Source organism: Haliotis asinina, chromosome 6 (assembly GCF_037392515.1).
Source record: "Haliotis asinina isolate JCU_RB_2024 chromosome 6, JCU_Hal_asi_v2, whole genome shotgun sequence".
NCBI lineage: Eukaryota > Metazoa > Mollusca > Gastropoda > Lepetellida > Haliotidae > Haliotis > Haliotis asinina.
The window spans coordinates 8671887-8743975 of NC_090285.1; the positions used below are offsets into that span (position 1 = coordinate 8671887).

Below are 72089 nucleotides of genomic sequence, written 5' to 3' on the forward strand. Positions count from 1 at the left end.
TGTGTTTTGTCATTTTTGTCTTTCCTCTGTACTGACACAAACATGTACTTAATATTATAATTCTATTAAAGCCAGATGTGGTGGCCTTCATATATTGTATCATCCTTTCTTCGTATTTCATACAAAACATTCAACATTTCCAGTAGTGCAGTAGTAGGTGACTGCAGCGCCATCTGGAGAAACATTGGTAAAGTTTTTACTCGTAAGAGAGATATATTCTTAAAATTCAGTCACTTTTACATAGGAACAAATGTTCAAACCTTTTGTTCCTCTGGGGTAAATAAATCATGCCTTAACTCTTGGACTGAATCGATGCAAAGATCTACAGTGTCGTATATCCCGTTACGATAATTCAAATGGGCCACGATACAACAATATTTAATTTGAATATTGCCGAATCGCGACATCTGTTAAGACAACGAATTTTACGTAAAATTCTGAACAAGAAATCTCAAATATAATTTAAGTGTCTTCATTTATCGCATCGCAAGTTGTATGCCAGTACCAGCACTAATGAGAAAACCTTTTGACGTACTGCAGGGGACGGGACACCGGTAGATTTCTATAATTTCCTGAGATGGAAGATGATCCCCCAAAATGCAGGTCTCAAAGAACCCGTGGTTCTTAAACCACACCTCATGAAGCACATGTATAAAGATCCCAAGTTCATTATAATTTTGAGGAATCCCACTGAAAGGTAAGTTTGCAACCGACGCTCCTAAACATGCTGATGCATTTCACAGTCTGTATCTAAAAACCTTCTTTGGACCACACAATCAACATTTTCGTGATTAGTTGATAATTCATCTAATTATAATCAGTATCGTCATCTTCATATCCTAAGTTAATGATTATGAAGATCCGGGCTGGAACTGATTTTCAGTAGCCCATGTTTGTCGTAATAGAGGACCGATGGGATCGGGTGGTCAGGCTCGCTGACTTGGTTCACATATGTTATCTTATCCCAGTGACATAGATCGACGCTCACTGGATAGTCTGGTCCATAATGGAATATGTACAGACTGTTTCCACATAACTTGCAAGATGAAGGTACAACTTTACAAATGATCGATGTCATTGTATTTGCAATCAATCAATCTCTATATTACATCAAGTTTGACAGTTCAAGCGGATTATTATCAAGGAATAAACATTGCATGACTAACACAATATACGATAACTACAGATTGTACTCGGATTACATATTCCTAAACCGTGGCGATTCGCCTCAGTCATTTCATAAGGATGTGCTACGGGCTGTTCAGATCGAAGAAGGTTGTATGAGGAACAACTCAGTACGGCGATGTCTGTACAGCTTGGATGTTTCTAGACAACTTCCGGTAAGCCGCCTGATTTTGGCACCAGCCTGTCAAGGTACTATTTCCAACATAATCACTGAAACATATTGACGAAAGTTATGCCTTTATTCATCTATTTGGTACTCTGCTGAAACAGGATTCAGTGCGACACCGCACTCAACGCCTACATATTCGAAACAAACTCTCAAACACTCATACAAACATATTTGAAGTGTAATATGTTACATGCCTTGTACTTCGTCATACAGTACCTCAGAGCTACGGAACTGTTTTACTTTGTGGTGGTAGGGAACGTGTGAAAACCATAGTGATATTGTGTTGAACTGACTCAAACGCGGGTAATAAATGAAATACCCTGCTCGGTCCCATTACATACGAATTATACAAAACTTCCTACCGTATCTGACCTCACTTTCGCTCGGTAGGCTACTAGAAGAAGGACACTTCGTTTCGTATAATTCGTGTGCAATTCTCTATTCAAAATGTATTCCACACGGAGGTCGTTGTGTCGTCTTCATTGTAAAGTATTTTAACGGTACATTAATATTTCCTTGTTTCAGTTTTCTTCTAACTTAATACATACGCTTTCCTTTTTCAGACCCGCATCTTCATCGGATATTACTCAGTGTTCATGAAGGAATGGCTGAACGTTTTCAGTAGGGAACATTTCCTTGTCATAAGGACTGAAGACTACAACAACGACATGGAGGGTTCACTGCGAGAAGTATATGACTTTCTAAAACTGAGTAAGTTGTTCATATATAATACAAGTCAGAAAAACATGTTGAATATCCGCTTTTCAATGTGGTAAACAAGAAAATCGGCACAGAGCTCGTCAATAATGGTCATGTCTGCCCCTCAGTCATCCGGATAGATTAGGGCGATGTAAGTGGCTTGTTCGAATGTCACTCTTATGATCGGGGTACAATGCCCCACATGGGTAAACATATTTGAAGCTCATTGTCCCCGCTCTGAGATCGTTGAGTATTGGTGAAAGCGGGGGTCAGTCGTAACACCCTCACATCAAGGATGAATAAATATTATTTCAGATTACACTGACGATTTCCTTAGCAAGATCGCCCGCATACCGCACATGCACGTCACTGAGAAGAAGAAGAAAGCTGGACCAATGCTTGAAGAAACACGTCTATTGTTGAACAATTTGTACCGACCATACCTCAATGAGTTAGCCGATATACTCCAACACAGAAAGTTCCTGTGGTTGACATGACTCACAGATAGGTACATTATATACAGAAGAAATATACAGAAGACGAGGCTGCTCAGATAAAACAATGTCATTTATTTTGTTCATTAGTGATAAGACGATTCTTGTATAATGACAACATATTTGTCGCTCGTAGGTTGGGGTGAATGTACAGTGCCATTTAGACAGGTGGTCAACAGTAAATATAAGCAAGACATCCCTTACTACAATAACATGAAGCCCACGGCGATTGTATGACAGGAAAAACATCGCCTGCACATATTTGAGAATCACTAACGAACAGTGATAATACTAGGGATTACTGTGATGTTTTAGCACATGCAAATTCTCCTACTTTGAGGCGTTGAAAACCGTGAAGAGATTTTAACTATTCATATGTTTTCATTTTCACATGTGTGTGTGTGCTTTGTGTGTGTAAAACATTCTTCCTGTGATCATGCTGATAGAGGTGACTGTGGAAGATACACAGCGTATATTTTCTCTTGAAAGAAATGTTATAATTGATTTAAATATGGAACGACTAATTATGTCTAGACATCATATTTTCCCTACATCTGAGACAATCAAAGTGTAAATAAGGTTTCGAGGTTTTGTTGGAATTTCACTGCAATGCAGCCCAAGTGTCAGTCTCTAAATCGCTATCATATACTGAGTTAAAAATAGGCCTCGAAGCATAATAAGGCTTTGGCCATTGATCATTTGAAATACTGTTCACACAGGTTCGGAATTGAGGCTGGCACATGTAATCAAGAGCCACAAACAAAAAGAGTGTCCTTAATCTGAGAACGTCAATATACTGCAGATGAATATTTTAGAAATTAATGCAAGTACACAGATAGGAACCTACAGTACTTACTGTAACTTACAGTACATTTGCTTCCTGCATGGTCCCTAGCTGGATTTACACCGTCCCTTCAGCCGTTAGCAATGTTTCGTCATATCTAGCCATACATTAACATTACACGTATGCGACGAGTAAAACAGTGGGAAGCTTTAATTTACTTCGAATATTATGGGACTTATTATGGTACCCTCTCGGGAGGACAATAATTTTATAGTACTTTACCCCCGTGAGGATACTGCCACTAACAATCTCAGTTACTAATTGAAACCATTCGTAAAATATTTATCTATATACCACTCAGACAACAAACGCTTTTAAAAAGAAATAATTAAATGAGAACTATAATTAATAAAAGGATCCTACAAAGTTCGTGACTTAAAATATTTATCCCTTTGATAGTCATATTCCCCCAACGACCTTTATAACAAAAATATATATTTCACTCCCAAACTGACACAATATTGTACCCGTAAACGAAGCGTAAACGCAGGCTTATTCAATACGAAACAACAGATGGTGTTTATACAATACACAACTGTGTTGTTATAATGAAATCAATTCAAGCAACTTCAAAGTAATTACAATGCTGTTTACACGACTCAATTGGTTCTGGACAATATCACCTTGGATTAAACAGGTTATCCTGAAAAAAGATTGACTGACATGCAATAATTCCGAATAAAACTGCATGTTTATTTTGGAACAGCCATGAGGTAAAAGGGTTTGACGTCCAGGGCCACAGTTCGTTTCCTCGTCATCGTTTCGTGATAATGCATGAATGATGCCCAAAGTGGGTTGAAGTCGAAAATCATGATCACCCTCTCACATTTCTAAAAATTAGAAAACGTGATCAATTATAATGTGGACACCAAACACTGGAACTCTTGGAATGCCACTGGAAGGAGAAGTAAGATTAATTTGTACGTCTTGTGTAATATTCACACCCAAAGACTTCAAATAAACATGCATGGATCTAAATATAAAACATATTTGTTTTGGATTTTTTTCAGGAAGTGCATGTGCACGAACATTATTAGTAATATTACATGAGATATAATGTCAGGATAGACGTTCAGATCTGCTGACGATCTGTTTATTCAGATGAATAGTATCGTGGTGCATTAGCGAGTATATTATTCACCAGAAATGGCTACGGACTGGTGAATGTTCTGAGACCTTAAGCATCTGTTCTTACTGTGCCTCTCCTACCATTGTATTAGTTTGATCATGTAGTAATGTCGATATCACTTCTTGGGCGAAATGAACTAAAGTGTTTATTTAATCATCCGGTCTTTGCGTTGTCTAATAACCCGATCATTTCCAACACAAGACGAGAATAACCACTGGAATGTAAAATTATCTAATCAGCTACTGATCCTTCCATTGCTAACTGACTAATATTCATGATGAACTTCATTGAAACCTGTTCATACATAATTATCAACTGAATTTACACAATTAAACTTGGAATTCAAATGAAGAAAAAAAGAAACAAAATACTGAACAGCTGCTAGACGAGTAGACGACCGTTGACTCTCGCTGTGTCTGCCACCGTGATATTGCTGTAAGCGACGACGAAACCAACTCACCCACGCCCTTCAAAGCAGAACGATAAACATTCAACGGACTCCATACCAGTAAGTAGTTGATTTGCTTGTACACGTAGTACTATAGGCTACATTGAATGTCATTCGGGTCATATGATAAACGTAATGGTGAGTTCCAATTAGATGACATGGACTAAAAGGATCTGCTAGTCTGACAGTCCCAATCACAAGAGTCGCTTGGGGACGAATCGTGTGACTATCTAACTTTGACTGCCTCAACTGTGGGTAGAATGTAGACTTTCTTAACTGTTGTTTAAGTTTGTTATTTTTTTGAAAATATGATGCATATTTGCATACAATTATGCTGCAAAAGGTAGATATGTAGAGAATACTACACGACAGCTGATATTTTTTCTCTGAAGTTATATATGCTTTTAATCTGGTATTTTAAATTCCATTAGTAACTGGAGCATCAATTTAATCAAGAAGAATGACATACGATAATTTCTAATTCAACATAAGGGAATATTACATATATAATGAACTTTGTTGACAATCAAAGGTTCCATTTAATTTTTAACTCAAGAGCTCAAGAGCTGCAGCTTATACACTTGTGTGAAATTCATAATAATTATATTATTATTGATATTATGTTAGAAGATACGAAATGATCAAATAGGGCTTGATGGCAGTTAGCGTCATCTATTTTCTGGCTAAGCGGATGAACATATCATCTCCAGAACTGAGATACACCCAAATCGGTTTTGACAAAGTGGTATGTGCAACAGGAACTGTGTCACCACCTGAGGGACCTTGGACCTTCTTACCGCAGTTCCTCAGAAACATAAAAGGATGATCAGCTTTTCATTCACTCTTGGTGTTCTTGGACCAATCGGCTCTATCTGTCACGTATTTAGGAGTCATATGTCGCAAGGCTTGGGAAATTGCTGAGTGAGTGAGTTTAATATTCCAGCAATATTCCAGCTATATGGCGGTGGTCTGTAAATAATGGAGTCTGGACCAGACAATCCAGTGATCAACAACATGAGCATCGATCTGCGCAATTGAGAAGCGATAACACGTGTCAACCAAGTCAGCGAGTCTGACCACCAGATCCCGTTAGTCGCCTCTTACAAGCACAGTCGCCTTTTACGGCAAGCATGGGTTGCTGCAATCCTATTCTACCCCGGACCTTCACGGGTGTTCAGGCATTGCTGGTGATATGAGTTTGTTTCACAGTACGAAAGACGGATGAGAGCGGAGACTCCAGAAATGCGGCGACACAGTGCGTAAAACCCATGTTCGTCACAGGCATCAGTTGACATTGCCACTTTTTCTGTTGGTCGATAACCCGCTTTCCTTACCCCCACCCAAAAGACCTTAGCTGAACGACTGTGCAGTGAATTCTGGTATCACTTCCCCCATGACCAAACATCTGCCATAATTCCTAGAACTATCATTTGTCCCCATTCTGACAGCTTCTGTCTTACTGTCAACAAGGTGCCTTATTCTGGTAACACAGATATGTTTTCTTTTGTACCTACATCCAGTTGGCAGAGATCTGTAATCAGCCCTCTTGGCTTGGGCTCCCGAGTGCACTAACTGCACCAACCTACTTCCATGAATTCGAACATTTCTTCACCAAGTACTGAATTTATACCTCCGTGATACTCTTAAATCACGGTATATATTATACCCCATTAAAGCTCGTTTAGCTTGATCTGAGCTACGCTACATATGAATAACCCGAGAGGTCAAAAGGCACAAACTGTAGTTGGATGGACCTTCATCATAGGGGAACAGAAAATGTCATTAATGTTGCGTTCGAGCGACGCACGCATACAAGGAGTCGTTGCAGATCTTGCCCTTGAAAGCAACACTTCTAAAAATACAGTCATTTCGTGTTTTACATGGGCACTGATGCGGAGCGTATAATGTTTCTCGCCAACGGTCTAATTACGAAACCAAACTGCAAATTGATCAGCGCCCGCTCCCTCGACCGTGACGGACAAAGGTACTGGGCTCCGGTCCACCTTAGCAGAATTTCTTTACCTAAACAGTCAGGAGACCGGATGCCCATCATGTGCCATTATTGAAAAATATCCATGGTATTCTTTGCCTGATCGTAACAAAATATCCCAGCAGTGTAGTTTTTTTCTGATGCTTGGAAGGTATAGTGGCTGATCCAATTTGATCGTATTTCTGTGTTTTTTACCTCGATATTAAGTCATTTATGTGAAAATATGATGTCTACAGGCACGTAGCAAGCCGTTAGTTTCGGTCCAAAAGATTGCAAGGCTTTATATTCAGATAGTTTTGAATGTTGACCCAGCTGCGATAGCAAATATCATACGTACATTTTGGTAGCTATAATTGTAGCTACCCTGGTTTATTATCTATGATAATAAAAACAGGCAGTTGATTCATTTGAATTCGTAAACTAAAAACAATGACTTTGCCATTGGTAGGGAAATCTGAAAATTTTCTTACGTAAAAAAATCTTGATTACACCTATTTACCCAAGTACACAGCAAATACCTGTATGTATTTCTTATGTAACGAAGTTACGTTAGTATCCTCAAAACAGTTTCGGCCCATAAGTGTTTTCAGGCTGCATGCGACATAGAGATTACATCTTCCTTGCTGTAACTCGCGTTTGATGGTGTTCACCTACACGTGTTATTTGTCATCATTCTCTTGGTGGCCAGTTAATGAATTTATAGCAGGTATAATTAGTGGTAACGCCACTCAGGTTACTCAACAAAGGTTCCCATTTGGCATTTCTCAAGTCTGGAGTAAATAACATTATAAATTAAGGTCTGTAGTTGCAAATGTATTATATGTTATGCAACATGTGCATGTAAGTGATGCAAGAAAACAAACAAACAAAATCGATCAAAGGATTAACCGATATCACACTGACTGATTAACTTTTATCTTCTACAGAGGATTTGTCAAAAGGCAGTGTGTGTTACCAATCTATACTGACTACATCCTGTCGTAAACTGCGAGTGTAAAAACAACATCCTCTCTTCAAAGAATTGCGTTGACTGATTGATTGCTCATTTTTGGTTAACTAAATTACTAAGAATGGCGGACATCATACAGTTAGTTGCCAGGTGTGTTATCTTGGGTGACCAATGAAAGGTGTATCAGGTTTTCACCAGTGTGAAAGACGTGAAACGATGTGTTACTTTTTCGCAAATTAGACTGTTGCAAGAAACACGACACAGAGCAGGATTATTTACCAGCTTGGATTATCGATCTTTTATGTGGATAATTCCTGAACAAGGTAGTAGCCTGACATTGTTGCTATGAAATTAGTCTGTTTTACATTCATTATTTGCATTTTGTTTTGATTTATTTGTTGTAGCATTCAGCAGAATCCATATGACTGAAAACACACACTAAATCGCGTATGTGTGTGAAATAAGATCCACATTGGCAGCCTATACAATGTTTAGAATGTTACAGTCATGTTAGAAATTTACTATAAGTATAAGCACACCGTGTGTTCTTTTATTAATTTTCAAAATCATACAAATATGACAATAACCTAATCAGGGTTATGAGACAAAATATAGAGACGTACATTGGCTTCGTTATTTTTCCATCCTAATAGTGTTTTACCATTTCTACTACTTGCAGCTGATTAACCTTCAAAGTGTTTCATTTGTTTTCATAATACATTTGTAATGGAGTAAAAATGACGTCACCTTAGCTGGTCTGTCTATTATTAAACTATCAATTGCGCATACGGATTGCGCAGCCGAGGTCACGATCCGGGTACTCACGGGAGAAAAACAATAACAAAAGTTTAAACCAGTCCACGGAAATTGCTCCGCATCAGTGCCCCTTTAAATGACATGTTTATACAGTCAGAAGCTGTCTAGCTTGGTTTCCTAACGTTGTCGTAGTTTATATTGCCATCTCGGAGATGGTTTGTTTCTTGCATCATATGTAGCGTATATATCATTTAACTTTTCCTTAGTTGTTTGACTGACAAGAGATATTGCAACAATTGTCAGAGCGAAGTGCCGCACGTATGTGTAGTGCGGGAACCTGCATAACAGAATGATACTGCTCATTCTCGACACAGCCTGGCAGACTATGAGGGTCGTTGGTAAAGCTTTGCCACTTTTTCAATGTTGTTGATGAACATTGTGGTGACTTGTGCGTGAGGAGGCATCTATAGGAACTGCACTGAATTCTAATCGTATGCAAAACAGTGACACAGCACTCATTCTAGATCTTTTTCATGTGTTCCTTATGTGAGACTGGCGCCCGTTCCATTGTGGGAGGTAATGTGGTTTATTTTATTGATATTTAGACTGGAAGATTCATGTACGATTTCACACGGGAGCTGCAATATTAGCGCATGCATATCTCTTAGAACTACGTGTATTCGTAAGTTTTGCGAAATCTACATATGACGTATTCTGTGCATTGGTAGCACATTCGTAAACTCATAAACTATTTACTTTACTACCCTTCTTTTAGTACAATACAATCATCTGAAAACATATTAATGACAAATTCGAACTCGCTCCTACATAAATAAATGAAATAAACAATCTCTTTACGTTCCATAATGAATATTGTCAGCTATTTGACGCAAGGATTGCTGAAAAAAGGAACTGTTCTATATTCGGTCATAATTTTCTTACTACTCTCATAGACATACCTATGTCTCGAGTACATCGATACGTCGAATTTATACAATTGGTCCCCAGAGATTTGACTCGCTGGGATTTGTCTGTAGTTACTAAAAGTTTAAACTTGTCCATAAAAAGTGTCAAAAATCGCAAAAACTGAGAAAAGTCAATAAAAATCTATATATGGTCATTATAATGTAAGCTGCATTTTCGCCTCCGTCGGTGCACGTGGTTGGTATTGTACGATGGAATATGAAATTATTGACAAAAGAGTCAAACGAAAGTAAGGATACATCCATTTCAAATGTACCTAATAAAATTACATGTAAAAAATAATTTGGGTATGAATATCGGACAAGCAACTATCCAACTGTGGAAACTAATATATAATTACTTCCTTAAGTGGCATTTTAGAAGTTGGTATGATGACTATCAGATGATAACGGTATGAGAATCTACACCGAAACGTCGCTTCCATTCCAAGAAAGAAGCTGACTATCTAGACAACTCCTCATCCTCAACTAATAGATTGTTTCACCCATTGCGTGATGTCACATATGTGGTTTACGGGTCCACGGAGATAATTATAGATAATATTATTATTATCTTGTCAGACTTGACAGTGGGACCACACACAACATAACACAGTACAGTGTTCCCCTCACTCTATTGGAAGAATGTACTATCGAAGATTATATGCTTTGAAATAAGAATATAAACTACGGAAATAACAGCCGAAAGCCTAATCCAATTGTTCGTTTCAGAACTGCCTTCTAATGCATCGTGTTATTGCTATGTGTGAGGATTTAACTGGCAAACCCACGGGCAGTGTACATAGTCTTATTATCTAACTCAGACTGGTTGTTTTGGGGAGTATGGTCTTATATACAAATACTTAAAAGCTAAATACAAACAAAGGTTATGGCTATTCATGCATTAGAAGTCACTAACTGTTGCGTTTTTTTTTATTTCTTAGCCTTGAGTCATTAATTTTAATTCGACTTGATAACGCATGTTCGTCACTAATTGGATGGAGCCTTTTGTGCTTATATACCCGACGAAGAATGCAGATTCTATGGCATGTAAGGTTTTGAATAGAAACAAGCACGAGAGGTAAGGTGGAATTCGGTTTAACGTCCTACCTAAGAATATTTCGCTCATGCGACAACGTGCATGCAGTATACCATGCTGTAGTTAAGTATGAATACCCCACCCAGACACAGTACACTGCTTCTCGTTGTACACATTAATGACGAACACCAGACGGGGGATAAACAAGTACCATATTTTAACGTTTTTTGAATAACATTATCGAGGATCGAACCACTACACCAGCGAGGCGGCAACAACCACGAACAGGAACTGTTACATCCCGGAATGTCCGGATTAGCATATTGACCCTCAGTAATCCATGCTTGTCGTAAGAGGCGACTAACGCTAGCGGGTGGTCATGCTCGCAGACTTAGTTGACACATGTTACCGATCCGAATTGCGTAGATCGATGCTCATGCTATTGATCACCGGAATGTCTGGTCCAAACTCGATTATTTACAGACCAGCGCCATGTAGCTGGAATATTGCTGCGTGCTGCGTAAAACTAAATTTACGCACTCACGCACTCATTATGTCTCTGTTGTATTTTATACATGGCTAAATGCATGAATGGAGGTAATAGCCGCTGCCAAACATTATAATAAGTACCAGCAGTACTTTATGAGACGGTTATACGCTCGTTTTGCAGTGTAAAGCGCTTGGTCCAGCTAGAAGGTGCATGCTCAAAGCACAATACCGTCAATGTGTTCTCTGATACGTAACAAGCGAGCACACCGTTTCGTTTGCAGAATGTGGAATAGAATATCAATCCAACCGACTCCTAAGCCTTTAGGAAGTCAGGTGATCACAAAATTTAAGAACTGCTATTTAGGACCACTCACTTCCCACACGCAAATGTGATAATGATGTGTCAGTTAAAATTCAAGCTCACATCGACACGTTTTTCAGCCATGAAAGTATGACTATGAAAGTGGTAAATTCTTAAATGTAAAACTGAATACAATGATACTTATACACTTATCTGTCTGCAAAAGGACAGTAAAACAACTAGAATATGACTAGCTTGTAACAGTAAAACACTAAACATGAATTTTAAATGTTTGATTATATTTGTCATCGGTGACACCTACTTGTCAGTTCAGAGTTAGAGCCGCCATTATAGCCGTAGGACAAAACAGATATTATTATCATTGCTATTTATGAAGATCTTTCATGCTTGATATAACTGATTGAAATAATCCCAGTTAAGCATGCATGTAGGGAATGTATTTCAAACGGATCGTGATTATGAAAGATTAGCGTTGATGACAAGGAAACTTACTCTATATAGATACCTGTATAGCAAATGTAGCATTATGACACAACATTTCACCTTTCCATCCTTTTTTCCTTTCTCCCTGGGATGGTGGGATGAGTGAGTTAATATTTAACGCCACATCGGCAGTATTTCAGCCATATCGTGACGAGAATATTTAACACTGAAATGGAATATATGTATATATTATAAAAAAAACCCCATCGACAAAGGACAATAAAACAACTAGAATACTACAATCAGATTTAAAACTAGCGTGGAAAGTTAAAAATAATATCACTGTTTGGGCAATATAATATACAAACTGAAAGTAGATCACCACATGAGGGTGTTTGAGGCAATCACTCGTCACGCTAAACGCCAGAGAACGAATCCCTGCACGCGTGAAATCTGTGATGAGATACTGCCTCATCCCAAGAGATATTACAAAAATCAGCAACAAACTCACCCACTCACTATTCATGGCTGAAACATATGTTGTGAATTACTAGTATTTTATTTTATATGATCATTATGCAAACAAGATACTGTGTGTTTCATGGAACATTTTCTAAACAGTCATCATATGTCATCAAGCAGCACTAGTTATGCGATGGTGGTATGGCAGTATTGATTTTACAATCAATAACTTGTTATATTATAGTTGGTGACGAGCCATAATTGAGACTTGTCGAAAACGCTTACTGCCCCCAATGATGATAACATTCATAACTCCACTGATTTATGTTATCATTATGGGAAGTAATATGTGGACATGTAATAGATGGAGATAACAGCTGCTGCTAAACTGTTGCCTATCTTCGCAGTGAAATACACTGTGTGTGCTATATGTATATTCGATGAACATTCACTTTGACGCTTAAGTTGGTAACACCAACAATGTGCTGTCTGATAACAAGCGACCACACAGTTTCGCTCCCAAAGGTAGGTCACCCATGTTCAGTTACTTTTCGATGAACTGTTTCTTTTGGTAGAAATGTCCAATGCCTAATAACAGCGATGACATACTTTTAATAGTTACAGACTGAGTGAGTTCATAGTTATCGTCACATCTGCAATATGTCAGCCATATCGTGACGAGAACAATTAAGAATTACATTGTAGAGCAATAAAATTAGAAACTAAAGCCCTGTTGACGAAGAACAGTATAACCATTAGTGTATCACATCTGTCCATTAAAACTAGTAATAAAAGTCTGAAACATTTTATCCAGAAATGACAGCTGAGGACAATGTAAAAGCAGACAATAGATTGCCAGCAACTGAAGGTAGGTCACCATACTGGGGACAGTTAAACATAAGAAGAAGAGGATACAAGCAATACAAACAACAACATACGGGGAATATGAATTATGCAGGATGCATATTTGCAGAACTGAATAGCAGTCCAACCGAATCCTTTCCCTGAATAAGGTCAGATGATCGTAAAATAGAAGAGGTATTTCATTTTGTTCTCAGGACCAGTCACTTCCCACTCGCAACTGCGAAAATGTGATTCGGGATTCTTGGGGAGATTGTGGATATACCAACGGCAGATTACGTAATACATGTGCTGAGCTGAAAACAAACACTTCCACGGCCATTTTAGGTTTTCCTAAGTTGGTGGGCAGAACAGAAATTCGATGTTGATTTTGGTGATAGGAAGTCTGCCCTCGGTCCTTCATTTGTGGAGAAACTTTCTCCAATCGACTCCTTCGCCAGGGTGAAGTTAGTCATAAAAGTGAAACTGAGGGTTTTCTTTTTCCTCCTCAGGACCAGTCACTTCCCACTTGCAATCGCTGAAGTAAGAAAATGGTGAAACTGTCGATTTAAGCACTGCTCGCCGTCTCTTGCGATGAAAGCCAACGCTCATTAACATAACTGGCTTGATAACATGGATTTAGCATTTGCTAGAAATTCTCATGATCATGCGGTACACCTTATCTGTTTACTCGTGTGAGCTGGCATCCCCTAATAAATTACTTGAAGAAAACGATGTTGGTCATTAAAATGCTATTTTATTGCTGAATTCGTAAGTTTGTGCTAAACGCTCGTGTTATAAAGTGAAACAATGTTTCTGTATCCCGTTCATGAAGATGAAAATGTAAATGATATTGCAATGATGGTATGTGTATATACTTTCTAATGTTACTTTCTGTTTACAGTTGATTTATGTACAACTGTAATGATATCAAATGTTTCAGTTTCTTTGGTATGATTGAAACGCAGTTTTTTTCCTAAACTTCAAAAATGTGCCACAGGCCTACCTCTTTAATTGAGCTTGTAAAGTAACAGAGTAAGATGATCATCTGAGGCTGAACACGAGAAGTTCAGTTTCCTGAAGTGGTTTACAAGATAGTTACAATGTACCACCGTCCTCCTGCCTCTTAACAAAGTATTGAGAATGCAAGTTTCTTTGTTAGTCGTCACAACCCACTGACCGCTAAATACACATTTCACCATACCTCTGTCTTTGATACTGGACAGTTGAGTTTCATCCTTCATCAAAAGAACTGTTACACATACGTATGTAGGTCGCTGACATTGATGGGGTAGACAGGACTGTATTTCACAGTCCAGCGAACATTCAGACAGTTGAGTCGTTTACACCAGGACGCAACCCGAGTGCTTCACATTTAACAGTTTCTATTTAGTGTATACGGAATCTGATTTACCATTGCGATCTTAACACTATCTAAGACTGTGATGCAGGTCAATGACCAACAAATGCGCAAAGCAGATTACGTGATTACCAGACAAACTGAAACGATTTGGTAAGTGACCTTTCATCTTTTTGTAAATACTTTGCCAAATGGCCTGGTGTTATTGTGATGGGTGACTGATGTCCCTGTGATAGCATTCAAATGCAGTTGTAAGTGTTCCAAATAAGATGTCGGAGTTTGCAACATGTCCAATGTTTTTTCGAGTCGAAGTGTTTTTCACTGACATATCCAGTATTCTGCGAAGTATTTAGCTTGCCCATGTAAATCTTGTTTTCACATTGTCTGACTTGACATAAGTCAACTTTCCATAATCCACTGAATTAAAACAGCTTATTAACTGACGTCCTGCTGCAGATACTTTCACCATTTGTGTTTAATTTGTTCATGAAACTGAAGCAAGGGTTCAAATCTGTCGCAAAGCTAACGTTGTGGTCATATCATTTAGTTTACAGAATACAATACTTCCACACAACATAACATCGTTGGCTTAGCAAATATAAGTACATGTATTATGTGTCTTAAATGCATCATGCATCATAGACATCTATATGGGACTACGATGAAGATTCCATAATCATGTTAGTAGCTAATCTTATATGCCATAGGTTATTGTGCATTTATGGTTAGTGAAGTCTTTGAGAAGCCAGCTAAAGCTCCTAGTGAACTATGTATGCTGCTTATTATCAGTATGTCAGTTACTTCTCTGCTTCACCTATTGATAATGACCAAATCAGATGTCCATGTTGGATGAAATAGCATGCTGTCTTGGTGTTCTCCTCTCTGTTCTTTTCACTAAATCTATCTCCGTAAAATAGACGCTACCTTTTCTTCTGTCTACTGAAACTCGCGAGAACAGGACACTGTGGTAACTTTTCACATTGACGATTATGCCTATCAATGTTGCAGCCATTTCAGATATAAAGTTTTGGTACAGGATCGTCCCGTTTTCTCATGTCAGAACATAAGTCACCGCCTCGTCACACCTCTGCTTTCTCTGTCTTAGGAATGTGCTCCTTTTAAGGTCCCTACGTCGTCCGATACACGCTGTCTTAACGCTAATTGGTCTCAGCCCAGCCAGTAGGGCAATCACCGAGTGTTTCAGGAGTTTAGCAGCGAAGTGGCTCTCGGGCTTAATGAGTTAAAGAGGTCAAAGTCTTAGTCTACATGTAGTACAGGGAGGAAATGTTTGGATTAGTGTATAATCTACCAGCAGACATCAAAGTTATATTTCACCGACTAAACATTATTCCCAAACGGCAAGAAGACACTGCAGACACAACATCGCCATGTTGAGTGAGGAATGTACGTTTGCAGCTAGTAGGTAAACAAGATACCTTGCCAACTGGCCGGGCATCAGTCATGATCTATCAACTGTCATGTCGCAGAGTGAATTTATTCACCCTTAATAAATACAACCATAACACTTGAATAAAAGTTAGCTATATCATCCTTCCAACGCAACTCTGAATTGTGTAAATGTACCAGTGGAAGAATCACCATGGAAGGAGTCTACATTCTCCACAACAAACCACCTCCTGTTGCAAACACGTTTTTGTAACAAATGGGAAAGTTAATGAAATGATGTGTTTAAACACGCCAAATAGTTTGCAAGTGAAGAACGCTTGTTAAGAATCGAGAGGCTAAATGATCGGGGATCTTGTTTGTTAAGATGCATTATAAGTTCACACTGGGTTCGGATTCTTAGAGTCGGTGTACCCAGATCACTGACTGAAATTTTTCCCTAATGACGTCGGATTTCTCATTCAAACCATAATGACGCACCTCTGTTGAAAGTGTTTGAACTGCAGTTATACGTAACAAAACTTGTGGATGTTAACTTCTATAATATGAGAACGATGACCTGTTTTAGGTATGTTTGTATTCCTTTATCATGTACACTCTTGTACTCACAAACATTGATAACGAAGGGCTTATTTATGGTAAAACATACTGTTGTGCTGATTTATTATTTGTGGATGTTCTTGGCACTGTTCCTTCGAGATAACAATGCATTTCAGCACATAAAATCTATGCTTGAGCAAGGTCGTGTAACTGCCAAATGTATACATCCGACTCTGTGCTGTAGACCGGCATGCGTGGCATATGGTACTGAATTATTGCACACGTATCATGTACGGATAGTATTTTAGTTACCATGCATATATGCATACAAAATGATCGTTTGAAGTGGATGGAGGTAACATCATCCAGAATTTTGTAATCAATCATGTATTGCATAGGAATGAGAGTTCTGACAACTTCTACACAGAACAGTTACCATGACATTTACCATATCTGTACGATCATACCAACCAGCCAACCAGCTACCAACGACAAATGGAACTGTTATTGATACAGAGAGGCATTCAGAAACACCCGACAGAGTCATGTATTAGATATTTGTTCATATGGATGTCCTACGCTGACCGTATACCAGATAGTTACATCCGTTCAAACAACAAGTCGCTACTGGTATGTTTTCTTCTTTCAGTACAGGTTTCTTAATTGTGTTACTCTGTATTTAAAGACTCTTGTGAAATCTACATTTTCCATTCTTTCTATTAAAGGTGTGTTGAGACACAGCATCAACAAAAAGTATTGGAATAGAATAACAGAAGAAGCATTGCAATTTGTTTCACAAGAGAGTTGAGTGGAAACAAGATGAAGTTTGACACCATTCTGGAGATTGTGGGCGAATTTGGCCCTTCTCAAAGGCGGCTGTATATACTCCTCAGCCTCCCTGCCATTTATAATGCTGTCATCGGTATGGTCATCTTTGTGTTTCTCTTTGCTGTCCCTGAACACAGGTAGGTTCACCAGAAGAAAATGTCCTCCAAAATAGTGTGGTTAAATAAACTGCTGTTCGTGCCACGGATATTGAGCTTGGTACCATACTGCGCGTTTATCATAAAGACGATTAATTGAAGCCTTTTTAAGTCACGAGGCTGCATGTTAATCATAAGAAATCCATGGAGAAACCAATTCTCCGTGAATCCGTAATGAACAAAGTCCTGTGGTTTCTCAAGTGTTTGTCCACTTAGCATAGAGCTTAATGTATTGGTCATCTGATCAAACAAGACAACTACATCGGCCAAAATATACATGACGGCCCTTTCGAATCTGACATTTATTACCCTGAAATGTTGTTGATAATTCCACGTGGTTTGTGAAAAAAGGTGTGCTATCGCTGTGGTTTACATTACCTTTTCAGAGATAGGTTTGGTCCTCTGTAACCCATAAGGTTATGGTTTCATAATTTCGTAGATCCAAGCTCATGTTGTCGATCAGTGGATTATCTGGTCCAGACTCCATTATTTAAAGACCACTGGCGCATAGATAGAATATCGCTTGATGCGGCGTTAAACAGCAACATATTTCAGGTTTCACGTGCTTTATTTCGGGTTGTACAATTCGGTAAAGTGGATAGCTATTCTAGATCTTTGGGGGATGAGTGCCATGCGGGACTCGCACAAAAGCTCTCACTGTGTGGTACCAGCACAAAAAGTGAGCGATGCATTACTTACTCGTCCTTAGTGTTAATCTGACTTACCATATCATGCCAGTCAACCCTCAAGACGACAACCCTTGTATTTTGCATTTCAGGTGTGCTATACCCGGGATGAAAAAGGATACCTTCCAGATTCAAAACGAGGCTCATGCTGACCTCATCAACAGGACAATGCCGCTTGATAATGCTAACGGCGACTTACCTCATTCATCATGCTACATATATTCAGCTTCTGAAAATGTGACATCTCGCGATCTGAATACCGTCACTGAGCCATGCCATAAGTGGGTATACGACAAAAGCGTTTATGAGTCGACTGTTGCTCAAACAGTAAGTAATTCAAGTTGAACTGATTTAGTTTCCAAAAATGACCCGTGAAGGTCCCGGGGTAAAATATGCCTTCAGCAACGCATGCTTGCCTTAAAATGTGACTATGCTTGTCGTAAGAGGCGACTAACGGGATCGGGTCAGGCTGGCTGACTTGGTTGACACATGTCATCGGTTGCCAATTGCACAGATTGATGCTGATGTTGTTGATCACTGGATTGGCTGGTCCAGATACGATTATTTTCAGACAGCCGCCATATAGCTGGAATATTGCTGAGTGCGGCGTAAAACTAAACCTACTCACTCACTCGCCGTCCATGAGTCGCGTTGATTTCCGGGGGCTTTATTGAACCTCGATAATCTGCTGAAACAGATCACATTTTTAACAATGTAGTTTGGTATATATGCTGCATGCAAAAAGTATGGAAACACTCTAAAATTTGAAAGTCATATAAACACTTAAACGTGTCGAGGTCATTAAAATTTTATATTCTCGGGTATATATACTCTAAGTAAATAATAGGCAGTTAAAGCGACATGTTAGAACATGCGGTGAAGCAACTGATTCGATACTCGTTGGGTTTGAGTGAAAGGAAACAATGTCAAAACCAGCGAAAAGCAAGGGCGTTCCCATACTTTGTTGTATGTAGTTTGTGATGCGTTTGATTATTTACTGATCGCTGCCAAATACGAAGAATATTGCCGTTAAACAGAGCACACTCTTATGTTCACAGATGGACCTTGTGTGTGACCGGAAGCTGTATGTGAGTCATGCTAGGATGATGGCCATGGTTGGGCAACTTATTGGCGTTCTTATTGGTGGCCCCATATCCGACATGTAAGTATCACTAAGAGAATCATTCACTGTTACAAATGACTGGCCGTAGACCGACTACCTCCTACTCAGCGCCTATTAATCACGATTTAAATGAAACGTACTGCTGTCATAAGAGATGGATATACGGATGGAAATGATATGGGATCACATGAAAGCACAAGTGTTCCTTAATTAGTTCCAGGTTTCGTCACAAGCATTGCAGTGCAAGACTTGTGAGGAAACCCTGGACAAGATAAAAGGGACACTTGCAACAGTGTTTCCCTATTTTTTTCTCTCAGCATAGTTGGGTCTGTCATAGTTTTAGTATAAGCCAACCTGACGACAATTAAGATAGTCTATATACTAGTATTAAAGTCAGATTAAACTGACACTGTCACGTTTAATACATTTTCAATGCAATGGTTCTTGAATGACATTTTTTCCAACTAGGCTGGAAGGAGAGTAATAGAGCATGACCTGCAGTTCTCTCTGTCTAGACATACCAAGTTCATGTCAACCCCTCGCTTACAGAGTAGCGCTACGATATTGTGTTCATGACTCTGATGTTCACTAATATATATGAACGAATGTTGTTGCCTGTTGTAGGTTCGGACGGAGGAGAGTCATCTTAGCTTGCGTGTTTGTTTCGGTTCTCCTGAGCATCTGTCTCACATGGATCACGGATTATTACCTCCTCATCACTGTAGTATTAGTAATCTCAGCAAGCAACAACGTGCAGTATCTCTCCTGTTTCGTGTTCAGTACGTTCCTGTATGCTTCACGTGTGTTTCTTTTTTCATTCGAGAAAACATACAACACTAATTTCTCCTGCTTGTGGGAAATGACTAAATTGGAATGAGATTGCGTAACTCGTCGATCGATTCTCAGAATGCACCAATGGAGTCACCTGTTCGTCAGTCTGCGTGTCTGGTGTGTATATTCCAAGCTCAAAGTTAGGGACTGCCTTTATAGTCATCGATGAAGGTAGTTGATGGTCACATAAAACAGCAACCATACGAACATCTGAGAAACCGAAAAGACATGATGAACAAAAGTTTGAACTCCTCGCTGACTTTTACCTAGAGGTGCGTGTTCGAACGCCCGTGCGTGAGTACACGTATGTGTGTTGGACAAGGAGTTAACCCTCCTTTGAGTTACAAACTGTGATCGGCTGACCAAAGTTTCGTTGAGGTGACACAGTTGTCACTTCAAGGAAAATTAGACTTGTTACTTATTCGGACTATGTGACAACTGCTTGGAGGTTTGTTTCATGAGTGTGCTTGCCTCATTATTTGAAACGAAACTTTCTGCACAAAAGAGCATCTGTTGTTGAAGAATCACACGTAAATTAAATTTCGTCAAAAACAGAATGCACTCAAATCCCAGTTACCTGAAAACAGTGGAATGCAGTTATATTATAGAAATACAATAACGACAGTATGTCCTTGGTAAAGAATTTTCATTAGCTTCTTTTATACTTGTATCTAAATCCTTATGACGTTTTTAGATACCTGTATCAAAATCATTAAGAGTATAGTCTGCAAAAGTCCCACAATGTCGCACACGTATTGTGATCAACAAAGTGTATCCACGTGAGGAAATATGCCATTAACCAAAAAATAATACTAATACATTGAATACGTGTGACATATGGCAGTCAATATTTTTGCATGGTTCGGCCAATTTCCTGTTGGATTAATTGTTAATCTAAACGCATCAGTGGCACCAGATGTATCTTCATAACGTGGACCTATACAATGTTGCATTAAATGGAGGTGAAGAAAATGAGAGTCTTTGATTATTGCCTCCTTCAACTGTAATTGTATGGCATGTCACGTCACGAATGTTTATTTGTTTATCGTCAAAGGATACACTCACCAACCTGTAAATAATATTTTATCAAGATGTAAATACCTCTGTAATTGTGAGGTGTGTAAACAAGTATGGAACATAACGAAATTCACAAGGCATTTTAAAGATATACTTGATCTATATTCTTTCCCCCAGGTATGGAATGTGTCGGTCCCTCTAAACGAGTGTTAGTTGGAGTCGCCATGAATTTGTTCTGGAGTGCAGGAAACATCATTGTTGCTCTGATGGTCTTCCTGATGCGAGACTGGAAAACCAGGCAACTTGCAATTAGCATTCCAGGAGTTCTGTTTGCCTATCTGTAGTAAGTAGTTATGTCTACTATTATAGTGAGTGAGTGACTTAAAATATTTAAATCTGCAAGGTTTCAGCCACATCGTGACGACAATTTGAATAGAAATATTTCATACATCAGGATAACGAAATCTCTCGGCGATGGACAGTAGAGTTTCTAGAGTCTCACGGGTATAAGTTCAAACTAGTTGATAGCATTTAAAAGAAAAGATCAGTAAACAACACATTGTAAATATGTGCTATAGATCTCCAGCAAACGATGGTAGATCATCACATTTTGACCATGGGGATTTATGGCAACTTTGCCACCTGCATGGACTCTAGCTTGATTTACACCATCCCTTCAGCCACTGATTTTCCTACCTTCATTTGATGGCATTAACTAGCCCATTCTCCCTTTGTATTGTCTAAAATAGTTTTTTTCTACTTGTAAAGATATATGCTTGCTACTTTTAAATCAGACTTTGATAATCTAGCAGTTTTATTGTCCGCCGTTGACAGGAGTTTGTAAATGATCTAAATCTATTCGTACTTTAGAACTAGTTTACTCACATGGTTGAAATATTGCAGATGTGGCTGTAATTCCGAACTCACTCACTCAGCCACTGACGGTTATGCTCTATTTGAACCGTTACTTAAATGATGCCCTCTCAGTGGGACATTAATTTTAAGGTGTTTTAACCGCCATCGAGGGCATCGCCATGATCAAAGGCATATTTCTAATTTCCTTACATAAATGAAAAGGTTGAACATTGTTATTTATCGTGTTTCAACCAACCAAAACCAATGACTAGAACAGGGCATCATTAGTTATTTGCACACTTAGTACGTGTGTATGTTGTTCCGAAGTAGTGTTTCTATCATTTTCCAGTTTCCTGCCCGATTCTCCAAGGTGGCAGTATAGTAGAGGGAAAACTGCAGAGGCGAACAAAACTGTGATGAAACTTGCCAAAGGAAACAAAGTTAGGCTCACTCAAGATATGCTTCATGACGTGACATGCACACTGGATAGTCATCAGGAACAGTTCTGGGAATTACTGAAGTCTCCTGTCATGTTGAAGAGGATAGTTATTATCTTATACACCTGGTAATTAATTGTATCTAATAACGAAATATTACTTCGGACTATTTCAAACCCAGTTTAGATGAAAGGTGTTTCATCAGTACCATTGGCCACAGCGCAAGTATTAGTGTAAATATAAACAGCCGTTCGTCTCATATATGAACCCAACAGAATTCTAGGTTCCAGTGTGCTTGACGGATAACGTACTCTACATATTATTATTTCTGCCGATATGACAAACGCTTGTACGCATATGCATTCTTTGTGTTTTGGTTTTCTGTTGATAGGCTTGCAATCGGTATGGGGTTCTATGGTCTCAGCATGAACGTCACAAACCTCTCTGGCAACGTCTATCTCAATTTCTTACTGTTTGTTCTGGTCGAGGCATGTGCGTATGCCTTATGTCTTCTTCTGATGGATCGCATTGGGAGGAAGAGGATGTTGTGCACTTCATTGTTGATGGCAGGGATAGCATGTGCTCTGTCATTCGTCCCGTTCTTTGTCACAGAAACCCGTGAGTTAACATGAGTGAGCGAGTTTAGTTTTACGCCGGTGTTAGTAATATTGCAGCAATATCACGGCGGAGGACACAAGAAATGGGCTTCACACATTTTGCCACTGTATGGCTTCGAACCCAGGTCTTTGGTGTGAAGAGTGAGTGAGTTTAGCTTTATGGCGCTATAAGCAATATTCCAGCAATATCACGGTAGATGGACACCGGAAATGGGCTTCACACATGGGCTGTGCCCACAAAAGGAGTGAGTGAGTGAGTTAATATTTAACGTCACGTCGGCAATATCTCAGCCATATCGTGACGAGAAAACTTGAATGAACACTTAAATGAAATATATGCATATTGTAAAATTCTGTCAACGAAGGACAGTAAAACAATGAATATCACAATTTCAATTAAAACTAGCATGGAAAGTTAAAACTAATATCACTAATATACTATTTAGACAATACAATATAAAAACAGGCCATAGATCGCCAACAACAGAAGGTAGATCACCATACTAAGGACCATGGGGACTTACAGTACCTTTGCTACCTGCATGGACCCTAGCTGAATTTACATCATCCCTTCAGCTGCTGGCGAGTGTACAAAATGCTAGCAAAAATTAAAATAACAAGAATACTACAAGTAAAACCTGGTAGATTTAAATTTACATAGAATGCTTTGGGACTTACGTACCCTCTCAGGAGGACAATAGTTTTACAATACTTCAACCTCCCTTGAGGGTACCGCCACTAACAATTCAAGTTACTAATCTAAACTACCGATAATTAAAATACATCTATTTACAGCACATACTACTCATAATTCAACCAACAAATCAATTTCCTTTAAAAAACCAACGATTAAATGAGAATTAACGGTGTTAAAAAAGATCCTTGACAGTTTTGACATTGAAATATTTATCCCTTGTGATGGAGAATTCAATACAGTCAAGCAGGATATGCTTGGCCGTGATTCTCTCATCACAAGGGATACAAAACGGAGGATCCTCACCTTTCAACAAGTATACATGAGTATATCGTGTATGGCCAATACGACATCGTCTTAAAATAACCTCTTCTAATCTGGATTGACAACCCAAGTGGGTGTAACCAATATACGGTTTGATTTCATGCAATTTATTTACACCAACTTGGGTGTCCCACTTCTTCTGCATCAGATCACGGATGTAGGTTCTAATGCTAGCTTTGTAATCACTGTAAGGAATAAGAAGTGGTGTCACAGATTTGTTGAGTGCTGCCTTGGCAGCAAGATCGGCCATTGTGTTACCGGAAATGCCTACGTGGCTGGGTAACCAACAAAAGACGATGTCGTATTGGTCAGTCGCAAGATTATTATACAATTCAATTATTTCAATTAAAAGTGGATGTTTACAAGAAATATTTTTAATGGCCTGGAGGCAAGAAAGAGAGTCAGAATAGATTATATACTGTTTATGTTTCGGGTGTCTTTTAATATATTTAAGAGTTGTCAGTATTGCGTTAGCTTCAGCTGTAAAAATGGAGCTGTTACCTGGAATTCTAGAAGATATTGTTCCCACAAAAGGAATAAAACCGGAATGCATTAACCACAAAACTATCCCACCGTCTCTATCCTGATGAATACGCGTTCGTTCCCCCAAAAATCACCATGAATCTATGTAATATTCCAAAGGATTGTTTCTTCCCATAGCTAACAAGTGGATCATCAACATCCTGGCGTGTCTGGGCAATACGTGTGTATCAGCAGCATTTGCCTCCGTTTATGTCTTCACAGCAGAGCTGCTGCCCACAACTTCTCGAAACTTTGGCATGGGCATCGCTTCATTGTTTTGTAGAATTGGAAGTATATCGTCACCTTATATTAATGATCTGGTTAGTAATCCACTGTTTTGTGTATAAATACAATATATACAACAACCAGTTAGAGTCCCACATACATCGGATCTATTTTTAAAAGAAATTCTTGCCATCATTGCTCGACTCCGTTGATGACATAAGTTTAATATTGTTTTCCTTTGTCATCGTTTGTTGTAGTTACTGATTTGTTGAATGTCATTTATATGTGCCCAGTCTCATAAAAGTATATTGGTATAGTAAGACATCATTATATTCAATGTCTCGATTCTTTCAGACAATGCACATAACAAGCAGATTCAGCCAGATTCTACCAATGTTGATATTTGGGGGCGTTTGCTTCATTGCTGGGCTTCTCGTACTTGTGTTGCCGGAAACACTGAAAGTAAAGCTTCCAGAAACAATCAAGGATGCCGAGACACTAGGGACGTGAGTGGATTTTTGTATTTTTCTAGTAAGTCATTATGGGCAGTACGTAATAATTCACGCTAACGTATCCATTGGGAGTATACTCTCGGTTTGGAAAGAAGTGCCAATGTTGTCCTTACCTGTAATCATTGGCTTGCATTCTGACAGTTCTAGGAATACATATGTGATTGAAGAATACATGAAACATGAAACTAGGATTAGAAACATGAAATGTTCTGTGCTGTTGTGATGAATACGATCCCATTCATCGATCGTTGGACATTTCATTGAGATATTCATATCTATAGCCTGATCTGTTCGTGTGTTGTTTATGGAAATAGGGGTAAAATCTTCATCTCAAATTGACTTTCCTTTCCGAAGTATAAAAATCATTTGATTGTAAGAAAATACTGCTCGCGTGCAGAATGAGAATGTTAAAACATTTTATATGGTCACATAATGATTATTTTCAAAACTCAAAGAATGTGAGTCAGGTAAATCTTCTGTCTAGAGTAGCACAAAAATGCAATCTTCGTGAGGATCTGGTTATGGACTATCGTTTTTTTTCATGGCAATTCTGACACACGTGCTTATGTTCTCTTCAGCAATATGCAATCGATTGCTCATGTGTAATTGAATATAAAGCCATGACGTTTGAATTTTTTTCCAACAGAAATGTCACTGGTGACACCAGACCTTCTCCAGCATATGAACTACTTCGAAAAGGTGACAACAGACACAATGAAGCTTGACTTCCAATACCATTTCAGTTATTTCATAGAATACTCATTCACACAGGACATTCATACATTAGGTTTGTTTCTTGTTGTCTATATATCACAGCGTTGATATAAACTAGCTACTGGATTGTTATTGGTTGAAAAACATGGTTAACATCAAGAGTCCTAAACTTAAATTGGATTTTCACTTTGTGCATGGTTCATACGTGTCGCTATTTTAAATGGTAAAGCTTTGTTGCACAAATGGTGTGGCTGACTGCTGAACTGTCCCTGACAAATCTGGCCTAATTTCAGTTGATTCTGTTTCCACGGTTGACGTTGACGTGAACGTTAGTCTTTTTCATACCTCAGACGTTCAATTGGTTTGAGACCATGTGGCCTGTGCTGTGGAAAGGCAATTGTTTATCTAAAATAGCCCCGGAGACTCTGTCGACTTCATGTAAATGTGTATGTGTTAATTGTCATTCACGGGAGAATACGAAGGGATCCACACATCACTCTAGAAGACGGAACAGAACACAGTCATCGCATGGGTTAACCCGTATCTTCACGGGTAGGATGAAGTAATAGATAGCAGGTACATGCAGACTCGTGAGGAGCCAATATACAGACAGGATTAATTTTCTAAACAGACGGATGGATGCAAGTTGACTGGTTGACTGAGGCCTTAGCTTGATGTAATGACCGAAGTTACGTAACCTCTTTAATCTGTTTTCGTGGCCATAATTCAGTTAAGGTGGATGCAATAAATCAGAAGGTGTCAGACATAAAGAAGCATGCTTCGTTGTTTACTCACAAGCAATCGCTATCCAAGGCAGAGTGCAGAATCTCTTGAAGCGTGTATACTGTTCACCATGTATACCGTTAAAAAAGTAGGGAATTTCATTTTATTTTAGTTTCGATTAAAAATATTTAGGAGATTTATCGGAGTCAGTCAATGTTGATATGATATTGTTAATGTGTTTAGAGTGCATCACCATTTGCACTTCCTTACAACCATAGTTATTTGGAATGTAGTCGCTTTTGAAAGATGATTGATGTATGGCATGTAATTTGCCATTATACTCGTAACTTTTACAGTTTGATGGAACAAACATTTAACGTTTCCAAATAGAAAACATCATCGAAATTACCATGTACTTAAATTAATTGCTTATAGTGTCCACATGTTTACGGAAATGAGGTCAAGAACTACACTCACTCGAATATAGGTAGGCAGAAAGCTGATGATAACAATGGGAAAAGGTGCAGCTCAAAAAGGCAAGCAAAGGTCGAATTATGTACTAAACATGCCCGCTGAGGCACGCGAACGATTCGAGACGAAACATAGTATCGACAGGGCGCTTGTACTTTCCCTTTGCCTGGCCCTTATTGTTTGCGAAAGGACTGGTTTGATGATCTGACAACGTGGCCAGGGATAACTTTCACGGATATTCAGTTTTATCTGATAGACACCCGACGCTCTGTGAGGGCCTTCAAGTCACTGAAAGCATATGAATACATGTATGTGGAACGTGGACACGTTTTTTGTCGACACAGTACCACAACGTCGATGACAAATGACCCCTGTGTTTGATGAAAACAAAGATGATTCCTTCTCAGCGCCAACGTAAAAAACACACCAGTCATGGGTCGACATCAACAGGGCAAATGGTAAAGTGTACTGTGACAATTTCAACTGTATGGTAGGGTATGTAATGACTACTTTAATAAGTATTATATCATCTTATTTATTTTGCATGGTTTAATTTCAACGGTATTTAAATAAAATGTTCCAAATCCATTTTTCATAGTTATGAAATAATAATTTTTAAAGCAAATGTGTCACGTATTTATGTGTCGTCATATTTTTTAGATTAAGGGAGGTGTGCAGGTACATAGAAGCACTGCTGTTCAAAGCGGCTGTCAGAGCTGGACTGGCATCAAAGGCATGCACAAGTGATGCCTGCAAGTGGAATTCTGCTTATAGAAAGAGGTGTGTACAAACTGAATGCAGTGTAAAAATTTATTATACGTGGTAATAGGTAAACTGTTATGACACATATGTGTCACAATACTTTCTAGTGATTTGAATTGCTAATACGTGAACTTTGACATTACTGGTACTACTTTCATCACTCATCCCATTCCGATTTTCCTTCAGAAGTTTTCACACCTTCTGAGAGCATGTGAAACGAAAACACTTCCATGAAATTCAGTAAAATTTATTTCACTTAGTGTGGTTTTCATCCCTATAATAACTTAAGTCTCTGTAATATGAACGGAAATGAAACATCTGAATAAGTAAACAAATACGTCTAGGAGGTCTCTCGACAGTGTACACAAATATGGCGTCATGCGTAAAAGTTATTGATTTGGTCACAACTGACGGACAGCTGGTTGGAACAGTTGTAAATATAATCAGGAGATTGAATACCTTCTGCGTGTATGTTGTCAGGATTGCACAGTAACACACAACATCAAAAGATGAGCGGCACTCTTGATCACTGCCACTGTTCGCCGCATCCATTCACGTCCTCCAGCACAAACGTATGTTGCATTGTCACTGCCATGCCTTCCGTGGTTTCTTATGTAGGGGTCAAAAGCACTTACCAGAGTCGGAACACATGTACAGTAAGCCTGATATCGTCTTCATTCACAATATTTCTTTCTTGCTTTATGTTACGATGTTTTAACGATATGACGATGTAATAAACAGGACACAAAACTCGTTCCCCATTCATATCAAGTTTATTTCACTTTTGACAAAATCGTGTTATGAAAGGGGGAACTCGTTTCATATCCTATACATAAAACCCACTGAACACAGTAAGACTTTTACGCGGGGTTTGAAAACTCTTGCTATATTTGCACATGTGTGTGTATTGTTTTCTGCTTCATCCAGACCCGATAAGCGATGTTCAGACACTATGTGCACGGAAGCAAGCAGTGAAGACTATGTCAGGTACTGGTCGAGCTCCACTTCCTGATGTAGATACTCTACAGTCACTGTAAGCTGTCTGCCCTGATGCTGTGGTTTTTGACGACCATACCCCCACTTGATGAAGAAGAACCTGACTATGATGAGATGTCAATATGCAGTCATTCCCACCAGCACTTACACATTTAGAAAGTAATGCTGATGAATTGAAAAAATTCAGATAATTCGGTTTCCATTTGTGAAAAAATGGAATAAGTAGCACTCTGAGCCTGCCCAAGTACAAAATTTGGAAGAAGTTAAGAGAAACCTATTAATCAGTTGACATTGGTATGGACACATGAAAGGCCGTATCACTGAGATTAAAGCTCATGCAGTCCTGATTATGAAAGACACCACAGATCCCGCCAGCACGGTCAACAGTGTTATGGGATATAACACCAGTTAATGGTTTTAGATTTGCAATTGGGACGTAGACAATGAGGTCAAGGCCCGCTGATGCTACACAAAGCATCAGTCTGGACACCATGATCAGTGCCAGTAAGCCATATATTGGTGCTCCCAGTGATTGAACTGTTAGCCGTTCTTGTTGTGGCAACGGCTGTCTTGAAGTCAAATGTCCATACAAGCACAGAGACTCGGAAAGCACCATGGCAATTAAGGATCCAGTCTTCTGTGTGGATGATAACTTTATGTTGAAGAAAGGACATAAATATTACACTCAAGTTCAATTGCAAATGTATGTCCATGATTATTGTGCATTTTGCACGTGATTTTGTGGTTAAGACCATATGGACATGGTGATTGCACGAATACCTCGGGACATTGGTTTTTGTGCCAGTCTGGTGTCCAAGTGTAAACATTTCCTCTTAAAACATGTTCTTCCTGAACTCATTTCCCGCAGACTTGAGAATTCAAGGCTATATATGGAACGTGACACTGACAAAAAGGAACTGGAGAACAATGTTTAGTATTTGTGTCAACAAGAAGCGTATGGACTAATGATCATGTGTGAAGGTGCTTGCTGTTCCTCCACATGGTTCCACTATCATTGTGGAAACATGCGTTGAAAACCAAAAGGGTCCTAGTTTTGCTCAAGCTGTGTTATGGTTAGAAATAAACTAAAAAAATTGTTCATTGAATACACAGTGTATTTAATTGTTAAGCATTTCCATTCCACCGTCGAATAAAACATGTGTACTACTTTAATATGTCAGTGAAATAATTTGTACATCTCATGTCCTAATAGCATTTATAGTTGTCATATAATTATAATATTTTAATTACTACTTTCGCAAATGACAATATCACAGTTTAAGAATGGTTTGACATACATATTTGAGCACATTCTTGTCCTCGCATTCAACAGGTATGGAGTGAGTGAGTGAGTTAATATTTAACGTCACATCGGCAATATCTCAGCCATATCGTGACGAGAACGTTTAATACTGAAGTGAAATATATGGATACTATAAAAACCTGTCAACGAGGGACAGTAAAACAACTAGAATATCACAAATATGATTAAAACTAGTGTGGAAAGTTAAAACTTATATCACTATTCGGACAATACAATATAAAACCAGGCTATAGATTGCCAACAACTGAAGGTAGATCACCATACTAGGGACCATGGGGACTTACAGTACCTTTGCTACCTGCATGCACCCTAGTTGGATTTACATCATCCCCCCAGCTGTTAGCAATTTAGTCATATCTAGCCAAAAATTAAAAATACACATATACTACGACTAAAAACAGTGGAAGTCTAAACGTACAGGAAATGTTTTGGGACTTACGTACCCTCTCAGGAGGACAATAATTTTACGGTACTTCAACCCCCTTTGAGGGTACAGCCACTAACAATTCTAGTTACTAATCTAAACTACCATGAATTAAAATACAGCTATCTACAGAACATAATAATCAAAATTCAAAGATGAAATCAATTTCTTTTAAAAATCCAAGAATTAAATGAGAACTTACGGTGTTAAAAAGATCCTTAATTGTTTTTACATTGAAATATTTATCCCTTATGATGGAGAATTCAACACAGTCAAGCAAGATATGCTTGACCGTGGTTCTCTCATCACAAGGGATGCAAAACGGAGGATCCTCACCTTTCAATAGGTATGAATGAGTATATCTAGTATGGCCAATACGACATCGCCGCATGACTACCTCTTCAAATCTGGACTGACAACCCAAGTAGGAATAACCCATATACGGTTTTATTTCATGTAATTTATTTATACCTACTTGGGTGTCCCACTCCTTCTGCATTAGATCAAGGATGTAAGTTCTAATGCTAGATTTATAATCGCTGTATGGAATAAGAAGTGGTGTCACAAATTTGTTGAGTGCTGCCTTGGCAGCAAGATCGGCCATTGCGTTACCGGAAATGCCTACATGGCTGGGTAACCAACAGAAGACGATGTCGTATTGGCCAATAGCAAGATTATTATACAATTCAATAATATCAATTAAAAGTGGATGTTTACAAGAAATATTTTTAATACCCTGAAGGCAAGAAAGAGAGTCGGAATATATTATTATACTGTTTACGTTTCGGGTGTCTTTCAATATATTTAAGAGCTGTTAATATGGCGTTAGCTTCTGCTGTAAAAATAGAACTATTATCTGGTAATCTAAAAGATATTGTTCTGGATCCAATGACAGTAGCACAAGCAACTGCTCCACCGTCCTTGGACCCATCTGTAAATAAGGATTTGTAATTGTTATATGTATGTTTCAACTGATTATATTCTTGTTTATACTGTAATTCATTCGTTTCTGATTTTTTAAAAGTCGTTACTGTTAGGTCGACCTGTGGCCTAACCAACTGCCAAGGGGGAGAGGAAAGAAGACGGAAAGGAGCTACGTTGTCCAGCTTAATACCAGCAGCAGCAATAAACGGCTTTATTCTGAGCCCAAGAGGTGGAACAAGAGAAAACATTTTGCTATACAAATCCTCATAAAGAGGATTGAAGACACAGTTATATGCAGGGTTAGATTCGTTAGAGTATAGGTTTGTGACATATTGTAAAGATAATTTGATACGGCGTTGTGCAAGAGATGGTTCATCGGCCTCAACGTAAAGACTGTCAATAGGTGAAGTTCTGAAGGACCCAAGACAAAGTCTTAGACCTTGGTGATGGACAGAATCTAATAGTTTCAGGTTGCTTTTGCAGGCTCCACCATATACAATGGAACCATAATCAAGTTTGGATCGTACCAATGATCTGTATAAATGAAGGAGGGTAGTTTGATCCCCTCCCCACTTAGAATTGGAAACAACCTTCAGCAAATCTAGTGCCTTCAGGCATTTAACTCTAAGAGATTTAATGTGTGGTAAGAAGGTTAAATGAGAATCGAAAATTATACCCAAGAATTTAGCCTCCTTTACAACTTTGATTGGAGTACCATTTAAAGACAGTTCTGGGTCCTTATGCGGTTTGGCACCCGTGGCGAGCCACCTCCTCGTGGTGGGTGCTGGGTAACGCTAAGTGCTCGCCAACCCCCCGTTGTGGACCCGGGGGCATATTTGGTCCACCAACCCGTTTGCCGCGGGTTGCGGCCCTGTGTCGGTGGAGAAGGGGATCCTGGTGGTTGAGGGCATAGGAGCAGGACAAGTGTTCCTATTGCTCAACACACCACTTTGGCCCTGACGGGTGGTAGAATGGGCCCGGTTCTATCAATCGGCTGGTCACGCCAGGCCCTGTGCATGGGGATTATTTTTGCACATTTTCATTATACTGTTGGGTCTTGGGTCTTGTTCAAAGTCAGATTTTATTTCTCTGCATCGAGGAAATTGCCTAGAGTCCTATGCCAGAAGGCGGTGGCACATGGGCCAATCTGGTGATGTTGACCGCTGAATTCTATATGTCTTTGGATTATTGTTATGGGCCGAACGAGCCTGACAACTAATCTTTTGGACAAATATAGCTATTCATGTCATATTTACTGGAGTACACCACCCCTGTATCCTTGGTGTTAGCATCCTGGAGATCCGGTGCAAATTGACACCGTCCTTGTTGACACTCCATGGTGGGTGGGGAGCAGGGGTGCTGAATTCGTATGTTATACCATGTCTCAATACAATTCACCTGGTTCCTACAAAGCAACTAAACGCAGACATGTAGATATGCTCTCGTCTGATGAGGAAGTAGCTCCAGATATTTCTGATTCTTGGCCACGGTTTATCACAATTACATCAGTTGACGGAAGTCCTTTAAAACTTAACCCGTTTGCTATCTCACTGGGCATTAGAGGTATCTGTGGAGATGTTAAGAATGTCACACGACTACGGACTGGTGCCTTACTAGTGGAGTGTTTGAGGAAACAACAATCAGTCAATCTGTTGGGTTTACAACAATTTGTTAATACTCCCGTTGTTGTTTCAGTGCACAAGACACTGAACACGAGCAGAGGCATTGTGAAAGATGTTGCTCGCTGTCTTTCTGATATGAGCGAGGAGGAAATTGCTATTGAATTAAAATCTCAAGGAGTCACACATGTAAAACGTTTTTCCAGAAAAGTACAAGATGGTGTCTTTGTTAAAACCAACACCTATCTTTTCACCTTTTCTCAACCTGTAATACCTAAATCACTAAAGGCTGGATATTTCAACATTGGGGTGGAGGTTTATGTACCAAATCCACTCCGATGTTTTAAGTGTCAAAAGTTTGGTCATGGTGCTAAGTTCTAAGTAGCAAGATGGTAGTATGCTGCCGTTGCACTGGAGCCCATGATAGCTCTGAGTGCACAAATGACCTAAAATGTGCTAACTGCAATGGTGATCACATGGCGTCTTCTAAATCCTGTCCATCGTTTGAATTTGAAGCCCAAATCTTAAGAATTAAGCACACAAACAACATAACCTACCAAGAAGCAAAAAAACTAGTACCATCTCCTGCTCAAACATATGTCAAAACATATTCCGCAGCAATTGCATCCTCCACTCGAGTTTGTAAGACAGTCTCCGTGTCATCTCAGAGCGACATCTCCTGGGTCAAGGATGACCAGACTGTACTGCACCAACCCTCTGACATGTCTCAGAAAAGTAATATGAAATCAACCACTTCACAAACAGACAATCCTACTCGTGATGTACCATCTCACTCCATGGAAAGTACACATACCGATGATGCAACTCTAACTAGAAAAGAGAAAAAGAAAGTACAGAAAAGACGAAAGGCGCTCACTAACGTGGAGACGCCCACTCAAGTTCTTGCATCTGTTGAGGTTCATAACTCGTATGAACCTCTGGAGATAGACGTTCCTCCTTCACAACCAATTCATAGGAGTGAACACTCCTCCCAATCACGATCTCCAGTTAAGCCTCCATGAACACTTCCAATACTATTATTCAATGGAATTGTAGGGGACTGAAGAACAATTTTAATGATATACATTTACTTATACAAGATTTTAAGCCATCAGCATTTTGTTTACAAGAAACATATTTTAAAGAAAACGATCACATCGATATACGACAGTATACTCCATATCACTGCTTTTCTCCTCCTGGGCCGAAAGCAACTGGAGGTTCTTTAATATTAGTGAGACAGGGCACCATTCACAGTCCTGTTCCTCTAAATACCCATCTTCAAGCCGTTGCTGTCCGTGTAACGATGCACATTGTTTTTACATTGTGCTCTCTCTATCTTCCTCCTTCCTTTTCTGTGCAGCCTGTCGATCTGCAGGCACTTTATGACCAACTTCCTAAGCCCTGTATCATCATGGGCGATATGAATGGACACAATCCCTTGTGGGGAGGTACACATACAAACAGCAAAGGTAACATACTAGAACATTTTATTTCTGCCAACAATATCTGTCTCTTTAATGATGATTCCAACACTTATTTACATCCTGGTACAGGAACATATTCTTCCCTTGACTTATCAATTACTGACTCTACTCTGCTGGGTGAGTTTGAATGGTCAGTCCATGACGACTTGTGTGGAAGTGACCATTTTCCAACTATTCTTAAAGCTATATGTCCATCTGACGTCCCTCCTTTGTCACGAAGGAACTTTACCAAAGCTGACTGGTTTTTGTTTGAATCACTTTCATCCAACAGATTGAAGCCTGAACTGTTTATGGGAGTTCCTGACCCCGTCCAACTCTTTTCTGATGAACTGAACAAAATAGCCAATGACTGCATTCCAAAGTCCTCTACGATTCCACACATACGAAAACCATGGTTCAAGAACGACTGCAAACAGGCTAGGAAGGCACGTAAAAAGGCTGAGCATTATTTCCGTCGCCACCCTATGGTCCATAATTTGAACAAATTCAAAATATTAAATGCAAAAGCACGACGTATCTTCAAACAAAATAAACGTCAATCTTGGCGAAACTATGTGTCGAAAATCAATTCGCGTACGCCGATATCAAAAGTATGGAACATGATCCAGAGAATCAAGGGCAAGGGCTCACAATCTAGCATTAAACATCTTAAAGACGGAGACCAAATATTGACTAGTAAATCTGACATTGCAAATAAACTTGGAGAAACTTTGGCCAGACACTCTTCCTCGTCGAATTATGTACCCCGGTTTCAAAAGTATAAAAGCCAAAAAGAAAGGACCCCTATCAATTTCACTTCAGATAATGGGGAAGATTACAATGAAGTATTTTCGATCCATGAGCTTCGTACTGCTCTTGACCAGGTTCATGATACTGCTACAGGAGCTGATAACGTGCATTATCAACTCCTGAAGCACTTACCAGAATCATGTTTAGAAACGCTCTTAAACATTTTTGATGATATTTGGACGTCTGGAAACTTTCCCTCGTCTTTGCGAGATGCTATAATTGTTCCCATTCCCAAACCTGGACGTGATCATACTGATCCTTCCAATTATAGGCCAATTTCACTAACTAGCTGCGTTTGTAAGACCATGGAGCGCATGATAAATAATCGACTTGTTTGGTACTTGGAAACCAATAACCTAATAACTGATATGCAATGTGGTTTCCGTAAAAACAGAAGTACCATCGATCATTTGGTGCGTTTGGAGTCTTTTGTTAAGAATGCCATAATTAATAAACAACACGCAGTGTCAATCTTTTTCGATTTAGAAAAATCATATGACACAACATGGAAACATGGGATTTTAAAAGATTTACATGATTTTGGATTACGAGGCCGTTTGCCTCAGTTTATATCAAACTTTTTAAATGACAGACAGTTTCAAGTTCGAGTGGGTTCTACCCTGTCTGACCATTATAGTCAGGATCAGGGTGTTCCGCAGGGTAGTATATTGTCTGTCACATTGTTTAGTATTAAGATCAATAGTTTATCCAAGGTTTTAAACGATTCAGTTGATGGATCACTTTTTGTGTATGATTTTAATATTTCTTGTCGTGGGAAAAATATGGATGCCATTGAACGGCAACTGCAGTTATGTTTAAACAAAATAAATAAATGGTGTTTAGAAAATGGCTTTAAATTTTCAAAGTCCAAAACTAACTGCATACATTTTTGCCGCAAATACAAACCGCATAAGGACCCTGAACTGTATTTAAACAATACACTTATCAAAGTTGTAAAGGAGGCCAAGTTTCTGAGTCTTATTTTCGACTCCCACTTGACGTTTTTGCCGCATATTAAATCACTTAAGGCCAACTGTCTGAAGGCACTAGATTTGTTAAAAGTTGTTTCAAATTCTAAATGGGGAGGAGATCAAACTACCCTGCTTAACTTATACAGATCACTTATCCGTTCGAAACTAGATTACGGATCCATCATATATGGTGGAGCTTGTGAAAGCAACTTAACACTCCTAGACTCTATCCACCACCAAGGTCTAAGACTTTGTCTTGGGTCCTTTAGAACTTCTCCCGTTGACAGTCTCTATGTTGAGGCTGATGAACCATCTCTTGAGCAGCGCCGTATAAAGTTAGCTTTACAGTACATTACTAAATTATACTCTAATGAATCTAACCCTGCCTATAAGTGTGTTTTCAATCCCCTTTATGAGGATTTATACAACAAAAAGTCTTCTCTTGTCCCGCCCCTAGGACATAGAATTAAACCATTTCTTTCTTCGGCCGGCATTGAGCTGGAAAACATAGCTCCATCCCGTCTTCTTTCTTCTCCTCCTTGGCAGTTGGTTAGACCTCAAGTCGACCTAACATTAACTTCATTTAAAAAATCAGAAACTAATGAATTACAATATAAACAAGAATATAATCAATTAAAAATTAAATATAGCAATTACAAACCCTTATTTACAGATGGTTCCAAAGACTGTGGTGCAGTAGCCTGTGCCACTGTCATTGGATCGAGAACAATATCTTCTCGAATTCCAAATAACAGTTCTATTTTTACTGCAGAAGCGAACGCCATATTAACAGCTCTCAAATATATTCAAAGACACCCTAAACATAACCAATATATTATCTTTTCCGACTCTCTTTCTTGCCTTCAGGCCATCAAAAATATTTCTTGTAAACATCCACTTTTAATAGAAATAATTGAATTAATTAATAATCTTGCTACTGGCCAATACGACATCGTCTTTTGTTGGTTACCAAGCCATGTGGGCATTTCTGGCAATACAATGGCTGATCTTGCTGCCAAGGCAGCAGTCAAGAAACCCGTGACTCCACTTCTTATCCCATACTCTGATTATAAAGCTACAATCAGATCGTACATCCAAGACCTGATGCAAAAGAGGTGGGACACCCAAGTGGGTGTAAATAAATTACATGCAATAAAACTTTATATTGGTTATACCCACTTGGGTTGTCAGTCCAGATTTGAGGAGGTCATTATGAGGCGATGTCGTATTGGCCATACACGATATACTCATGAATACCTCTTGAAAGGTGAGGATCCTCCGTTCTGCATCCCTTGTGATGAAAGAATCACAGTCAAGCATATCCTGCTTGACTGTGTAGAGTATTCCATCACAAGGGATCAGTATTTTAACTCACGAACTATGCAGGATCTTTTTACTCATACCAGCTCTCATTTAATTATTGCTTTCTTAAAAGAATTAGATTTGTTATCAGAATTGTAAATAGATGAATATTTTATTATTGGTAGTCTAGATTAATAACTGAGATTGTTAGTGGCTGTGCCCTCGAGGGGGGTTGAAGTATTGTAAAATTATTATCCTGAGAGGGTACGTAAGTCCAAAACATTCTATGTAAATTTAGTCCGACCAAACTTTTAATCGTAGTATATTTGTTGTTTTTAATAATGGCTAACTTTCAGTATAATCACCAACGGCTGAGGGGATGGTGTAAATCCATCTGGGGTCCACGCAGGTAGCAAAGGTACTGTAAGTCCCCATGGTCCCTAGTATGGTGATCTACCTTCAGTTGTTGGCGATCTGCAGCCCGTATTTTATGTTGTATTGTCCGAATAGTGGTAATTGTTTTAACTCTCCACACTAGTTGTAATTGTAAATGTGATGCTCTAGTGGTTTTACTGTCCTTTGACGACAGGATTTTATAATGTATACATATTTCATTTCAGTATCAAAATGTTCTCGTCACGATATGGCTGAAATATTGCCAATGTGACGTTAAGTATTAACTCACTCACTCACTCACTTACTCACTCCTTATGCGGTTTATATTTTCTACAAAAGTGTATACAATTAGTTTTTGTTTGAGAAAAGTTAAAGCCGTTTTCAAGGCACCATTTATTTATTTTATTTAAACACAACTGTAATTGCCTTTCAATGGTGCGCATATTTTTACCACGACAAGAAATATTAAAATCATCCACAAAAAGTGATCCATCGATTGAATCAGTTAAAACCTTTGACAGACTGTTGATCTTAATACTAAAGAGAGTGACAGACAAAATACTGCCTTGTGGGACACCCTGATCCTGAGTATAATGGTCAGACAGGGTAGAACCCACTCGGACTTGAAATTGCCTGTCATTTAAAAAGTTGGATATAAATTGAGGCAGGCGGCCTCGTAATCCAAAGTCATGTAAATCTTTTAAAATCCCATGTTTCCATGTCGTGTCGTATGCTTTTTCTAGATCGAAAAAGATTGAGACAGCATGTTGTTTATTAATTATGGCATTCTTAACAAAAGATTCTAAACGCACTAAATGATCGATGGTACTTCTGTTTTTACGGAAACCACATTGTATATCTGTTATAAGGTTATTAGTCTCCAAGTACCAAACAAGTCGATTATTTATCATGCGTTCCATGGTTTTGCAAACGCAGCTCGTTAGTGAAATTGGTCTATAATTCGATGGATCAGTATGATCACGTCCAGGTTTAGGGATGGGTACAATTATGGCATCTCGCCACGAGGGAGGAAATTTTGCAGTTGTCCAAATGTCATCAAATATATGTAAAAGTGTCTCTAAACAGGATTCTGGCAAGTGCTTCAGAAGTTGATAATGTATACCATCAGCACCGGAAGCAGTATCGTGAGCTTGGTCAAGAGCAGTATGAAGTTCATGTATTGAAAAGGTTTCATTGTAATCTTCCCCATTCTCTGAAGTAAAATTAATATATTTCTTTTCCTTCTGTTTTTGATATTTTTGGAATTCAGGTACATAATTTGATGAGGAAGAATGTTTCGCCAAAGTCTCACCAAGTTTATTAGCAATATCTGATTTATTAGTCAATAACTGATTCCCATCTTTAAGATGGTGAATACTAGATTTAGAGCTCTTACCTTTTATTTTCTGGATCATGTTCCATACCTTTGAAATTGGCGTACGTGAATTTAGTTTTGAAACGTAATTTTGCCATGACTGGCGTTTATTTTGTTTAAAAGTACGCCTTGCTTTAGCATTTAAAATTTTAAATTTATTTAAATTATGCACCATAGGATGGCGACGGAAATAATGTTCTGCTTTTTTCCTTGCCTTCCTAGCTTGTTTGCACTCATCGTTGAACCATGGTTTTGTTATGTGTGGAACTACAGAGGACTTTGGTATACACTCATCAGCTATGGAATTCAGTTCATCGGAAAAACATTGAATAGCATCAGGAATGTCAATAAAAAGTTCAGGTTTAAGTTTTTCAGCACACAGTGTTTCATATAAAGCCAAGTTAGCTTTTTTAAAATTCCGCCTTGATGAAGAAGGAACAGCAGATGGAGTTACAGATTTTAGTATAGAAGGAAAATGGTCACTTCTACAGAGGTCATCGTAGACTGACCATTCAAATTCATTAAGTAGATTAGAGTCTGCAAGAGACAGATCCAGAGAGGAGTAGGTGCCGGTTGCAGGATGCAGATATGTGCTCGAATCATCATTACATATGCACAAATCAGTATTGAAAATAAAATCTTCCAGTGTTTTACCTTTAGTGTTTATATTTGTACCACCCCACAGTGGATTATGGCCATTGAGATCACCCATTATCATACAGGGTTTTGGAAGTTGGTCATAGAGAGCTTGCAAATCAGACAGTTGAAGTGTTGAAGAAGGCGGAATATACAACGAGCATACTGTGAAGGCAACATGAAGAGTAAGTCTCACTGCAACGGCTTGAAGATTAGTTGTAAGTGAGACAGGGCTGTGTATAACATTCTGATTTACAAGGATTGAAGATCCTCCAGTGGCCCTATCACCTGGAGGAGAAAGAGAATGGTATCCAATGAACTGACGTAAGTTAAAATTGTCTGCCTGCTTCAGGTAAGTTTCCTGTAAGCAGAAAGCTGATGGTTGTAAATCCTGAATCAACAGCTGTAATTCATTAAAGTTGGTTTTTAGTCCTCTACAATTCCACTGGACAATACACGGAGAAACTGTTTCTATGGGGGATTGATTGGGGATCTACCCCTTGTCTTTTTTGTTGGTGACAAGCTACGAGCTCTACAGAGGATGTTGTCAGAAACATCCATATCTTCAAGAGATCCAAACTTATTATAAATTTGGATTGTATTTTCTGCCGCTTTTGAGGTTCTGCCCTTATGGTATTTTTTTCAGACTCATTTATTGGTTTGAGTTTTTGTTTTGGTAGTTGCTTCCCATTATTCCCAGAGGAAGGTTTGGAAATGGGCTGTGATGATGATTGTTCCTGGGCAGATGGCCGAGACTGAACTTCTTCTCTAACAGTTGTTGATGTACATACAAGAGTTTGCGTTGACTGGTCAGGACAGTAGATTTCGGGTGCAACAGTGTCAACCCATGTCAAATCAGTTTGGCACTGCGCTGATGAAGTGGACACTGTTGAAGTTACAGTTTGATTTGTTGATGTTCTCGCAACTGAAGCATAGGATTCGTTTGGTTCTGATGTGTGAACGACAAGTTTCTTTGCATCAGCAAAACTAAGATTCCTTGTGAATTTGATTTTATTAATATCCATTTGTTGTTTCCAGATCGGACATTCTTTTGAAAAAGATGAATGTGTTCCAGAGCAGTTGGTGCATTTTTTAAAGTTGCTGTCACAGTCTTCAGTAACATAAGTTTTTTCGCTGCAGTGAGCGCATGTAATAGCATTTGTGCAGTTGGTAACACCATGACCATACCTTTGGCATTTGAAACATCTCAGCGGGTTAGGAATATAAGTATCAACATTGAGACGACAATATCCTGCTTTAATTGCTTTTGGTGCAGTTGGAGAAGAAAAATGGAATAGGTAGGTGTTTGTTGGTTTAGTTTCTGAGTTTTTTCGAGTTGTGAATCGTTTCACAAAAATCACTCCTTGTTCTTTCATTTCTGTGGCTATATATCTAATTCACTCATGTCGGCAAACAGTTGATCCCGGTCTCTGACAATTCCTTTGCTAGTGCTCAAAGTTCTATGTGGAGATACCGAAACTGGTATTCCAACCAAAAGCTGTGTTGACATCAAATTTGTTGTTTGTTGTTTCCTGCTGCATTCGATGAGCAAAGAACCTGATCGCAGTCGTTTGATGTTTGGGACTTCACCTGCAATACCTTGTATACCTTTTGACACTGCAAACGGATTTAATTTTAATGGTGACTTGTCAAGTGTCTCAAGAACTAAAAATCGTGGCCAGTATTCAGTTGAGTTAAAAGGTCGTTGGTCATCATCATCACTGTCCAGTTGACGTTTGTTTCGTTTTGGGGGGTTTTGTATTCCATAGTTAGTGTAGAAGGTTCATCATCCGAGCTCCCCACCCACCACGGAGTATCACAAGGACAATGCTATTAACAAGTGGGTCTCCAACTTGCAGCACCAAGGATAACGGATGATATACTCCAGTAGAAGAATTAGAAATAATTAGTCTACCAGATTGGCCCATGAGCCATCGCCTTCTGGCATAAGACTCTAGGCAAAGTTCAAAGCAACATAATTCAACATCAAACATGTTTTAGACATTAAAGCCAAGACCAAAATCAATCAAAATCAGTTCCAAATCATACTTGTGCAATGATAAATAAATTTATAGTCTATGCACAGGGCTTGGCATGACCAGACGATTGGTTGAACCGGGCCCATTCAACCTCCCGTCTAGGTGAAGTAAGGGTCGAAGGGGTGTGTTGAGCAAAGGGAACACGTTTACAGGCCCCCAGTGCCCTCAACCCCCAGACTCCCGTCCTCCACCGACACAGGGCCGCAACCCACGGCAAACGGGTTGGTGGACCAAATATCCCCCCGGGTCCACTACGGGGGTGTCGGCGAGCTCTCAGCATTACCCAGCACCCACCACGAGGAGGTGGCTCGCCACGGGTGCCAAACAGGTATGGAAAGCAGATTGGTATGGCACTGCAGATTGGGACTATGCTATCAGTATTGGGCACCATATTGATGTTCACTGTGCTACTTACAATTTTGAAGTTTTTCAGTCTTTCAATGGACCTCTCAACAGGCATTCTCACTCTTGAAAGTCTCCTTCCAGTTTAATTCTCTTTCGGGCTAAGTTGTGATTTTCCCTTTGTAAATGCGGGAATAGCCAAATGTGCTCCAGATGCAGACAATTCATCCGAAATACAATTCTAAGGCTGCAAAAACCCCATGCTCCAATAGGTACACAATCCAGATCGTTGAGTTATCACCTTCTCTGATACACTGCCACCAAATGCTCTTGATACAAAGGTTATGTTGGCAGGGCACTGTTCAGGAGATGGCTTACGTGTTGTTTGGAAAATCCAAATATAAACGCTAGGTCGTGATTGACTAAACCTAATCGCTACTTCATCAAGACAAGTATCAGAACACTGGCTTAGAACCGCATGTTATAAAGAGACAGGATATATGGAAAGTGACGAGGGTGAGATGAATAGTTAGTAACAGGATGGTGGATGGGGGATGATGCTTGATGCTTAATCCTTAAGTTAAGCTGTACTTTATGAATAAGGAGCGGTACGGCTGTTTGGGGTTTTAAGTTGAGATGTGGAGGTAGAACTGTGTTGCTACTGTGTCTGCTATGATATTTCCCTGATTGTGTGTGTGACCTGGTATCCATATTAGTGCTAGGTTTGCAGAAGGGAGTGAATCTGTAATATAGTTTTGTGCATTGGGTCCTGACGTGATTTTGAGTGAATGTTGGATGGCACTTAGGGAGTCTGATAGTATTAGGAACTGGGTAGAGGGCTGTGAGTTCTGCTGTATTGATGTTGGTGTGGTTTGCATAGTGGAAGTTTGTGGTTATGGGGGTTGTTTGTTGTACATGTGTGCCTAATCCTTTGTCATCGTTTGTGCCGATTGATGCGTCTGTGTACATTTGGATGTGGTTGGGGTAGTTTCAGTATATGTGTGACTGAGTGATGTTTGGTTTGGTGAGTGTCGGTGCTTTTAGGTAGGTGTAGTAGTGTAGTGGCCAGAGTGGTGTCTGTATTGAGTGGTGGTTTTTCGTGGACGTAGCTTGTGATGGAAGGTGTGTAATGGATGGTGTTTAGTCGTTATGCATGAAGCAGACTGTTGAGGTGGGTGAGTAGGGGAGCTATATGGAGGTTGTCTTTGAAAGGTTGATTTTGTAGTATTAGCATATTCGGTTGTGAAAAATTTAAAGGTTGTGTTGTGTTGGGCAGAATATGTAGTTGAGTGCTGTCTGGTTTATTCTTGATTGGATTGAAGCGATGCCTGTGAGGAGAAGAGTGTTATGGGAAGTGCCCGTCCAAACACCGAAGGCAATTTTGAGGGCCTTACATTGTATTGAATATAGTTTTCGCGGATTGCCAATGGCGAGGGAGCGAAGGACAGGAGCGGCGTAGTCCAATTTCGACTGTAAGAGACTTTTATATATGTGGATAAGTGTTTGTATGTAGGCACCCCATGTGGAACCACTGAGAGTTAGTATGAAATTTAAATCCTTTTGACACAAGGTGACCAAGTTATTAATATAAGGTGTCCATGTTAAGTGTTGGTCAAAAGTTATACCTATGAATTTTGCTTCTTTTTTTTTGAATTTTATTTCTTGATTGTTGTAGTTGAAGTTGTAGTTTGGATGTATAATTTTGCATTCGTTGGTTTTTTTTAATAATATGCCCACATTTTTTTGACGTTTATATGTAACCCCAATTTTTGGGCCCAATTTTGAATGTAATTTAGCATCCTTTGAATTTTATTGTTTGTAGAAAGTGTTGTTGGTAGTTGGTGGAGCTGCTGATTTGGGAAAATTGTGCAGCTACTACGTTACCTCTAACTTTATTTGTGGCGTGGGCCGGAAGGTTTTGGGGCGAATGATTTTTTTAATTGCCCTGAATAGGTTTGAATTTAATTTGTTCCACATTTTCCGAGCATTTTGATGTCTTAGCCACAAAAACATTGCATGTTTTTTTATGTTGGTGTAAAACACCATCCAACTTGTCACCTGCAAGAAACAAAACTCACAACTTATTCTTTTCAAGCTTTTGTCTTGCCCCTCTGTACTCCTCATGTAATGTTCCCACTTCTTCAAGCAGCTGCTTATTCTCCTTTGGTAGGCTCAGGATCTTCCGCAGACATGGATCGTTGATACCTGCTAAGAGAACATTATGTTTGTGAGATGACTGTTCAAGTTACACACCGGAAATCGGGTGTGTTATGTACAACAACTGCACTGCAGGTGTCTAGAGTGTGCCTAGAAAGTCTTGAAACCACGCTGTTGATGGGATTAGCATATATCAAATCTGCTTTTGTATATGCTTTAATATGTAGGAATTAATGTGATTAAATGGAAACTGAAAGCCATTTACAGATTTACAATAGATCTCATGCCTCTCCTTTTTCGCCTTTGAACCCTTTGAAATCTTTTCGGTTTTGTGTCGGGTGGCCAGGGATGTTGACATATATCCCATATTCAAATGTGGGACAAAGTCAGGATCATTCTCGTCAGAGCTTGCTGACCCTATGTACAATAAACAATGCAAAATGTGATATCAACTTTACTAAATAATGGTCAGCTCTGAAAAATAGTCATGGTATTTTGAATTCTTAAGATATCGGGAATTTGAGGCATTTTATGAAATGGTTATTTGGTTATTGTGGGCCGAAGTTAAGTCAGTAAATATAATCATTTGTACGTAACATTTAATTAGGACCATCTTATAACAAGAATGAATGTCACAAAAAACAAAAGAACAAAAACAGACGTACCACAAGTCGACTATCAAATGTGTGCAACCTTCTGCCTACCGGAAGTACTCGGGCGCGTCATTTGATCAAAACTCTGACGTCACTGTTTTGTATCCTTTATGATTTAAACGGTGTTTTATTTCCCGAAAGACATTAAATATATGTAGATATATGTAAATGCTTGCTGTAACCATAATCTCATGACGAGTTTATGAGTGAGTGAGTGAGTTAATATTTATCGTCACATCGGCAATCTTGCAGCCATATCGTGACGAGAACAAGTAATACTGACATTGTAGAATGAATGAATATAAGAAAATAAAATCCTGTTGACAACGAACAGTAAAAACACTAGTAAATATCACAGATATACATTTAAGACTAGTGATTAGATCTAAAACAGTTTAACTATAGTGAACAAGACAATATAAAAATGGGCTATGGATTGCTAACAACTGAAGGTAGATCACCATACAAGGGACCATGGGGACTTACATTACTTTTGCTACCTGCATGGACCCCAGCTGGATTTACACCATCCCCTCAGTCGCTAGCAATTTAGGCACATATATCCATAGATTTAAAAGAACACATATACTACGATTAAAAGAGCGGAGTGTTTGAATTTGTTTTGAACGTTTGTGGACTTACGTACCCTCTCAGGAGGACAATAATTTTACGGTACTTTAACCCCCCTCGAGGATACAGCCACGAACAATCTTAGTTACTAATTCAAAATTCCAATAATAAAATATTTATATATTTACAATTCATTTAACAAATGTAATTCTTTTAAAAAAGCAATAATTAAATGACCACAGTTATTGTTAAAAAGATCCTTCATAGTTCGGGATTTAAAATAGTTATCCCTTGTGATGGAATATTCAACACAGTCAAGCAAAACATGCTTGACTGTGATTATTTCATCACAAGGGATGCAGAACGGAGGATCCTGACCTTCCAATAAGTATTCATGAGTATATCTCGTATGGCCAATACGACATCGCCGCATGATGACCTCTTCAAATCTGGACTGACAACCCGAGTAGGTATAACCAACAGAAGGTTTTATTGCATGTAATTTATTTATGCCCACCTGGGTGTCCCACTTCTTCTGCATCAGATCACGGATATACGATCTAATGGTAGCTTTATAATCAATGTAAGGAATAAGAAGTGGTGTCACAGATTTGTTGAGTGCTGCCTTGGCAGCAAGATCAGCCATCGTGTTACCAGAAATGCCAACGTGGCTGGGTAACCAACAAAAGACGATGTCGTATTGGCCAGTAGCAAGTTCATTATGCAATTCAATAATTTCAATTAAAAGTGGATGTTTGCAAGAAGTGTTTTTAATTGCCTGAAGGCAAGAAACAGAGTCGGAATAGATTATATACTGGTTATGTTTTGGATGTCCTTGAATATATTTGAGAGCCGTTAATATGGCTGTGAAAATAGAACTGTTGTAGGGCAATCTAGAAGATATTGTTAAGGATCCAATGACAGTGGCACAAGCCACTGCGCCACCGTCCTTGGACCCATCTGTAAATAAGGATTTTTAACTGCTATATTTATGTTTTAATTGATTATATGCTTGTTTATACTGTAATTCATTAGTTTCTGATTTTTAAATGTAGTTAATGTTAGGTCAACTTGTGGCCTAACCAACTGCCAAGGAGGAGAAGAAAGAAGACAGGAAGGAGCTATATTTTCCAGCTCAATGCCAGCAGCAAAAATAAGTGGTTTTATTCTTAAACCAAGAGGCGGAACAAGAGAAGATTTCTTATTGTATAAATCCTCATACAGAGGATTGAAGACACAGTTATATGCAGGATTTGACTTATTCGAATGCAGTTTTGTTATATACTGTAAAGCTAATTTTATACGTCGCTGTTCAAGAGATGGTTCATCAGCCTCGACATACAGGCTGTCAACAGGTGAAGTTCGAAAGGAGCCAAGACAGAGTCTTAGACCTTGATGATGGACTGAATCTAATATTTTTAGGTTGCTTTTGCAGGCTCCACCATACACAATGGAGCCGTAATCAAGTTTCGAGCGAACCAGTGATCGATACAGGTGTAGGAGGGTAGATTGATCCCCTCCCCACTTGGAACTGGAAACAACTTTTAATAGATCTAGTGCCTTCAAGCATTTATTTTTTAGGTATTTAATGTGTGGAAGAAACGTTAAATGGGAGTCAAAAAGTATACCCAAGAACTTTGCCTCCTTTACAACTTTGATGGGAGTGTCATTTAAAAATATTTCAGGGTCTTTATGTGGTTTGTATTTGCGGCAAAAATGTATACAATTAGTTTTGGATTTAGAAAATTTAAAGCCGTTTTCGAGACACCATTTATCTATTTTATTTAAACATAACTGCAGTTGTCGTTCAATAGTATGCATATTTTTTCCACGACAAGAAATATTAAAATCATCAACAAAGAGTGATCCATCAATTGAATCACTTAAAACCTTTGATAGACTGTTAATTTTAATACTAAAGAGTGTGACAGACAAAATACTGCCTTGTGGGACGCCCTGGTCCTGAGTATAATGATCAGACAGGGTAGAACCCACGCGTACCTGAAATTGTCTGTCAGTTAAAAACTCGGATATAAATTGAGGCAAACGACCCCGTAAACCAAAATCATGTAAATCTTTTAAAATGCCATGCTTCCATGTCGTATCATAAGCTTTTTCTAAATCGAAAAAGATTGACACTGCATGCTGTTTGTTAATGATGGCGTTCTTAACGAATGATTCCAATCGAATTAAATGATCTATGGTACTGCTGTTTTTACGAAAACCACATTGTATATTTGTGATTAAATTATTTGACTCTAAGTACCAAGTTAGTCGGTTATTGACCATACGTTCCATGGTTTTGCAAACGCAGCTAGTCAAGGAAATAGGCCTATAATTAGAGGGATCTGTATGGTCACGGCCAGGTTTAGGTATGGGTACAATAATGGCATTAAGCCAGGATGGAGGAAATTTACGAGATGTCCAAATATCATCAAAAATATTCAACAGTGTCTCTAAACAGGATTCAGGTAAGTGTTTCAGGAGTTGATAATGAATGTTATCAGCTCCTGTAGCAGTATCGTGAGATTGTTAAAGAGCAGTATGAAGCTCATGAATAGAAAATATTTCATTATAATCTTCCCCATTATCTGAATGAAAATTGATTTTGTTCTTTTCCTGCTGTTTTTGATATTTTTGAAATTTTGGAACATAATTAGACGAGGAAGAGTGTTGGGCAAGAGTTTCTCCCAGTTTGTTTGCAATATCAGATTTATCTGTTAACAACTGATCCCCAGTTTTGAGATGATGTATGGTTGATTTGGTACCTTTACCTTTTATTCTCTGGATCATGTTCCATACCTTTGACATCGGCGTTCGCGAATTTATTTTCGAAACATATTTTTGCCAAGACTGGCGTTTGTTTTGCTTAAATGTGCGCCTTGCTTTAGCATTTAACACTTTATATTTATTTAAATTATGCACCATTGGGTGGCGGCGGAAATAATGTTCAGCTTTTTTCCGTGCTTTCCTGGCTTGTTTACATTCATTAGTAAACCATGGTTTACGTATGTGTGGATTTATAGAGGACTTAGGAATACATTCATCGGCTATTTTGTTGAGCTCATCAGAGAATAATTGGACTGAATCAGGAACATCAATAAAACGATCAGGAATTAATTTGTCCTTGCAAAGTAGTTGGAACAAAGGCCAGTTAGCTTTACTGAAGTTCCATCTTGACGATGGAGGGATATCGCCTGGAGCTATTGCCTGAAGAATGGTCGGAAAATGATCACTGCCACACAGATCATTGTGAACTGACCATTCGACTTCATTTAAGAGATCTGCATCAGTGAGTGACAAATCAAGAGAAGAATATGTACCTGTACCAGGATGTAAGTACGTTTTCGAATTATTGTTGAATAAACATAGTTCATTGTTTGAAAGAAAATCTTCTAATATCCTCCCATTTCTGTTTGTATCAGAACTACCCCAAAGTGGATTATGGCCGTTAAAGTCACCCATAATGATACATGGCTTAGGGAGCTGGTCATAAAGAGCCTGAATATCTGTTTGTTGTAGAGTAAAAGACGGTGATACATAAATTGAGCACAAAGTGAAAACAATATTCAAAGTCAGCCTGACAGCAACAGCTTGAAGTGGTGTATTCAGGGGGACAGGGCTATGTATAACACCCTGCCTCACCAAAATTGAAGAACCCCCTGTAGCTCTAGGTCCTGGAGGAGAAAAATAATTATAAGAATCATATTGCCTTATATCCATAAGGTCAGTGTCTCTAAAATAGGTTTCTTGCAAGCAAAATGCCGATGGTTTGAAGTCCTGTATCAGTAACGGTCAATCATTTAAATTGTTCCTTAGTCCTCTACAATTCCACTGGATGATGTTAGTTGAGCGGCTCATGGAGGTTCAATTGGAGTTCGTGATTTCGGCAGAGGAAGGGATCCTGGTGGCTGAGGGCAATAGGAGCTTGCAACCGTGTTCCTGTTGCTCAATACACCACTTTCGCCCTGACTTCGCCTAGACGGGTGGTCGAATGGGCCCGGTTTAAGAAGGCTAACAGGGCTTTATATGAAACACTGTGTGCGGAGAAACGTAAACCTGAACGTTTTATTGACGTTCCTGATGATATTAAATGTTTTTCTGATGAACTGAATTCCATAGCTGATGAGGGTATACGAAATTCCTCTGCAGTTCCACATATTCGAAAACCACGGTTCAGCGATGAATGCAAACAAGCTAAGAAGGCAAGGAAAAAAGCAGAACATTATTTCCGTCGCCATCCTATGGTGCATAATGTAAATAATTTTTTTAATTTTAAATGCTAAAGCACGGCGTACTTTTAAACAGAACAAACGCCAATCTTGGCAAAATTATGTATCTAAAATAAATTCTCGGACACCCATGTCCAAGGTATGGAACATGATCCAGAAAATCAAAGGTAAAGGTACTAGATCTACTGTCCATCATCTGAAACATGGAGATCAATTGCTTACTGATAAATCAGATATTGTGAATAAACTGGGCGAAACTCTGGCTAAACATTCTTCCTATTTTCTATTCATGAACTCCATTCTGCTCTTGATCAAGCTCATGATACTGCTACAGGAGCTGATAACATTCATTATCAACTCCTGAAGCACTTACCAGAATCCTGTTTAGAGACACTCTTATCAATTCTTGATGATATTTGGACTTCCGGGAAATTTCCTTCTTCATGGCGTGACGCCATAGTAGTACCAATACCTAAACCTGGACGTGATCATACCGATCCATCCAATTATGGACCTATTTCACTAACTAGCTGTGTTTGCAAGACCATGGAACGCATGATAAATAATCGACTTGTTTGGTACTTGGAAACAAATAACCTTATCACAGATATACAATGTGGTTTCCTGAAAAACAGAAGTACTGTCGATCACTTAGTGCGTTTAGAAATCATTTGTGGAAAATTCGCTGATTAATAAACAACATGCTGTGTCTATCTTTTTTTATCTTGAGAAGGCGTATGACACAACCTGGAAATATGGCATTCTGAGAGATTTACATGATTTCGGTCTGATGTCGTTTGCCTGAATTCATAGCCAACTTCTTAAATAAGAGACAATTCCGCGTGGGTTCTACCCTGTCTGATCATTACAATTAGGATATTCCACAAGGCAGTATTTTGTCAGTCACACGTTTTAGTATAAAGATAAAACAGTTTATCAAAAGTTTTAAACGCTTCAATTGATGGATCGTTATTTGTGGATGATTTTAATATTTCTTGTCGTGGTAAAAATATGCATCCCGTTAAACGGCAACTGCAGTTATGTTTAAAGAAGATTAGTAAATGGTGTCTTGAAAACGGCTTTAAATTTTGTAAATCGAAAACTAACTGCATACATTTTTATCGTAAATATAAACCACATAAGGACCCTGAACTGTCTCTAGCTGGCACACCAAGTAAATTTGTGAAGGAAGCTAAGTTCTTGGGTCTCATTTTTGACTCACACTTACCGTTTTTTCCGCATATTAAGTCACTTAAAACTAAATGCCTGAAAGCACTTGACTTGTTGAAAGTGGTTTCAAATTCAAAATGGGGACGGGATCAATCTACCCTTCTCCATCTCTATCGATCTCTCGTGCGTTCTAAACTTGATTATGGCTCCATCGTCTATGGTGGAGCCTGCAAAAGCAACTTAAAACTATTAGATTCAGTCCAAACTATTAGATTCAGTCAAGGTCTGAGACTTTGTCTTGGATCCTTCAGAACTTCTCTTACACAAGGTCGTATTAAAAAATCCTTACAATACATTATTAAATTACACTCTAATGAATCTAACCCTGCATATAACTGTGTGTTCAATCCCCTTTATGAGGATTTATATGACAAGAAGTGTTCTCTTGTTCCACCTCTAGGGCACAGAATTAAACCATTTCTTTCTTCTGCCGGCATTGAGCTGGAAAGTATATCGCCTTCCCGTCTTCTTTCTTCTCCTCCTTGGCAATTGGTTAGGCCATAAGTTGACCTAACATTGACTGCATTTAAAAAGTCAGAAACGAATGAATTGCACTATAAACAAGAATATAATCAATTGAAACATAAATATAGCAATTATAAATCCTTATTCACAGATGGGTCCAAGGATGGTGGCGCTGCGGCTTGTGCCACTGTATTGCACAGTTTCATCAATATAATGTTAACATTTTATTCTTAGAGAAAAAGCGAAATTGGACCGTGTCAGAAGTTTCGATTGATTTGTTTTGAGTATAATGACCTTTCCAGAAGCTGGAAGATACAACGTAATATGATTCATTTTCTTCACAAGGGATGGAGTGAGTGAGTGAGTTAATATTTAACCTCACATTGGAAAGTCGGAAAAGATTATATACTGATTATGTTGTTTTTATGGGTGTTGTTGAATATATTTGAGAGCCGTTAATATGGCGTTTGCTTCTGCAGTAAAAATAGAGCTGTTATCTGGAATTCTAGAAGATATTATTCTCGATCCAATGACAGGGGCACAAGCTACTGCACCACCGTCTTTGGAACCATCTGTAAATAAGGGTTTATAATTGCTATATTTAGTTTTTATTTGATTATATTCTTGTTTATATTGTAATTCATTAGTTTCTGATTTTTTAAATGAAGTTAATGTTAGGTCCACTTGGGGCCTAACCAACTGCTAAGGAGGAGAAGAAAGAAGACGGGAGGGAAGTATGTTTTCCAGCTCAACGCCGGCCGAAGAAAGAAAGGGTTTTAATTTAAGGATGCTTTTGCAGGCTCCACCATATGCAATGGAGCCATAATCGAGTTTTGAACGGACAAGTGATCGATATAGATGTAAGATGGTAGTTTGGTCCCCTCACCACTTTGAGTTGGAAACAACTTTCGACAGATCTGATGCCTTCAGGCATTTTGCTTTAAGGTATTTAATGTTCGGTAAGAAGGTTAAATGAGAATCGAAAATTAAACCCAAGAACTTGGCCTCCTTTACAACGTGATGGGAGTGCCATTTAAAGATAGTTCAGGGTCTTTATGCGGCTTATATTTTCTACAGAAGTGTATACAATTACTTTTGGACTTCGAAAATTTAAAACTGTTTTCAAGACACCATTTATTTATTTTGTTTGAACCCATCTGCAATTGCCGTTCAATAGTATGCATATTTTTACCACGACAGGAAATATGAAAATCATTTAAAACCTTTGATAAACTGTTGATTTTAATACTAAATAAAGTGACAGACAAACTACTGCCTTGCGGGACACCCTGATCTTGATTGTAATGATCAGACAGGGTTGAACCCACTCGGACTTGAAATGGCCTGTCTTTTAAAAACTCTGATATAAAAAGAGGCAAACTGCCTCTCAACCCCAAATCATGTAAATCCTTCAAAATGCCATGCTTCCAGGTCGTATCATAAGCTTTCTCGAGATCAAAGAAAACCGATACAACATGCTGTTTATTTACCATAGCATTTTTAAAGAAGTATTCTAAACGTACCAGATGATCAATGGTACTTCGATTTTTCCTAAAACCACAGTGGATATTTGTGATCGGGTTATTGGTTTCAGGATACCAAGTTCATCTGTTGTTTGAAATACGTTCCGTGGTTTTACAGACACAGCTAGTGAGAGATATCGGCCTGTCATTCGGCGGATCTGTGTGATACCGGCCAGGTTTTGGAATTGGGACTACAATGGCATTACGCCAAGAAGGAGGAAATTCCCCAGACGTCCATATTTGATCAAATATATCTAAAAGTGTTATAAGACATGGTTCAGGTAAGTGTTTTAATAGCTGAAAATATAAGTTGTCATTACCCGCTGCAGTGGCATGAGCATGCTCAAGAGCTGTAAATAGCTCATGTAATGAAAACGCTTCATTATAATCTTCACCGTTATTGGAATGAAAATTAAGTTTTGCTTTTTCCTTCTATTTCTGATACCTCTGAAACTCAGGAATATAATTTGCTGATGGTGAGTTTTGGGCAAGAGTTTCGCCAATTTTATTTGCAATTTTAGATGTGTCAATTATTAACTTATCGCCGTCTTTAAGATGGTGAACGGCCGATTTTGAACCTTTGCCTTTTATTCTCTTAATCATGTTCCACACCTTAGACATAGGCGTGCGTGAACTTATTATGGAAATATAGTTTCTCCAAGATTGCCGTGTGTTTTGCTTGAAGGTACGACGTGCCTTCGCATTTAATATTTTAAATGTATTTAAATTGTGGAGAGTTGGGTGATGACGGAAATATTTCCCTGTCTTTTTCCTCGCTTTTCTAGCATTTTTGCAGTCGGCATTATACCATGGCTTCCGTACATGTGGAACTGTAGAGGACCTTGGTATGCACTATTCAGCAATTTCAGTTAAAACGTCGGAAAACACATGAATAGGATCAGCCATATCCAAAACACATTCGAGCCGTAGTTTAGTGAGTGAGTGAGTGAGTTAGGTTTTACGCCGCTTTTAGCAATATTCCAGCAATATCACGGCGGGGGACACCAGAAAATGGGCTTCACAGATTGTACCCATGTGGGGAATCGAACCCGGGTCTTCGGCCTTAACCACTACGCTACCCAACCACCCCTGAGCCGTAGTTTAGATGTGCATAAAGGACCACTCTGCTTAGGAGACATTCCATCTTGTGTAAAATAGCGAATCAGTTGGAAATATTACTGATAGTATCGTTGGAAAATGAGTGAGTGAGTGAGTTAATATTTAACGTCACATCGGCAATATGTCAGTCATATCGTGACGAGAACAGATTTGAAATTGAAGTGGGATATGTGCATATTATAAAAAAAAAAACTGTAGTCAAAGGACAGTAAATAACTAGAATATCACAGTTATGGATAAAACTAGTTGGGAACGGTAAAACTGATAGAACTATTTGGACAAGATAAAACACGGGCTATAGACATCACCAGCAGCTCAAAGTGGATCACCATGCCAGGGTCCATGGGGACTTCCAGTACCTTCGCTACCTTCATGGACCCTGGCTGGATTTACACCAGCACTTCAGACACTGGCGATTTAAAAGGATTTAAAAGAACAAACATATTACGACTAAAAAGTATGGTTCATAAAAATTAACTTTGAAAGTTGTTTGGACTTACGTACCCTCTTGGGAGGACAATAATTTTACGCTACTTCAACCCCCCTCGAGGGCACAACCACTAACGATCGCAGTTGCTAATTTACAATGCCATGCTTAAAACATATATTACCTATTTACAAAACATACTCAAAACATATTCAAAATTTATGTAGCAATTCTATTTCCTTTAAAAATTCAATTATTAAATGATGATTAACGTTATAAAAAAGATCCTTTACAGTTTTCACATTGAAATATTTATCCCTTGTGATGGTAAAATCAACACAGTCAAGCAAGACATGCTTAACCGTGATTCTCTCATCACAAGGGATACAAAACGGAGGATCCTCACCTCTTAATACGTATTCGTGGATATATATTGCGTATAACAACCTCTTCAAATCTGGACGGACAACCCAAGTGGGTATAACATTGCTGGGTAACCAACAAAAGACGATGTCACATTGGCCAGTAGCAAGATCATTATACAATTCAACAATGTCAGCTAAAAGTGGATGTTGAGAAGATACATTTTTGATAGCCTGAAGGCATGAAAGAGAGTTTGAATAAATGATATATTGTTTATATTTAGGGTGTTTTTTAATATAGTGTAGGGCTGTTAATATGGCATGTGCTTCTGCTGTAAAAAGGAACTGCTATTTGGTAATCTAGAAGATATTGTTTTGGATCCAATGACAGTGGCACAAGCAACTGCGCCACCATCCTTGGACCCATCCGTAAATAAGGATTCATATGTACTATACTTACTTTTTAATTGGTTATATTCCTGTTTGTATTGTAAGTTATTACTTTCTGATTTTTTATATTTACTTAATGTAAGGTCAACTTGTGGTCTAACCAGTTGCCAAGGAGGAGAAGAAAACAAGCGAGAAAGGGCTATATTATCTAGCTCAATGCCAGCAGCAGAAAGAAAAGGTTTCACTCTTAGTCAAAGAGGCGGAACAAGAGAAGACTTCTTATTGTACAAATCGCCATACGGGGGATTGAAGACACAGTTATATGTAGGATTGGACTTATTTGAAAACAGTTTAGTGAGATACTGTAAAGATAAGGTTCGTCTGCTTCAATGTATAGACTGTCAACAGGAGAAGTTCGGAATGATCCAAGACAAAGTCTTAGACCTTGATGATGGATAGAATCAAGTATTTTGATGTTGCTTTTACAAGCTCCACCATAGACAATGGAGCCGTAATCCAGTTTATATCTGATGAGTGACCTGTATAAATGTAGGAGGGTTGTTTGATCTCCTCCCCACTTTGTATTTGAAACGACTTTCAACAAATCAAGCGCCTTCAGACATTTGGTTTTTAAGTATTTAATATGTGACTGAAAGGTTAAGAGTGAGTCAAAGATGAGACCAAGGAACTTTGATTGGTGTACCATTTAAAAATGAGTCAGGGTCTTTATGAGGTTTGTATTTTCGACAGAAGTGAATGCAGTTTGTTTTAGATGGAGAAAAGTTAAACCCGTTCTCAAGGCACCATTTATGAAGTTTGTTCTCAATAGTTCTCATGTTTTTGGAACGACAAGAGATATTGAAGTCATCCACGAAGAGGGAACCATTGATTGAATCTGTTAGAACTTTTAAAAGACTAATTTAATACTAAATAAAGTCACAGACAAAATACTGCCTTGTGGAACACCCTGATCCTGTTTGAAAAGATCAGAGAGGGTAGACCCCACTCAGACTTGAAACTGTCTGCACGTTAAAAACTGTGATATGAAATGAGGCAAACGACCTCTTAAACCAAACTCATGTAAATCTTTTAAAATACCATGTTTCCATGTGGTATCATAAGCCTGTTCAAGGTTGAATAATATAGATACAGCATGCTGGTTATTGACAATAGAATTCTTAATGAATTATTCCAATCCTAATGGTCTATGGTGCTTCTATGTTTACGGAAACCACACTGAATGTTAGAAATCAGGTTATTGGTCTCCAAACACCACACTAAACGATTATTTACCATTCGCTCCATAGTTTTGCAAACGCAGCTAGTTGATGATATAGGTCGATAATTAGATGCATCTGAATGGTCTTTAAAAGACCAACCACAATAGCATTCCGCCAGGAGGGAAGGAATGTTCCTGAAGTCCAAATCTCATCAAATATGTCTAAAAGTACCTCAAGACATGAATCAGATAAATGCTTCAAGAGATGATGATGAATACTATCAGCCCCTGTTGCTGTATCATGAACTTGCACGAGAGCAGTTTGTAGTTCATGGAGGGAAAATACTTCGTTGTAATCTTCACCACTGTCAGAGTTGAAATTAATGATTTTCTTTTCTTCTAACGTCTGGTAACTCTGGAAGTCAGGAAGATAGTTTGATGAAGACGAATGTTTAGCTAATGTTTCACCAAGTTTGTTTGCAATATCTGAAGCATCTTCCAAAATGTTATCTCCGTCTTTAAGGTGTTTAACACTTGTTTTGGAACCCTTGCCCTTGATCCTTTGCACCATATTCCACACCTTTGATATAGGTGTGCGGGAGTTAATCTTGGAGACATAGGCTCTCCATGACTTACGCTTATTTTGCTTGAATGTACGTCGAGCTTTAGCTCTGATTACTTTCATCATGAACTGACCATGAAAATTCATCTGCATCTGTGAGTGTAACGTCCAAGGCAGAATAGCTACCTGTAGCAGGGTGTAAATATGTGTGTGTACCATCATTAAATATGCAGAGACTGTTGTCAGAAATACATTCTTCTATTATTTTTCCCTTGGTATTGATAACATTACCTCCCCATAAAGGATTATGTCCATTCAAATCCCCCATGAGTATGCAGGGATGAGGAAGCTGTTGATATAGAGCTTGAATGTCAGATTTCTGGACGTTTGAAGATGGGAGTATATACAAAGAACATAAAGTAAATGCAATGTGTAACGAAACCAGGTCTGCAACGGCATGACGATTAGAAGTAAGATCGACAGGGCTGTGTATAATACCCTGCCTCACCAAGATAGAGTATCGTCCAGTGGCTTTGTCACCCGGAGGAGAAAAGGAATGGTGACCGCTGTACTGACGTAAGTCAAATTTATCCGTCTGTTAAAGGTATGTTTCCTGGAGACAGAAAACTGATGGTTGAAAATCTTGTACTAATAATTGTATTTCATTTAAGTTAGTCCTAAGGCCTCTGCAGTTCCACTGGATAAGTGTATTATTCATGTTACATTAGGTGGTAACACAGGCGATCTGTTCCTGGACCGGGGCGAATGACTTTTTTGGCGCACACGGTGGTGAGGAGTGACATTCATAACTTCCAGAAGTTGATATTTATTAAATACTTGTACCGGATTCCGTTGACGCTTTGGAACGCAATCTGACTTTTTTAATAGTTCACTGTCTTGCTAGCATTCCTTATAACAGGTAATGGTGAACGAGATTGTGGATGGGATTGTGATGCTGTTTGCGTTGAAGCAACAGTTTGCATTTCACACGTAGAATAAGTCTCAGTAGTCACCCGCGTGATTTCAGTCTGGCATTCAACTGATTTAACAGTCTTACTAGGTTGACGGGTAACAGCTGCAGAGTATGACACAGTTGGAGTTGGAGTGCTATAATGTGCAACCAAACGTTTAGCTTCCGCAAAAGAAATATTTTTTACATGTTTCAGTTTCACAATCTAATGTTGCTGTTGCCAGACAGGGCACGATTTAGATGAGGCAGCCAGATCAATTAATGCATTTTGGGTTGTTTGGACATTCTAACGTGTCATGTGCAAGCTCTCCACAGCGATGACATTTCTTGCTGTTGGTCCCGTGTGGACCCGGGATAGAATGTGTCCACAGCACCCCATTGCTTGTCGTAAGAGGCGACTAAATTGGGCAACCTGTTGGCCGTGGGTTGCGTCCCGTGTCGGTGGAGGACGGGAACCTGGTGGTTGAGGGCATTTGGGCTTTTAACTACTTTCCATTTGCCTAACACACCACTTTGGCCCTTACTTCACCTAGACGGGTGGTTGAATTGGCCCGATTCAACCAATCGGCTGGTCATGCCAAGCCCTGTGCATGGATTATATATATGTCATTGCACAAATTTTATTTGGACTTTTAATTTCGGTCTTGGCTGAATTATTCATCGACTTTTCTGGTTTTGGAATGTATTTGAAGTTCTGAATTTTGCCTAGAGTCTTATGCCCAGAAGGCGGTGGCTCATGGGCCAATCTGGTGGATTAATTCTTTGTAATTCTTCTACTGGAGTATATCATCCGGGTATCCTTGGTGCTGCAAGCTGGAGGCCCGCTTGCTTTAGCATTGTCCTTGTGATACTCCGTGGTGGGTGGGGAGGTCGGATGATGAATCATATTACACTAACTATGGCGTATGAAACCCCAACCAAAAAAACAAAACGTCCACTTGATACTGACCCTGTTGATACTGACCATAGACCGTCTGCATCGATTGAATATTGGCCACGTTTCGTTGTTATTGAGACTCCTGACAAGACACCGTTAAAGTTGAACCCCTTTGCTGTATCCAAGGGTACTCAAGGTGTTGCTGGAGAGGTGAAAAACATTAGACGCTTGCGTTCGGGTGCCCTGCTAGTCGAATGCGGGAAAAAGCAGCAAGCAACGAACCTGATGAACATGAAATCTTTCGTGGGCATTCCCGTCACGGTCTCTGCTCACAAGACCTTGAATACTAGTAAAGGTATCATCAGAGATCGTGATCGATTGTTTGCTGATATGTCCGAAATTGACATAGGATCAGAAATGAAAGATCAAGGTGTGCTGTATGTGAAGCTCTTTTCAACCCGAAAAAACAACGAAACATTCCAAACTAATACCTATCTGTTTACTTTTTCATGTCCAAATGCTCCTAAATCAGTGAAGGCAGGCTATTGTAACATACAAGTTGATACCTACATCCCCTAGTACTACATTCCTAGTACCTCAAAGTCTTCTTCTGATTACAAATCATCATCTCAGTCAAACTCAAAGTCTCAATCCACAGCTGATAGTCAACAAACTGTGAAAAATAAATCGAAGCCTAAGCCTGATGCTTCAAAACAACAAAGTGGCAGAGCTCCAAAAGGGTCACAGAACAAAATTCAATTGTTCAATAAATACGGGTCTCTTGAAGACATGGACGTTTCTGAAAACGTCCATTCTAGGGCACATAGCTTGTCGCCCTCCAAAAGAGTGCGGGGTAGATCCCCAATAAATCCCCCCAAACGATAGTTTATTCCAGTAATATTGTACAGTGGAACTGTAGAGGATTAAGGACTAATTTACATGAATTACAGCTATTAGTCCAAGATTTTATACCTTCAGCGATATGTCTCCAAGAGACATATTTAAAACAAACAGATACATTTAATTTTCGTCAGTTTAATACATATCATTGTGTTGCACCTCCGGGTGATAGGGCCACTGGCGGATCATCCATTCTAGTCAGACAAAACGTTATTCAAAGCCCTGTTTCACTTAATACTAATATGCAGGCTGTTGCAGTGAGAATTACGTTACATGTAGCGTTTACGCTATGCTCTCTTTATATTTTTCCGTCTTCGACGTTTGCTAAAACTGATCTTCAAGCTCTATATGACCAACTCCCGAAGCCCTGTATTATAATGGGAGATTTAAATGGGCACAACCCACTCAGGGGTAGTGTAACTACAAATACTAAAGGTAAATTGTTGGAGGACTTTTGTTCTGACAATGATTTATGTATTTATAATGATAGTTCCAACACATATTTACACCCTGGTACAGGGACCTATTCTGCTCTTGACTTGTCACTGACAACTTCCGAACTACTAAATGAATTCGAATGGTCAGTCCACGATGACCTCTGTGGAAGTGACCATTTTCCTACTATCTTAAAAGCTGTAACTCCATCCGATGTTCCTCCATCATCAAGACGAAATTTTAAAAAGGCTAACTGGGCTTTATATGAAACACTGTGTGCTGAAAAACTTAAACCTGAACGTTTTATTGACGTTCCCGATGCTATTAAATGCTTTTCAGATGAACTGAATTCCATAGCTGATGAGTGTATACCAAAGTCCTCTGTAGTTCCACACATAAGAAAACCATGGTTCAACGATGAGTGCAAACAAGCTAGGAAGGCAAGGAAAAAAGCAGAACATTATTTCCGTCGCCATCCTATGGTGCATAATTTAAATAAATTTTAAATTTTAAATGCTAAAGCACAGCAAGGTATGGAACATGGTCCAGAAAATCAAAGGTAAAGGTACTAAATCTACTGTCCATCATCTTAAACATGGAGATCAATTACTTACTGATAAATCAGATATCGCAAATAAACTGGGCGAAACCCTCGCTAAACACTCTTCCTCTTCTAATTATTTACCTAAATTCCAGCAGTATCAAAAACAACAAGAAAAGAAAACTATTAATTTCAATTCTGATAATGGGGAAGATTATAATGAAACGTTTTCTATTCATGAACTCCATACTGCTCTTGATCAGGCTCATGACACTGCTACTGGAGCTGATAACATACATTATCAACTCCTGAAGCACTTACCAGAATCCTGCCTAGAAACTCTCCTAAATATTTTTGATGATATTTGGACATCGGGTAACTTTCCGCCGTCATGGCGTGACGCCATAGTAGTACCAATACCTAAACCTGGACGTGAACATGCGGATCCGTCCAATTATCGTCCGATTTCATTAACAAGCTGTGTTTGCAAGACCATGGAACGCATGATAAATAATCGACTTGTTTGGTACTTGGAAACTAATAACCTTATCACAGATATACAATGTGGTTTCCTGAAAAACAGAAGTACTGTCGATCACTTAGTGCGTTTAGAATCATTTGTAAAAAACGCACTGATTAACAAACAACACGCTGTGTCTATCTTTTTTGATCTTGAAAAAGCATATGACACTACTTGGAAATATGGCATTTTACGAGATTTACATGACTTCGGGTTGCGAGGTCGTTTGCCTCAATTTATTGCCACGTTTTTAAATAACAGACAATTCCAGGTCCGCGTGGGCTCTACCCTGTCTGATCATTACAATCAGGATCAGGGTGTTCCACAAGGCAGTATTTTGTCAGTCACTCTTTTTAGCATCAAGATCAACAGTTTATCTAAAGTTTTAAACGATTCAATTGATGGATCGTTATTTGTGGATGATTTTAATATTTCTTGTCGTGGTAAAAATATGCATACCATTGAACGGCAATTGCAGTTGTGTTTAAACAGGATTAATAAATGGTGTCTTGAAAACGGCTTTAAATTTTCTAAATCGAAAACTAACTGCATACATTTTTGTCGTAAATACAAACCACATAAAGACCCTGAACTGTCTCTAGATGGGACGCATATTAAAGTTGTGAAGGAAGCCAAATTCTTGGGTCTAATCTTTGATTCACACTTAACGTTTTTACCACATATTAAATCACTTAAAACTAAATGCCTGAAAGCACTTGACTTGTTGAAAGTGGTTTCAAATTCAAAATGGGGAGGAGATCAAGCCACCCTTCTCCATTTATATCGATCACTCGTTCGTTCTAAACTTGATTATGGCTCCATCGTCTATGGTGGAGCCTGCAAAAGCAATCTTAAACTTCTTGATCCTGTCCATCACCAAGGTCTAAGACTTTGTCTTGGGTCCTTCAGAACTTCACCTATTGACAGTCTTTACGTTGAGGCCGATGAACCATCTCTTGCACAACGCCGTATCAAATTATCTTTACAATATATCATAAAACTATACTCTAACGAATCTAACCCTGCATATAACTGTGTCTTCAATCCCCTTTATGAGGATTTGTATAGTCTTCTCCTGTTCTACCTCTTGGGCTCTGAATAAAGCCGTTTATTGCTGCTGCTGGTATTGAGCTGAACAATATAGCTCCTTCCCGTCTTCTTTCCTCTCCCCCATGGCAGTTGGTTAGGCCACAGGTTGACCTAACATTAACTACATTTAAAAAATCAGAAACGAATGAATTACAGTATAAACAAGAGTATCATCAATTGAAACATACATATAACAATTACAAATCCTTATTTACAGATGGTTCCAAGGACGGTGGTGCAGTTGCTTGTGCTACTGTCATTGGATCCGGAACAATATCTTCTAGATTACCAGATAATAGTTCTATTTTTACAGCAGAAGCTAACGCCATATTAACAGCTCTTAAATATATTCAAAGACACCCTAAACGTAAACAATATATAATATATTCCGACTCTCTTTCTTGTCTTCAGGCTATTACAAATATTTCTTGTAAACATCCACTTTTAATTGAAATTATTGAATTGTATAATACTCTTGCTACTGGCCAATACGACATCGTCTTTTGTTGGTTACCCAGTCACGTAGGTATTTCTGGAAATGTGATGGCCGATCTTGCTGCCAAGGCGGCACTCAACAAATCTGTGACACCACTTTTTCTTCCATATTCAGATTACAAAGCTTGCATTAGAACGTATATCCGTGATCTGATGCAGAAGAAGTGGGACACTCAAGTAGGTATCAATAAATTACAAGAAATAAAACCGTACATTGGTTACACCTACTTGGGTTGTCAGTCCAGATTTGAGGAGGTCATCATGCGACGATGTCGTATTGGCCACACAAGATATACACATAAATATTTGCTTAAAGGTGAGGATCCTCCGTTTTGTATCCCTTGTGATGGAAGAATCACAGTCAAGCATATCCTCCTTGACTGTGTCGAGTATTCCATCACAAGGGATCAGTATTTTAATTCACGAACTCTGAAGGATCTTTTTAACAACACAAGCTCTCATTTAATCATTGCATTTTTAAAAGAATTAGATTTATTGTCTGAATTGTAGATAGATAAATATTTTATTATTGGAAGTTTAAATTCAGAACTGTGCTTGTTAGTGGCTGTATCCTCAAAGGGGGTTGAAGTACTGTAAAAGTATTGTCCCCCTGAGAGGGTACGTAAGTCCACAGGCATTCAAAGTAAATTCAAACTTTCATGTTTTTAATCGTAGCATAAGTGTCTTTTTATTTGCATGGCTAGGTTTCCCAAATTGTTGACGGCTGAGGGGATGATGTAAATCCAGCTAGGGTCCATGTAGGTAGCAAAGGTACAGTAAGTCCCCATGGTCCCTAGTATGGTGATCTACTTTCAGTTGTTAGCAATCTATAGCCCATTTTTATCTTGTATTGTCCTCTATAGATAAATTGTTTTAGGTATAGTTACTAGTTTTATATTCTCATCTGTGATATTCTAGTTGTTTTACTGTCTCTCGTTGACAGGTTTTATAATAGATGTATATATTTCATTTCAGTATTAAATGTTCTCGTCACGATATGGCTGAGATATTGCCGATGTGACGATAAATATTAACTCACTCACTAACTCACTCACACTCTTGCTGTTGGTACAAGATTTAGCACCATGACCAAACTTCTGACACGAGTAACACCGAAGTGGGTTCGGTATGTCCTTGTCCTTGTCCACACTGATATTGCAGTAGCCTGCTTTGATGGATGACTTTGGTACAGGAACAGAATGTGTTTAACTTTACAATCTGATCATTTTGTCGACTTGTAAAACGTTTTACACCTGTTACACCCTGGTCAATTAGCTCAAAAACTATCTCATCTTCAGACATGGCTTACAGACAACGCTCTCTGTCTCTGACAATGCCCTTAGAACTGTTGAGAGTTTTGTGTGGGGACACAGTAACAGGTACGGACACGAGATGCTTAACAGCTAAGAGTGTAGATGATTTAAATGCTGATTTGCACTCAAGTAATATAAAACCAGATCGCATCTTTTTCATTGATACAACGTCACCAACAAAGCCATAAATCGCCTTTGACAGAGCAAACGGATTCAGTTACAAGGGACCATCATCCGAAGACGAAATCACTAAATAACGAGACCAATGGTCAGATTTGCCTTTTGAGACGGTGTCTTCATCAGAAGATAACCTATCCTCTAATGTACGTTTGAGTTGTTTTGGGGGTATCGTGGTAAAGTCATAAAACTTCATCATCCCAGCTCCCCACCCACCACGTAGTATCATAGAGACAATGCTATATGCCAGTGGGTTTCCTACTGACAGCACCAGGGATACTGGGATGATATACTCCAGCAGAAGTATCAATTCAAGATCAATAAATCCACCAGATTGACCCATGAGTCATCACCTTCTGGGCATTAAGACTCTAGCTAGCTAGTTTGATTAATGTGGCATCAATATATCAATAGATATTACAGGTCTACAAGTATATAACAACGGCAAACAATTGACAAAGATTTGAAAAAGTAAAATTTGAGCAACAGCAATGAGAATGCTCAGGGCTTGGCATGACCAGCCGATCGGTTGAAGCGGGCCCATTCAACCACCCGTCTAGGTGAAGTCAGGGCCAAAGTGGTGTATTAGGCAACAGGAACACAGTTGCAGGCCCCTATTGCCCTCAACCACCAAGATCCCTTCCTCTGCCGACACAGGGCCGCAACCCACGGCAAACGGGTTGGTGGACCAAATATCCCCCCGGGTCCACAACGGGGGTGAACGGCTCTTGGCGTTCCCCAGCACCCACCACGAGGAGGTAGCCGTTCACTGGTGCCTCGTTGGAAGGTGATCACTTCCAGAGAGGTCATTGTGGACTGACCAGTCAAACTCATTGAGTGCAGTAGAATCTGCAAGAGATAAATCCAGAGAAGAGTAGGTACCGGTTGCAGGATGCAGATAAATGCTCGAAACATCATTGTATATACACAAATCATTATAGGAAATACTTTTACCTTTAGTGTTAGTATTTGTACCACCCCGGAGTGGATTATGGCCATTGAGATCACCCATTATAATGCATTGTTTCGAAAGTGGATCATAGAGAGCTTGAAGATCAGACAGGTTAAGTGAGTGAGAAGACGGAATATACAGCGAACATATTGTAAATGCAATATGAAGAATGAGTCTCGCTGCAAAGGCTTGAAGATTAGTTTTAAGTGTTAGCGGGTAAAGAATAACACTTTGCTTAACGAGGATTGAAGATCCGCCAGTGGCCCTGTCACCTGGAGGTGAGAAAGAGTCATATGCATCGAACTGACGGATATTACAATTATCTGTGTTTCAAATGAGTTTCCTGCAGACAAAATACTGATGGTGCCAGGTCTTGAACTAAAAGATGTAACTCATTAAAATTTGTCTTTAGTCCTCTACAGTTCCACTGTACTGTAGTTCTGGAAGACATTATTGTTTGGGTGGGTTGATTGGGGATCTACCCACCACGTTCTTTGAGGGCGACAAGCTATGTGCCCTGGGATGGATGTGATCCGGTACATCCATTTCCTCAAGTGATTTCGAAGCTTCTGGCCTTGTCTTGAATTTCGATTTTACAGTTTGTTTGTCGTTTCTATCAGACTGTGAAGGAGTTGTAGTCGAAGGAGATACAATCTTTTACGTAGCCTGAGCTGTATCTGTCTGAGTAGACTGTTCTGAGATATACTGTGGAACATCAGGAGAGATAGACTGAGGAATATCTGAATTTACCCATGTCAGGTCAGTCTGACATGAGCTTGACGAAGTAAGTACTGGCGTAGTTTTTCCTTTTGATAAGGTTTCAGATGTTTTTTGTGACAGAGGCGTAAGTTTCAGTGTACTCAGTAGATTGTACAATCTTTCTTGCTTCAGCAAAACTGACGTTCCTGGAAAATTTGATTTTGCCTTTTCCAAATGGGAACTTCTTTCGAAAAGGATGAATGATTTCCTGAACAGTTTGCACATTTTTTGTGAATACTGTCACAATCTTCGGTTACATGTGTATTCTCAGCACAGTGAGCACATGTAACAGACAATGTGCAAGTATTAACACCATGTCCGTACTTTTGACACTTAAAGCAGCGCAGAGGATTTGGAATATATATGTCAACATTCAGATTGCAGTAACCTGCTTTGGAGGTGTTGGAGCTGAAAATGAAAACAGATATGTGTTGGTTTGGACAGTCTCATTATTTTTCCGTGTTGTGAAACATTTGACGAAAGATACTCCTTGATCTTTCATCTCGGACATTATATCGATCTCAGTCATGTCTGCTAGAGGACGCTCACGGTCTCGAACTATAACTTTGCTTGTATTCCGAGTTCTGTGGGCAGTAACTAATACCGGGACTCCGACAAAAATATCGGTTGATAACATGTTGGTAGCTTGTTGCTTTCTGCTACATTCAATCAGCAGTGAACCTGATCGCAAGAGTTTGATATCTTTCACCCGACCTGCAATGCCAGAGATACCTTTTGAAATTGCAAAGGGGTTCAATTTTAAAGGAGTCTTGTCAAGGGTCTCAATAATCAAAAAACGTGGCCAGTGAACAATTTGTATAGAGGATCGATGCTAATCATCATTTTCCAGTTTGGTAATCCATGACTATTGGTATATTGGTTCGTCATCCGAGCTTCCCACCCACCACGGAGTATCACAAGGACAATGCTAAAGCAAGCGGGCCTCCAGCTTACAGTGCCAAGGATACCCGGATGATATACTCCAGCAGAGTGAGTGAGTGAGTGAGTTATAATTTAACGTCACATCGGCAATATTTCAGCCATATCGTGACGAGAACAAGCATGATTGTAAAGAATATGTCTATATTATAGAAATACTGTCTTCACAATACGGTAAAACAACTAGAGTATCACAATTCGAATTTAAAACTAGCGCATAAAGTTAAAACTAGCTGCACAATTTGGACAAGACATAATATAAAAATAGGCTAAAGATCACCAACAGCTGAGGGTAGATCACCACACTAGGGACCAAGGGGACTTACATTACTTTTGCTACCTGCATGGACCCCAGTTGGATTTACACCATCCCTCCAGCTGCTGGCGATGATTGTAAGGAAATGTAGCCAAATTAAAATGACAAAAATACTGCGTTTAAAGAATTGGTAAGTTTAAATTTGACTTTGCAGGTTTGGGGTCTTACGTACCCTCTCAGGGGGGCAATAATTTTATGCTACTTTAACCCTCTTTAAGGGTACAGCCACTCACAATCGCACTTGCTAATTCACAATACCATGTTCAAAATACGAATTTTCTATTTACAAAACATATTATTCAAACTTTATGGAATAATTCTATTTCCTTTAAACATTCAATGATTAAATGATAATTAACATTAAAAAGATCCTTCATTGTTTTGACATTAAAATATTTATCCCTTGTGATGGCAAAATCAATACAGTCAAGCAAGATATGCTTGACTGAGATTCCTTCATCACAAGGGATACAAAACGGAGGATCCTCACCTTTAAGTAAATATTCATGAGTGCATCTAGTATGGCCAATGCGACATCGCCACATAATGACCTGCTCAAATTTGGACTGACAACCCAAGAAGGAGTAACCAATATATAGGTTTTATGGCATGTAATTTATTGATGCCTACTTGAGTGTCCCACTTCTTCTGCATCAGATCCCTGATATAAGATCTTATTGTAACTTTATAATCTGAGTATGGGATAAGAAGTGGTGTCACAGATTTGTTGAGTGCTGCCTTAGCAGCGAAATCGGCCATTGTGTTACCAGAGATTCCGACATGGCTTGGTAACCAACAAAAGACGATGTCGCACTGGCCAGTAGCAAGATCATTGTATAATTCGATGATTTCAATTACAAGTGGATGTTGAGAAGACAAATTTTTAAAAGCCTGAAGACAAGAAAGAGAATCCGAAAATATTGTGTAATGGTTATATTTAGGTTGCTTATTAATATATTTATGAGCCGTGAGTATGGCATTAGCTTCTAACGTGAAAATAGAGCTATTGTCGGGTAATCGGGAAGGTATTATTCTAGATCCAATAACAGTGACACAAGCTACTGCATCACCATCCTTGGATCCATCTGCATATAAGAATTTGTATGCGTCATATTTACTTTTTAACTGATTAAATTCTTGTTTATATTGAAGGTCATTAGTTTCAGATTTTTTAAATGTGGTCAGTGTTAGGTAAACTTGTGGTCTCACCAATTGCCAAAGAGGGGAAAAAAGAAGTCGAGAAGGAGATATACCATCCAGATCAATGCCGGCAGCAGCAATCAATGATTTAGTTCGTACTCCAAGTGGCGGAACTAGAGAAGACGTTTTATTGTACAAATGCTCATAAAGAGGATTACGAATAAATACACAGTTATATGCAGGGTTAGACTTGGTAGAATATAGTTTTGTGATATATGGTAAGGATAGTTTTGTACGGCGATGTCTTAGAGATGGCTCATCAGCTTCTACATAAAGACTTTCAACGGGAGAAGTTCGGAAAGATCCAAGACACAATCTAAGACCTTGGTGATCAACAGAATCTAATAATTTAAGATTACTTTTGCAGGCTCCACCATAAATGATGGAACCATAATCGAGTTTAGAACGGACGAGTGATCTGTATAAGTGGAGAAGGGTCGTTTGGTCCCCTCCCCACTTGGAGTTTGAAACAACCTTTAATAAATCAAGTGCCTTCAGACATTTAGCCCTCAGAGATTTAATATGAGGTAAGAAAGTAAGATGTTGATCAAATATCAATCCCAGAAATCTAGCTTCCTTTACAATAATTGGAGTACCTGCAAGATGCAATTCTGGGTCTCTGTGTGGCTTATATTTCCGACAGAAATGGATGCAATTGGTTTTAGTTTTTGAAAATTTAAAACCATTTTGTCCTGACCAATCATTAATTTTATTTAGACACATCTGTAATTGTCTCTCAATCGTGTGCATATTTCTACCTCGACATGACACATTAAAATCATCTACATCTAATGATCCATCAATGGATTCATTTATAACTTTAGATAAGCTGTTTATTTGTATGCTGAATAACGTTACCGATAATATACTACCTTGTGGTACACCTTGGTCTTGATCGAACATGTCAGACACGGTGCAGCCCACACGTACCTGAAATTGCCTATCTGCTAAAACCTCAGATATAAATTGACACAAACGGCCTCTCAAACCCATTCCCTGAAGATCTTTTAAAATTCCATACTTCCAGATCGTATTATAAGCTTTTTCTAAATCGAAAAATATGGATAGGGCATGTTGTTTTTTGATGATAGCATCCTTTACAAACGTTTCCAATCTAACCAAATGGTCTATAGTACTTCTATTTTTTTCTGAAACCACACTGAATATGTGTTATAAGATTATTTGTTTCAAGGTACCATATCAGTCGGTTATTGACCATTCTCTCCATGGTCTTACATAAACAGCTGGTAAGAGATATTCGCCTATAACTAGAAGGGTCTGTATGATCCCGGCCAGGTTTAGGTACAGGAATGACGACAGCATTCCGCCACGAAGAAGGAAAAGTCCCTGTAGTCCATACATGGTCAAAGATACATAATAGCACTTCAAGACAAGTGTCAGGTAAATGTTTCAATAACTGATAATGAATATTATCACCCCTTGTAGCTGTATCATGTGCTTGCCCTAAAGCAGTGCGCAATTCATGTAAGGAGAAAAGTTCATTATAGTCCTCACCGTTATCAGAAGTGAAATTAAGTCTCTTTTTTTCTTCCTGGTCTTTAAATTTCTGGAATTTTGGTGTGTAGTTTGATGAGGAAGAGTGTTTAGCTGACGATTCTCCAAGTTTGTTTGCGATATCAGCTGTATCTGTTAGTAATGTGCTACCCTCCTTAAGATGGTGAACACGGGATCCGGAACCTTTTCCTTTAATTTTTTGTATCATATTCCAAACTTTAGACATTGGAGTTCTAGAACTGAGTTTAGATACATACGTCTGCCAAGACTGGCGTTTCGATTGTTTGATGATACGTCGGGCTTTAGCATTTGATATCTTAAATTTGTTTAAATTGTGGACTGCATGGTGATTACGGAAATATTTTTCTGCCTTCCTCCTAGCTTTTCGAGCTAGTTTACAGTCGTCAGTATACCATGGTTTACGTATATGTGGATTTGTAGAGGATTTAGGAATAGTTTCATTTGCAATTGCAAGTAGTGCTTCTGAAAAGATGTCAGTAGGATCAGAAGTATTCGAAATTTATTCTGGTGTAATTTTACGTAGGCATAATGTCTCAAATGAAGACCAATTTGCCTTTGTAAGATTATATCTTGTCGAAGGTGGAATATCGACTGGATAAATGAATGAAAGTATAGTTGGAAAGTGGTCACTTCCACAAAGGTCATGATGAACCGACCATTCGAATTCGGTGAGTAGTGTTGAATCTGTCAGTGACAAATCAAGTGAGGAATATGTGCCTGTAGCAGGGTGTAGATATGTATTTGAATCATCCTTAAAAATACATGTCATTATTGGTAATAAAATATTCTAGGACCTTGCCCTTAGTGTTTGTGTGTAGACCACCCCAGAGCGGATTGTGGCCATTCAGATCACCTATGATGACACACGGTTTAGGTAATTGATCATATAATGACTGAAGATCAGACTGATGAAGACCAGAAGAAGGAGGAATGTACAACGAACACAGTGTAAACACCACATTTAATGTAATTCGAATGGCAACAGCCTGGAGATTACTGTTCAGTTTGACAGGGCTGTGGATCACTCGCTCTCTCACCAAGATAGAAGATCCTCCAGTCGCCCTTTCGCCAGGGGGAGAAAAACAATGATATGAGTTGTACTGACGTAATTTTATTGTATCTATCTGCTTTAAATATGTTTCCTGCAGACAGAAAGCTGATGGTTTGTAGTCTTGGACCAGCAATTGTAAATCATTATTTTTTTAAAATCCTCTACAATTCCACTGAATTAAAGGTTGTGAACTATTCATTTCTTTCGCGGATTGACTGGAGATCTGGCAGGCCCATTTCTTTTAGGCGATAGACTAGTTGTCTTGCGATGGATGTTTTCGGAAACATCAGCTCCACCTCCTACAAAGTCAATCAAAGCAGGTTACTGCAATCTGAATGTTGACATATATATTCCAAATCCTCTGCGCTGCTTTAAGTGTCAAAAGTACGGACATGGTGTTAATACTTGCACATTGTCTGTTACATGTGCTCACTGTGCTGAGAATACACATGTAACCGAAAAATGTGACAGTATTCACAAAAAATG

At 38.9% G+C, this 72089-nt stretch overlaps 2 protein-coding genes across 2 annotated transcripts in view; both read left to right on the forward strand.

Moving 5' to 3' along the window:
* LOC137286818 (carbohydrate sulfotransferase 15-like) overlaps positions 1 to 2550 on the forward strand; it is a 4389-nt gene extending 1839 nt beyond the window's left edge. The window contains exons 2-5 of the mRNA XM_067818825.1: positions 541 to 697; positions 1187 to 1340; positions 1918 to 2065; positions 2369 to 2550. Of these exons, the coding sequence (XP_067674926.1) occupies positions 541 to 697; positions 1187 to 1340; positions 1918 to 2065; positions 2369 to 2550 (641 nt within the window). The remainder of the gene's footprint in view (positions 1 to 540; positions 698 to 1186; positions 1341 to 1917; positions 2066 to 2368) is intronic.
* Positions 2551 to 12732: 10182 nt separating this feature from the next.
* On the forward strand, positions 12733 to 26814 carry LOC137287457 (organic cation transporter protein-like). Its single transcript, XM_067819766.1, has 11 exons — positions 12733 to 12885; positions 17230 to 17469; positions 18266 to 18500; positions 19232 to 19335; positions 19921 to 20075; positions 21322 to 21487; positions 22349 to 22564; positions 22828 to 23054; positions 24732 to 24913; positions 25173 to 25324; positions 25977 to 26814. The coding sequence occupies exons 2-11, from the start codon at positions 17324 to 17326 to the stop codon at positions 26053 to 26055; spliced, it is 1662 nt and encodes a 553-aa protein (XP_067675867.1). The 5' UTR covers positions 12733 to 12885; positions 17230 to 17323; the 3' UTR covers positions 26056 to 26814.
* The last annotated feature ends 45275 nt before the right edge of the window (positions 26815 to 72089 follow it).

Bases quoted from the DNA above. Each gene is read 5' to 3' on its own strand.
- LOC137287457 (XM_067819766.1), top strand. From the start codon at position 17,324: ATGAAGTTTGACACCATTCTGGAGATTGTGGGCGAATTTGGCCCTTCT. The intron at 18,501-19,231 runs GTAAGTAATTCA...TTATGTTCACAG, and splicing joins AGTCGACTGTTGCTCAAACA to ATGGACCTTGTGTGTGACCG. The intron at 21,488-22,348 runs GTAAGTAGTTAT...ATCATTTTCCAG, and splicing joins GTTCTGTTTGCCTATCTGTA to TTTCCTGCCCGATTCTCCAA.